Raw genomic sequence first — 72,089 nt, 5'->3', positions numbered from 1 at the left:
TAAAATAATGATGGAAAAGGATAGACCAGATCTAAAAGTTGAAGTTCTAAATTGGAGAAAGGCCAATTTTGACGGTATTAGGCAAGAACTTTCAAAAGCTGATTGGGGGCAGATGTTTGCAGGTAAAGGGACAGCTGGAAAATGAGAAACCTTCAGAAATGAGATAATGAGAATCCAGAGAAAGTATATTCCTGTTAGGGTGAAAAGGAAGGCTGATGGGTCATCCCTTTCTTGTTTCTCAGTTCCACCCAAATAACTTCCTTGGATATATTTCCAGGAATATCCTTCCTCAGCACAGCTGTAATGCTATCCCTTATCAAAAATGCCACTCCCCCTCCTCTCTTGCCTCCCTTTCTATCCTTCCTGTAGCATTTGTATCCTGGAACATTAAGCTGAGAGTCCTGCCCATCCTGAGCCATGACAGGCCAAAGGGCCTTTTTCTACACTGCAGACCTTTGAGATCGTATGTAAAGGGGAGGGATCAGATGGAGGGCTAGTTTGGGTTTAAGATGATGAAAATATGCACTTTTTATTCAACCCCAATTCAGCTGTCATTGGATATTAGAATTCCTCACATTGATTGCCCATTCTCTTCTTGGGATTTTGGGAGCAACTCTCTAACCCACCATGTGTTGGCGCTCTAGCTATGGAATTTGAAATATGGATGGAGATGACAATCTGAAGGCGAGATTGGGCTCTGTCACCTGTTTTGACCTTTTGGCTGCCGCACGCGCATACACACACACAGGCACACACACACACACACATACACACACACACACACCCCTGCTGAGAATGGCACCAGATGCCACTTTGGTGAGTGTGTTGATGTGCGAGAAAACATTCACCAGTCACACACAGGGTAGACAGTAGATGACATTATTCAGAGTGTGACACTAATATGATGCCAGCATTGTAACCAGTCTCACCGAAGCTCTCTGAACAAGGGTTTAAGTCCAGGGAGAGACCCCCATACCCTCGGAACAACCCCCACCCCGTTGCCCAGCAAAACCAGCTCCTTTTAAAGGGATCATCAACTTCGTTCAGTGTAGTAGTCGATTGATTTCCACTGACTCAGTGGTTAGCACTGCTGCCTCACAGTGCCAGAGTATTGGGTTCAGTTCCACCCTTGGGCAACTAACTGTGTGGAGTTTGCACATTCTCCCCGTGTCTGCCTGGGTTTCCTCTGGGTGCTCTGATTTCCTCCCACAGTCCAAAGCTGTGCGGGGTAGGAGGATTGGCCATGCTAAATTGCCCATATTGCAGGCTAGGTTGGTTAGCCATGGGATAGGGTGGGGTTTGGATTAGGATGGGATGCTCTTCAGTGGGTTGGTGGAGAATGGATGGGTGGAATAACCTCTATCTGCACTGTAAGGAATCAATGTTGCTTGCGGTTGTAGATTTTTTTTATGATATTTGCTACAAGTCCTTCAGATTGATAAGTTTCCAGCTAGTGGCGTGGCAAGAGCAAAAGGACCGGGTTCCCAGTTTCCAGCCTTCTGCAGACACCAGCTCAGGAGATCCAGAGGTTGCATTGTGTCCTGTCTCTGCTATTGGGCCTCAGGCTTCAAGTTACATGTTTCAGTTCCCGAACTGATGGCTGTGCATTGTGGCCAACCAGTTAGATTATGCAAATGGAAGGTGGTAACAGTGGGTGAGTTATAGAACATCGAACATTACAGACCAGTGTAGGCCCTTCGACCCTCGATGTTGTGCTGACCTGTGGAACCAGTCTGAAGCCCCAACTATCCTACACTATTCCATTTTCATCAATATGTTTATCCAAAGACCACTTAAATTTGGTGAGTCTCCTCCTGTTGCGGGCAGTGTGTTCCACACCCTGACTACTCTCTGAGTAAAGAAACTGCCCCTGATATCTGTCCTAAATCTATCACCCCTCAATTTAAAGCTATGCCCCCTCATGCTAGCAATCACCATCCAAGGAAAAAGGCTCTCACTGTCCACCCTACCTAACCCTCTGATTATTTTATATGTCTCAATTAAGTCACCTTTCAATCTTCTTCTGTCTAACGAAAACAGCCTCAAGTCATTCCTCAGCCTTCCCTCGTAAGACCTTCCCTCCATACCAGGCACAATCCTAGTAAATCTTCTCTGAACCCTTTCCAAAGCTTCCACATCCTTTCTATAGTGCAGTGATCTGAACTGTACACAATATGCCAAGTGTGGCAACACCAGAGTTTTGTACAACTGCAACATGACCTCATGGTTCCGAAACTCAATCCCTCTATCAATAAAAATTCACCCACCGTATGCCTTCTTAACAATGCTATCAACCTGGGTGGCAACTTTCAGGGATCAATGTACATGGGACACTGAGATCTCTCTGCTCATCTGCACTACCAAGAATCTTACCATTAGGCCAGTACTCATAATTCCTGTTGCTCCTTCCAAAGGGAATCACCACACACTTTTCAGCATTAAACTCCTTTATCCACCTCTCAGCCTAGCTCTGCAGCTTATCCATGTCCCTCTATAACCTGCAACATCCTTAAGCACTATCTACAACTCTACCGACCTTAATATCATCTGCAAGTTTACTAACCCATCCTTCTACACCCTCATCCAGGTTGTTTTTTAAAAATGACAAACAGCAGTAGCCCCAAAACAGATCCTTGCAGGACACAGCTAGTAGCTGAACTCCAGGATGTACAAAGTTAAAAATCACACAACACTAGGTTATAGTCCAACAGGTTTAATTGGAAGCACACTAGCTTTCGGAGCGACGTTCCTTCATCTGAAGGAGCAGCGCTCCGAAAGCTAGTTTGCTTCCAATTAAACCTGTTGGACTATAACCTAGTGTTGTGTGATTTTTAATTTTGTACGCCACAGTCCAACCCCGGCACTTCCAAATCAGAACACCAAGATGAACATTTCCCATCATCCAGCACTCTCTGTCTTCTTTCAGCTAGCCAATTTCTGATCCAAATCACTAAACACCCTCAATCCCATGCCTCTGTAATTTGTGCAGTAGGCTACCATGGGGAACCTGATCAAACACCTTTATCCTGGGCAGCCTGGGCTGTGTGCTGGGTGCACCCACACCAACCTTCCACGGGAGGGCACCATTCTCATTCCAATGACACCCGACACCAGCCTTTCTCTGAGGTAGATATCCTGGTGGGAATTTCCAGGAAAATGCAACCTGGCTGGAAGATGAAATAGATGTCATTTGGAGCAGGACAATCTATAGGTGGTGCAAGGTTGGGTGGTGACTCAGTGGTTAGCACTGCTGCCTCACAGCGTCAGGGATCTAAGTTCGATTCCACCCTCAGGCGACTGTCTGTGTGGAGTTTGCATATTCTCCCCGTGTCTGCGCGGATTTCCTCCCAGATGTTCCGGCTTCCTCCCACAATCGAAAGATGTGCAGGTTAAGTGATTTGGCCATGGGAAATATAGGGTTACAGGGACGGGCCTGGGAGGGATACTGTTTGGAGGTTCGGTGTGGACTCGATGGGCAGAATGGCCTGCTTCCATACTATAGGGATTCTGTGATTCAGTGAATCTGCTGGAAGAAGGAGGAGAGGGGCAGGGGATACTATTCAGTGCTCAACAAAGTCTGAGCAGGGGAGGGAACTGCATTGCTAATGAATGGGAAGATGACTTTCTGAGCTGAACTGCAAACATCATTTAATTCCTTCCGTCTGGAGACCAGGGTACAGAGTGAACGTGTGGCACCATGGGGGTGAGATGCCCTGCCTGTGGAGCATCAACTGCATCTATATCCAAAACGGAACTAAAAAGATGATGTGGAGATGGCGGAGGTGGACCGGAGATGGACAAAGTCAAGGATCAAATGGCACCAGGTTATAGTCCAACAGGCACCTGAGGAAGGAGCTGAGCATTGAAAGCTGCAATTTCAAATAAACCCGTTGGACTTTAACCTGGGTGCCATTTAATTTGGAACTGAAAGAGACTCCACTCCCTCACATTTCTGTGACATCAAACGGTGAAGGTTTTAGGTCAATGTACTGTATCCTGCCTTCAGTTTGCTGTGGAACCACCAAGACAAATCCACTGAGTGGCTGGCTCTGCAACTCAATTTCCCATTGACATCCAGCTCCTCACACCCAACCTGCCCTTTACCAGTGCCCATGGCAGTGCCATCTTCCTCACATTGCAAACAAAAATCCAAGAGTAACTATGTTTGGATTCCGTCATTCCAGATTGCACACAAGTGTGAACTCATCACGGCTGTTCCATCCCATAGTACCTGGTGTGTGTGTATGTATGTGTGTGTGTAGTTGTGTGTGTGTGTAGGTGTGTGTGTGTGTAGGTGTGTGTGTGTGTGCGTGTGCACGTGTGTGTATGTGTGTGTGTAGGTATGTGTGTGTGTGCGTGTGTATATGTGTGTGTAGGTGTGTGTGTAGGTATGTGTGTGTAGGTGTGTGTGTGTATATGTGTGTGTGTGTGTAGGTGTGTGTGTGTGCGCGTATGTGTGTGTGTGTATGTGTGTGCGCGCGCGTGTGTGTAGATGTGTGTGTGCGCGTGTGTGTGTAGGTGCGTGTGTGTGTATGTGTGTGTGTGCGTGTGTGTAGGTGCGTGTGTGTGTATGTGTGTGTGTGCGTGTGTGTGTGTGCGTGCGTGTGTGTATGTGTGTGTGTATGTGTGTGTGCGTGTGTGTATGTGTGTGTGTGTAGGTGTGTGTGTGCGCGCGTGTGTGTGCGCGTATTTGTGTGTGTGTAGATGTGTGTGTGTGCGCGTGTGTATGTGTGTAGGTGTGTGTGTGTGTAGGTGTGTGTGTAGGTGTGTGTGTATGTGTGCGTGTGTGCACGCATGTGTGTGTGTGTGTGTATATGTGTGTGTATATGTGTATGTGTGTGTGTGTGCGCCTGTGTGTGTGTATGTCTGTATGTTTCTCTGTGTGTATGTGGGTATGTGTGTCTATTTGTGTGCGTGTGTTGCCTGTTGTATGTGTGTTGTGTGTTGTGTGTGTGATGTGTGTGCTGAATGTGCATGTGTGTGTTGTGTTTATGTGTGTTGTATGAATGTGTGTGCGTGTGTGTGCATGTTGTATGCATGTTGTGGGTTGTGTGTATGTTGTGTGTCTGCATGTGTATGTGTGTGTTGTGTGTATGTGTGTTGAATGTATGTCTGTGTTTGTGCATGTGTGTGCGTGCTTTTCCCTGTCCTCATGCTCCTGCCCAGTGTTGCTGACTTACACTGGAGGTTAAGCAGCTCTGAGAGGGAAGGGCACAGAGAGGGACTCAGCTCCTCGTACTGCCTACCTGAAAGCAGCAGCATGGGCCTGAGGAGAACAATGACTGGGACCACCCTGAGCAAGGACAGTGAGCTCATGTTCCACGTGAGATCCTGAGGGTGTTGCTGAATAAAGAGACCCTGGAGTGCAGGATCATATGGGTGGCATGGTGGCTCAGTGGTCAGCACTGCTGCCTCACAGTACCAGAGACCTGGGTTCAATTCCCACCTTGGGAGTCTGTCTGTGTGGAGTCTGCATGTTCACCCTGTGGCTGTGTGGGTTTCATCCGGGTGCTCCAGTTTCCTTCCACAGTCCAAAAATGTGCAGGCCAGGTGAATTGGCCAAGCTAGATTGCCCATAGTGTTAGGTGCATTAGTCAGGGATAGGGTAGGGGAATGGGTCTGGGTGGGTTACTCTTTGGAGGGTCAGTGTGGACTTGTGGGGCCAAAGAACCTGTTTCCATACTGTAGTGAATCTAATCTAATATAATTCCTTAAAAGTAGAGTTGCAGGTAGATAGGATAGTGAAGAAGGCATTTGGTATGCTTTCCTTTATTGGTCAGAGTATTGAGTACAGGAGTTGGGTGGTCATGTTGCGGCTGTACAGGACATTGGTTAGGCCACTGTTGGAACATTGTGCAGTTCTGATCTCCCTCCTATAGGAAGGATATTGCGAAACTTGAAAGGTTCCAGAAAACATTTACAAGGATGTTGCCAGGATTGGAGGGTTTGAGCTATAGAGCAAGGCTGAATGGCTGTTTACCCTGGAGCGTCGGAGGCTGAGGGGTGACCTTATAGAGGTTTATAAAATTATGAGGGGCATGGATAGGGTAAATAGACAAAGTCTTTTCCCTGGGGTGGGGGAGTCTAGAACTAGAGAGCATAGGTTTAGGGTGAGAGGGGAAAGATTTAAAAGGGACCGAAGGGGTAACTTTTTCACGCAGAGGGTGGGACGTGTATGGAATGAGCTGCCAGAGGAAGTGGTGGAGGCTGGTACAATTGCAACATTTAAAAGGCATCTGGATGGGTATATGAATAGGAAGGATCTGGAGGGATATGGGCTGGGTGCTGATAAATGGGACTAGATTAATTTAGGATATCTGGTTGGCATGAATGTGTTGACCGAAGGGTCTGTTTCAGTGTTGTACACTTCTATGACTCTATGACACCACAGCATCCTGGGAAATACAGTTGGACCAATAACACTGGAATAACCCAGCCTTGATGGCCTTTCATCAGAGGATTGTTGGACGCTGTGTGGACTCGACCGCAGCACTTGGCTAATCGTGGCTCACGCCGTGTTGGAACGTACAATGTCAGTCAGTTGATTGTGCCCCAACTCTGTGCTCGGGGACTTGCCTGTATTGGAAATCTACAACGTCAAGCATGACGCAAATCCCAGTGTCACGTTTTCCTAGACTCCCAACACGACACGCTGGCCTTCTGTCACACATCCCAGTGCATCAGTGTTGGTCGGGAGATGGCACCATTGAAGGGCTGATCTGAAGTAGAAAGGCATGTGTGACAGTCTGTGCCCACTTCGTGCCCCACCCTGGCTACATCCCACTAGTATCCAGTCTCGTTCCATGTGCCAATTCCGCAGAGGGATTGCTTACTGTTCCAGCAACGAGATGGCAATGTGTGTTGGGATAAAACAGTGACACAATCACAGAATGGTAATGGGGCAGAAGGAGCCCTTGTTGTCTGCCCCGGCCCTCTGTAAATCATGTCCATCTCCTACCTCTCTCCCCATAACTCTGCACCTTGTTTTAATTTGAATGATCATCTCAAACCCTCATAAATGTCTCAATTGGCCTCAGCAATCCCATGCAAGTGTCTGAGAAGACAGGGGGTGATATTCTGCACAAGACAGACAAGTAGGTACCTAGATTGTCAGTGTATTATATATAAAATTAGTTTTGAAGAAATGCACTGGAGATAGATCTCAGTCACTCACGGGTGAAGAGAAATCTTCCTGACAGGCCACAAGTCACCCAAAGAGAATCCAAATAGCGCATAAAATGGAACCCAACCAGGTTGCAGTGTGAACCATTTCCAGGATGGGTCCTCGTGGTGTGAATCTGTGAGTGTGGGATTAAGGGACAGTGTTGTGCCTACATTAACATCATCTGCAGCACCCAGTCAGGGGGCAGCTCACGGGCTTTGGTGACGAGCAAGTCAGTGAGGGGAGGGATGGGGCGGGGAGAGGAGGGACAACTAAGAGGGTGAGGCTTACAGCACCCATGACTTATAAATCAGAAGAGGTTGTGTGACAGGGGAGATGAGATGTGAGAAGGAGAATCCGTTCAACATCTTCCAACTGTTTCAGAACAGCCTCAGGCAATGGCTTCTCCAACCTCAACCTGACCCACCTCCACCACAGGGTGTGAAGACATTTACACAGTGCCTGTCATCAAATCATAGAATCCCTAAAGTGCGAAAGAGGCCATTTGGCCCATCAGGGTGGGAGAGTCCAAAACTTGGGGCATAGGTTTAAGGTGAGAGGCGGGAAATTTAAAAGGGACCTAAGGGACAACATTTTCAAGTGGAGGATGGTGCTTTTATGGATGGAGCTGCCAGAGGAAGTGGTGGAGGCTGGTACAATTCCAGTATTTAAAAGGCATCTGGATGGATATATGTATAGGCAAGGTTTAGAGGGAGGTGGGCCAAGTGCTGGCAAATGGGACTGGATTCATTGAGGATATCTGGTTGGCATGGACAAGTTGGACCAAAGGGTCTGTTTCCACTCTATGATTCTGAGTCTACACTGACCCTCTGAAGAGCATCCCACCCTTTCTGTGTAACCCTACATTTCCCATGCTAATTCACCGAGCCTGCACATCCCTGGACACTATGGGCAATTTAACATGGCTGTTCCACCTAGTCTGTACATCTATGTCCCCTTCCATTAAAATCCTGTCCTTCTGGCTGTGAGCTGCCTTGTCCTGTGAGTGTGTCTCTGTGAGAGTGTGGTAACTTACTGGAGTGATTTGGCTGTCATGTGCAGTGTGTGCCCGCTGTGAAGTGAACATGTGAAACTTGTAGCAATGCTCAGGGTGAGAGGTGAAGGTGAAGCTCAAAATGTTAGCTATTAATCCTGATTGTTTGTGGGATAGCCAGGAATGGGCGTGTGGGGAATTGAGCAAGGTATCAGTCTAGTGCCATTGTTGGTGTGATGAGCCATTTCAAGATGTATTCACTGACCTTGATCAGTCGAGTGAGGTCATTGAATAGTTGTCGGTCATTGTTGGCACAGCGCCCTCAGGTTATTTTGTATTTACTTACAGGATGAGGGCATCACTGGCCAAGCCAGCATTTATTGCCCATTGCTAATTGCCCAGAGGACAGTTAAGAGTCAACCCCATTGCTGTGGGTCTGGAGTCACATGTAGGCCAGACCAGATAAGGATGGCAGATTTCTTCCCTAAAGGGCATTGGTGACCCAGATGGGTTTTTCCAACAATCAGCAATGGATTCATGATCATCATTAGATTCTTACTTCCAGATCCGACTGAGCTCAAATGACACCATGGGCAGTGGTGGGTCCCCAGAACATTACCTGGATTAACAGTCTAGCGATGTTACCACTGAGCCGTTGCCTCCCCGTTTTTGACACAAGACCTTGACTGTCAATGTAATCTGTTCTCATTTGCGTCTGGAGGGTGAGTCGCTGCTCCTGGTCCCACAATGATCCGGGGCATGCTTCTGCTTTCACACGCCACGTTCAGTATGGAAACGTTTTTGGAGCCCATTCTTTCCCGCGTCGTTCAGTTCTTCATCGACTCCTGAACCCCATGTGACCAAAAGGCACTTTCCTTTCAGGAAATACTCGATATTAAGGAAGTACAATATTGGGCCCCCATTTGACCTCTGAACATGTCGTTCAAATGGCCATAAGGTTGGAAAGGGGGTCCGTCTGCATCTGGACCAAGCATCAAGAATTCTGATTCTTGGAGCGGGTTTTTGGGATCTATCCCATTTAATTCTCACTGTCTCAGGCTACACAGGAGAAGGCCATTTACTTGAACGTGCCATCCCAAATAATCTCACTATTCTATTTTTTTCTAGCAGTCATATCAGCATTTGTTTTTCTATATTTATCCCAGTACTGTATGATTGAAATTATTTTCTCTGTCCTTTCACTCAGTGCTGTAGACATCCCACCGAGCTAATAGAAGGGACAACCACAGGAAATGCTGGAGAAACTGTACTGGTGGCACCGTGGCTCAGTGGTGAGCACTGCTGCCTCACAGCGGCAAGGAACCTGGTTCGATTCCATCCTCAGGCTGTGTGGAGTTTGCATGTTCTCCCCGTGTCTGTGCTGGTTTCCTCTGGGTGCTCTGGTTTCTTCCCACCGTCCAAAGATGTGCAGGTGAGGTGGATAGGCCATGCTTTATAGCCCACGGTGTGCAGGGCAGGTGGATTAGCTGTGGGAAATGCAGAGTTCTAGGGATAGGATTGAGGGGTTGAGTCTGGGTGGGATGCTGTTCAGTGAGTCGGTGTAGATGCAATGGGCTGAATGGCCTGTTTCCACACTGTAGGGATCCTATGATAGCTCAGCAGGTCTGGCAGCATCGGGGAAGAGAGAAAGCAGATTTAAGGTTTCGAGTCCAGTAACCCTCCAGCAACCCTGTCTCTCAGTTCCCCCGTCTCTCTCAGGGAGATAGCTGTACACTGACTGGTGTCTCTCAGTCCCCTCTCTCTCTCAGGGAGATATCTGTAGACTGACTGGTGTCTCTCAGTCCCCCCTCTCTCTCAGGGAGATATCTGTAGACCGACTGGTGTCTCTCAGTCCCCCCTCTCTCTCAGGGAGATATCTGTACACTGACTGGTGTCTCTCATTCCCCTCTCTCTCTCAGGGAGATATCTGTAGACTGACTGGTGTCTCTCAGTCCCCCCTCTCTCTCAGGGAGATATCTGTAGACTGACTGGTGTCTCTCAGTCCCCCCCTCTCTCTCAGGGAGATATCTGTACACCGACTGGTGTCTCTCAGTGCCCCCTCTCTCTCAGGGAGGTATCTGTACACTGACTGGTGTCTCTCAGTGCCCCCTCTGTCTCAGGGAGATATCTGTACACTGACTGGTGTTTCTCAGTGCCCCCCTCTCTCTCAGGGACATATCTGTACACTGACTGGTGCCTCTCAGTGCCCCCCCCTCTCTCAGGGAGGTATCTGTACACTGACTGGTGTCTCTCAGTCCCCCCCTCTCTCTCAGGGAGATATCTGTACACTGACTGGTGTCTCTCAGTCCCCCCTCTCTCTCAGGGAGGTATCTGTACACTGACTGGTGTCTCTCAGTGCCCCCTCTCTCTCAGGGAGATATCTGTACACTGACTGGTGTTTCTCAGTCCCCCCTCTCTCTCAGGGAGGTATCTGTACACTGACTGGTGCCTCTCAGTGCCCCCCCCTCTCTCAGGGAGGTATCTGTACACTGACTGGTGTCTCTCAGTGCCCCCTCTCTCTCAGGGAGATATCTGTACACTGGCTGGTGTTTCTCAGTGCCCCCCTCTCTCTCAGGGACATATCTGTACACTGACTGGTGTCTCTCAGTGCCCCCCCCCTCTCAGGGAGGTATCTGTACACTGACTGGTGTCTCTCAGTCCCCCCCCCCTCTCTCTCAGGGAGGTATCTGTACACTGACTGGTGTCTCTCAGTGTCCCCTCTCTCTCAGGGAGGTACCTGTACACTGACTGGTGTCTCTCAGTCCCCCCTCTCTCTCAGGGACATATCTGTACACTGACTGGTGTTTCTCAGTGCCCCCCTCTCTCTCAGGGACATATCTGTACACTGACTGGTGTCTCTCAGTGCCCCCCCTCTCTCTCAGGGAGGTATCTGTACACTGACTGGTGTCTCTCAGTGCCCCCTCTCTCTCAGGGAGATATCTATACACTGACTGGTGTTTCTCAGTCCCCCCCCTCTCTCTCAGGGACATATCTGTACACTGACTGGTGTCTCTCAGTCCCCCATCTCTCTCAGGGAGATATCTGTACACAGACTGGTGTCTCTCAGTGCCCCATCTCTCTCAGGGACATATCTGTACACTGACTGGTGTCTCTCAGTGCCCCCTCTCTCTCAGGGACATATCTGTACACTGACTGGTGTCTCTCAGTGCCCCCTCTCTCTCAGGGAGGTATCTGTACACTGACTGGTGTTTCTCAGTCCCCCCCCCCTCTCTCTCAGGGACATATCTGTACACTGACTGGTGTCTCTCAGTGCCCCCTCTCTCTCAGGGACATATCTGTACACTGACTGGTGTCTCTCAGTGCCCCCTCTCTCTCAGGGAGGTATCTGTACACTGACTGGTGTTTCTCAGTCCCCCCTCTCTCTCAGGGACATATCTGTACACTGACTGGTGTCTCTGAGTCCCCCATCTCTCTCAGGGACATATCTGTACACTGACTGGTGTCTCTCAGTCCCCCATCTCTCTCAGGGAGATATCTGTACACAGACTGGTGTCTCTCCGTCCCCCATCTCTCTCAGGGAGATATCTGTACACTGACTGGTGTCTCTCAGAGCCCCCTCTCTCTCAGGGACATATCTGTACATTGACTGGTGTCTTTCAGTCCGCCCTCTCTCTCAGGGAGGTATCTGTACACTGACTGGTGTTTCTCAGTGCCCTGTGTTTCCTGCGTGGGGTCACCGTTTTTACGCTGAGTGAGTCGCTTGCTTTGTGAGGTTGAAGTGTGTGTTTGAGTGCGGATGGTCATATGTGACTGAGGCCCTGTTCCTCAGAGTCAAAGAGACTGTGTGTGTGTGTGTATTCTCTGTATCCTTGCACACGCCTTGGGATGCTGCTGGTCCTAATATCAATACTGATTCCATGAAGCGAGTGGACAAACTGTTGGAAGTGGAGAGGTGCTGAACTCAGATTCACATGTGAAAGTCACTATGACTGAAGTTTTCCATCATTGGTAAACTCTCCTCTTGTTTTCTTGGCAAATTTAAAAACCTGCAGCACTCTTTATTGTCCCTATTACTGCCCTAGTTACTTGTTAACTCCAGTCAATTTATTTAGAGCTGAAACTTTTACTGACTGTTACTGTTTGTTAATCAGTTGCTCGTTGCGGTAATAACAACATTTTCTGCATTTTAGTAGTGAGGGTGGAAAGTGGGTCAATTCATGATCCAGCTTACTTATTAACAGCACTGTTTTCTAAAAAAGAAGTATCAAGTCTCGTGCTGAGCAAAAATGGATCGAGCAGCATTTGGTCTGGATTGAAAGTCTCAGCCCCACTGCCTGGGCCTAGAAGCTATGCTCAGCCTGTGCGCCACTGCGCCTAGCAACAGCTCTCAGTCTGAGTCAACCTCAGAGCTCCAGGAAGGAGAAAGAACATAAGAACCAGGAGCAGGAGCAGGCCACCTGCCCCCCCCCCCTCGAGCCTGCTACACTGGTCAATAAGATCAAGAGTGGGAAATTAGACAAAATGGATGGGCAGTACTGTGGCTGATCATGTGGTAAAGTCATCTGCCTCGGAACTAAGCAAGGTAGACAGAGTATTTTCGAAATGGTGCAAACCAAGTGAAGGAACAAAATTGTTCAAAAGCTAATTGAATGGAGGTGTTTAAGATGATTAAAGGATTTATTGGAGTACGTACATCAAAACTGAATTGAATTAGCTTTATTGTCACATGCCTTAGAATCCCTACAGTGTGGAAACAGGCCTTTCGGCCAACAAGTCCACACCAACCCTCCGAAGAGTAACCCACCCAGACTCATTCCTCCACATTTATCCCTGACTAGTGCACCCAACAGACACATCCCTGAACACTGTGGGCAATTCAGCATGGCCAATTCACCTGACCCGCACATCTCTGGATTGTGGGAGGAAACGCAGACACGGGGAGAATGTACAAACCCCACCCAGTCAGTCACCTGAGGCTGGAGTTGACCCCGGGTCCCTGGCACTGTGAGGCAGCAGTGCTAACCACTGAGCCACCGTGCCACCCCAAATAAAGCTCACGTGAGGACAGTCGGTTCTGTTACAGTGGGCGTTTCTTGAATGCGAATTGGCTTCAATGCGATTGAAGAATTTAGGCTGTTGATTACAGAATGCAGACTTTCCTCACTGTATTGGCTATAACGTGATTCTGGCCCCATTTGTTTCGATGGCACGGCTATTGCACGATTTTCTTATAACACGAGGTCACATGAGAACAGAACTCTTGCAATATATCAGAACCAACTGGACAGTGAAACATTTTTCTGGTGGAGCAGTCCAGAATAAAGGGTCATAATCTTCAAATTAGAGACAGGGACGGAGTGCTGTCATGAAGCACTTCATCACAGAGAGGATTATGGAAATCAGAAACTCTCTACTCCAACAACATACTGTGCAATGAATCCAACAACTGAGGCCAATAGGTCTTATGTTGAGTCAAGGTTATTAAGGGTTTTAGAACAAAGCTGGGTAAGTTGAATTTGACTTTAGGTCAGTCATAATCTAATCAAATGGTGCAACAGGTTTGAGGAGTTAACCAGCCTTCACTATGTTCAAATAAACCTGTGTCTCTATCGTCCTCTGCACTGATATTTTCAGTCGCTATTTTCCTAAACTCTTAAGTTCCTATGTTGTAGAGTTTCTATCTTCTCATGTGGCCCACTTACATTTCTTTCTCCTTGAAATTACAGCAAGTTGCTAGAGTACTCAGCTGCGATTCGAGGCTCCCATTTGATGCACAGTGGGGAATAATGTAAGCTGTCACCATCCAAATTAAAAGGAGCTGAAACAGTTCACGATATCAGATCGAATTTAAATCTCAGGAGGTGTCTTTCCATCTCTTTCAGGTACTGGCTCACGGGTATTCATCAGACCTGAATCCCTAATCTAGCAAAAAAGTTGTGACATTGTCTCAGATTGGGACCCTTGCCTGTTGATAATTCCAAGTTCGCTTAATTGTGTGAGATATTTGATTGAACTCCACACGTTTCATTCTCTAAATGGTTGTGAAATGTCATTGTTTGCACAAGAGGAGACGTCGGTATAAAGTGAGATGAACGCTACTGCTGTTTTAGCTGAGTTTGTACAAACCTGAATGTGTGATTCCACCTGGGAAAGGTTAGAATGCAGGTTGTGCAGCACAGAGCAATCAATCTGATTAAACTTTAGTTGGTTATTTCTCCAACTGGGGAGAAAATGAGGTCTGCAGATGCTGGAGATCAGAGCTGGAAATGTGTTGCTGGAAAAGCGCAGCAGGTCAGGCAGCATCCAGGGAATAGGAGAATCGACGTTTCGGGCATAAGCTCTTCTTCAGGAATGAGGAAGAAGGGCTTATGCCCGAAACGTCGATTCTTCTGTTCCCTGGATGCTGCCTGACCTGCTGCGCTTTTCCAGCAACACATTTCCAGCTCTATTTCTCCAACTCACTTATGCGAAATGTTATTGTAAGGAGCATGTTAAATAAATGGGTTAATGTCTTTATTAAAATAATTGAGAAAGAGCATTAACACACTTGTTACCGATAACATACATTGCACCATTAATTGCCTTATCAATGAGTCGAGCAGGAATTCTGCTGACATCGCTCAGTATTGGACGGATCAAATAGACCCCAATCCTTTACAGGTGTCTTCCAGGTTTGTGGTGCTGGAAAGGCATAGCAGGTCAGGCAACATCCGAGGAGCATTCCAGCACCACACTCTTGACTCTGATTCTCCAGCATTTTCAGTCCTCACTTTCTCCTTGTATTAGGTGGATAAATGACGCGTTTGCATAAATGGCGCGTTTGCATTGTGATCATCATTCTCTGTTGCTAAAGGTACAAAACAGTATTACCCTGGAAGCTTACACCATCAAGTGATGCCTTTTGCCCTTTGTACTTCGCAGTTATTGCCACCACCCTGTCCTTTGCTCTTAGTCAACAATTTTTCTTTTTATTTCCAAGTAGATTATTCAAGTGCCCTTTGAAAAGTTATGATTGATTTAGGTTCCTCCAGCCTTTCAAGCAGTCTATTCTGTTTCACAGTCACAATCCCTTTGTTGCAAATTGTCTTAAACCTGAGTACTCTGATAATTGATGCTGCCTGACCTGCTGCGCTTTTCCAGCAACACATTTCCATCTCTGATCTCCAGCATCTGCAGACCTCACTTTCTACTCTGATAATTAATCCAATAGAACACATTTTCTCTTCATCAAATCCATCATAACGCATCTTAGGTTTTGAGCAACTCTGTTCAATCACTCCAAACTCAACCATCTCAGTTTCTCATTCAACCCTTCTAAGAATCTCATAAATGTCCTCCACATGCTCCCTCTCACAATGCAGTGCCCATCACCAGACACAACAACTCAGGTGAGGCCCAGCTAATTACTGATAAAAGTTGAGCACAAGTTCCTTGCCTGTACACTCAATGTCTCTTTTATAATGCCAAGGAGCATGTACACTTTTCAGTGTCCTGTTGACTTGAACTTCCAACTTCACCAAATGTGTCTCAGGTGTCACTGTTTCGGCACACCTTTTCAAGTTTGATTCTAGGATAGACTGTACAGAGCAGGAACTGACCCTTTGGCCCATGACATTGTGCCAAACATGACCCCAAATTAAGCTAATCCCTTCTAGCTACCCTTAGTCCATATCCCTCCATTCCTTGCATATTCATGAGCTCATCTAAAAGCCCCATAAGTGCCCCTATCGTATCTGCCTCCACCACTTCCCTTGGCAGTGCAATCCCAACATCTACCGCTCTCTGTATAAATGAACTTCCCTTTACATCTACTTTGAACGTTTCCCCCTCTCACCTTAAATTGCATGCCACCCAGTATTAGACATTTCAAATCTTGGAAAAAGATTCTGACCGTCGACCTGATAGAAAATAGGTGTGGGAGGAGGCCAATCAGCCCTTCGAGCCTGCACCACCTTTCAATATGATTACAGCTGATCATGCAATCTCAGTATCTCCATTCCCACTTTCTCTCCATACCCCTCGGTCCCTTTTGCCGCATGGGCCAAACCCAGCTCCCTCTTGAGCATATCTAACAAAGTGGCCCCAATGACTTCCTATAGGAGGGAATTCTACAAGTTCACCAATCTCTGAGTGAACAAATTCATCTCTGAGTGAATGGTTCACCCCTCATCCTCATAGTTTTGTAGACTTCCATCAAGTCTCCCTCAGATTTCACTGCTCCAGAGAAAGAACCCAAGTATTTCAAGCCTTTCTTTACAACTCATACTCTTTAATCCAGGTGACATCCTGGTAAAACTCTTCTGCACCCTCTCCAAAGCATCCACATACTTACTGTAATGTGGGGATCAAAATTGAACTCAATGCTCTATAAGTGTAGCCTAACCAAAGTCTTATAAAGTTGTAACATGACTCTTGTACTCAGTTCCCCAACAAATAAGGGCAAGCATGCCGTATGCTTCCTTTACCACCTTTAATATTTGTATGGCCACTTTTGGAGATTTCTTGACTTGAACCCCAAGCTCCCTCTGGACACCAATGCTGTTCAGAATCCTGCCATTAACATTTGATCTCCCAAAGTGCAGCATCACACACTTCCCCAGAGTAAACTCCATCTGCCATTCCTCTGTCCATATCTGCAAATGACCTACTGGTCATTCTACTATAACGTGTGTTTCGTTAATGTGAATTTGCTGTAACACCAAATTAGGGACACTGTAAATACAGCGTGAACTTTGAAAGCGTGTATTGGTTATAATGCAATTCTGGCCCCATTAGTTTGAATGGTGCTGCTATTACGCAATTTTCCTATAGCACGGGGTTGCACGAGAACAAAACTGTGGGACTACGATACGGAACTTAAAGCAGACTGTATATTCTTTGACATGTTCTACACTATCCACAACTTCACAGATCATTGTCTCCAAACTCACTAGCCCACCCACCTACATTTTTATCCAAATCACGCACATATACCACAAACAGCAGAGGTCCCAGTACCGATTCTAGCGGAACACCACTAGTCATGAACCTCCAGCCTGAAAAATACTCTTCCACCATTATCCTGTGTCTCCTATGGGCAAGCCAATTCTGAATCCACGTGGCTAAGTCGCCATGGATCTCCTGCACTTTAATGTTCTGGATAAGCCGACCATGAGGGACTTTGTCGAAAGCCTTAGTAAAATCCATGTAGACAATATCCATTGCTCTACCCCCATTGGCCACCTCGAAAGCTTCAATCAAGTTAGTAAGACATGACCTGCCCTGCACAAGGCCATGCTGATTATCCCTAATTAGGCCATGCTTTTTCAAATGTATGTAAATCCTATCCCTGAGAATTCTCTCCAACAACATCCCAACCACCTATGCGAGACTCACTGTTCTATAGTTTCCTAGATTATTCCTATTTCCCTTCTTAGCTAGTTCTCTGGGACCTCTCCAGATCTCCTGTCACATTTCCCTCAAAAATGCATCATATCACGTTTCTCTGCATTAAATTGCATCTTCCTCAAATCTGTACATTACATTACCATCTTATCATATTATAACATCATTATTATCTTCTCTCAAAGTCTCTTCAAGGTGTACAGCATGGAAACAGGCCCTTCGGCCCAACTTGTCCATGCCGCCCAGTTTTCACAATTAAATGAGTCCCATTTACCTGCATGTGGTTTATATCCTTCCATAGCTAGCCCATCTGTCTGAATGTTTCTTAAGTGATTAAATTGTACTCGCTTCCATCACTACCTCTAACAGTTCGTTCCAGACACTCACCAACTTCTGTGTGAAAAAACTGCCCCTCTAGAACCTTTTGTATATCTCCCCCCTCACCTTAAACCTATACCCTCTAGTTTTAGACTCCCCTTACCAAGGGAAAAAGCTTGTGGCTATCTACGTTATCTATGCCTCTCATGATTTCATAGACCTCTGTCTTCAGTCTTCAAGGTTCTAGGGTGAAAAGTTCCAGCCAATCCAACCTTTCCTAATAACTTAAACCTTACAATCCATGTAGCATCTGAGTAAATCCTTTCTGCACTCTTTCTAGTTTAATAACATCCTCTTACCATCCCCTTCATCACTTACCACATTTCTAGTTTTGTGCTAGTTGCAAACTTCTGATTGATGTCTTGTATGCTCAAGTTCAGGCTATTCATATATGTATGTGAGGGATGACATTATTTTATATTGGTCTACTGACTAAAACTGGGAAAACAGAAGCTGCCTGGTGAAAGGAGAGAAAGTACGAGGAGTTGTTTGCAGCTCTGTGAAAAATAGGTGGAGGTCATTGGTGCACATAAAACTTTGGGCTGAAATGTATAGGGCTGTGAGCCACATGGGCTGTGACAAGATTTGGGGCAGAGTGTTTTACAATGGCGTGCCAAGGCTTATCCCAAAGTCAGGAGTAAACTTGCTGCATCTTTTATGGATCTGCAGTGAGGAGAGTTTCTTGCTGGGGCATCAGCGTGTTATTAACCGGGAATGTTCAATGCCTTACGAATGGCCCAAATGAGCCCGTTAATATTCAACTTTCTCCCTTACCAAAATGGACTGAACAAGTCAAGTGTTGGGAAATCACAGCTTGGAAGGCTGAGCGGGTACCTGGTGACTGGGCTGTTTCTCGCGGCCATTTGCTTGGCATCTTAGAGCGTGCCCACTCAGCGTCCAGCGACATGTCTCTATCAATGGCACACCATGATGCCAATTTAACAGGTACAGCTCATGCCAGCTGCCACGGTAGCAAATGCATTTGACATGTTCATTCAACCAAGAGAACACATCGGAGAGTGGGCAAGGGCCTCATCCTCAGCTCGAGATGGAATCAGAACAAGGGGGGTGTGGGTGGGGGTGGGGGGGGGCGTGCTAGAGGCAGACTCTGCAGTTAAGGAGCAGCTTTGGGGAATACAGTATGAAGTCTCACGAGACCCCAGTGCAAAGCCTTCCAAAAACTCAACCCATCTTGCACTGAGGCAAAGAAGGTACGGTTCAGCCCAATGCCACTTTTTGGGGACATTGAGTCCAGACAGAGAGGCACCATCCATTTTGGGGGGGTTTAGGGGAGCTCAGCAAAGCGACAAGCCTCCGATCAGTCAGGGCGGAGGTTCCCCAGTCTCAGTGAAGGGAGTGAATTGGACAGCAAGAAGCTGAGGTTGAGCTACAACAGTCTTCTGTCACTACCCTTCCTCTGTAAAGTTGCCACCACTAATTGTCTGTCAAACCGAGCAGAAAAAATTATTTCCAAAACTCAAGGGAACAAGAAAGAGCCTGGGTCTAACAAAGCAAGCAGTGAGCAGTAGACTGATCCTTGCTGTGCATGTAACATAGAGTCATAGAGATGTACAGCACAGAAACAGACCCTTCAGTCCAACTCGTCCATATCCTAACCTAATCTAGTCCCATTTTTCAGCACCTGGCCCATTTCCCTCAAAACTCTTCCTATTCATATACCCATCCAGATGTCTTTTAAATGTTGTAATTGTACCAGCCTCCACCACTTCCTCTGGCAGCTCATTCCATACACGCACCACCCTCTGTGTGAAAAAGTTGCCATTTAGCCCCTTTTTATAGCTTTCCCCTCTCACCCTAAACCTAGGCCCTCTAGTTCTGGACTCCCCCACTCCAGGGAAAATACTTTGTCTAAATATCCTATCCAGACTCCTCATGATTTTATAAACCTCTATAGGGTCACCCCTCAGCCTCTGACACTCCAGGGAAAACAGCCCCAGCCTATTCAGCCTCTCCCTATAGCTCAAATCCTCCAACCCTGCAACATCCTTGTAAATCTTTTCTGAATCCTTTCAAGTTTCACAACATTCTTCCGATAGGAAGGAGACCAGAATTGCACACAATATTCCAAATGTGGCTTAACGAATGTCTTGTAAAGCCACAACATGACCTCCCAACTCCTGTACTCAATATTCTGACCAATAAAGGAAAGCATACCAAACGCCTTCTTCACTATCCTATCTACCTACGACTCCACTTTCAAGGAGCTATGAACCTGCACTCCAAGGTCTCTTTGTTCAGCAACACTCTCCAGGACCTTACCATTAAGTGTATAAGTCCTGCTAAGATTTGCTTTTCCAAAATGCAGCATCTCGCATTTATCTAAATTAAACTCCATCTGTCACTTCTCAGCCCATTGGCCTATCTGATCAAGATCTGTTGTAATCTGAGGTAACCTTCTTCGCTGTCCACTACACCTCCAATTTTGGTGTCATCTGCAAACTTACTAACTCTACCTCTTATGCTCACATCCAAATCATGTGTATGAATGACGAAAAGTAGTGGACCCCAGCACCAATCCTTGTGACACTCCACTGGTCACAGGCCTCCAGTCTGAAAAGCAACCCTCCACCACCACCCTCTGTCTTCTACCTTTGAGCCAGTTCTATATCCAAATGGCTGTATTCAAGGCAGCATTGGAGAATGGAAGATTGTGGTACCAAATGTATGATTTAGACTGGTGGTATAGATCCATCTTCGAGTCATAGTCATAGAGTTATAGAGATGTACAGCACAGAAACAGACCCTTCGGTCCAATTCATCCATGCCGACCAGATATCCCAAACTAATCTAGTCCCACCTGCCAGCACCTGGCCCATATCCCTCCAAACCCTTCCTATTCATATACCCATCCAGATGCCTTTTAAATGTGGCAATTTTACTAGCCTCCACCACTTCCTCTGGCAGCTCATTCCTCTGTGTGAAACAGTTGCCCCTTAGGTCTCTTTTATATCTTTCCCCTCTCACCCTCAACCTATACCCTCTAGTTCTGGACTCCCCGACCCCAGGGAAGAGACTTTGTCTATTTGCCCTATCCATGCCCCTCATAATTTTATAAACCTCCATAAGGTCACCCCCTCAGCCTCCAACACTCCAGGGAAAACAGGCCCAGCCTATTCAACCTTTCCCTATACCTCAATCTTCCTATGTAATTTTCCCTAAATGCATAATACTTGTGTTGTTTTCATGATGACTGTGTATGTATGCGTTTGTGTGTCTGTGTGTATATGCATCTGTGAGTGCGTGTGGATGTGTGTGTGTGTGTCTGGGTCTGTCAGTGTGTGTCTAGCTGTTTGTGTGTCTGTCTGTCTGACTGTATATATTTGTGTCTATCTGTCTGTGTGTGTGTGTGAGTGTGAGTGTGCTTTGTGACAGGTTTAAAATTTGGTACAATTTAAATCACATAATTGGATAATCCCATTCTTTTACTGTTCTTGTTAAAATTAAGAGTGTCACAATAAATAGAGTTTTCTAAAATTGTTACTGAACAAATTCAGACTTGGGGTTTTCCCAGATTGGGATTTTCTGCAGTTTCATGAAATCTTAGTGTTTATATCGAACCTGGGTAATAGTGGGTCTTGATTTCCACTCATCCCAGTGAGTAATAACATATCAAACAGCAGTGTGCGAACACTAACTCCTTGCCTCATACTGCAATACAGTGTCTGTAAAACTTTTCATTGTTTGTCTCAGTTATTTTCAAATCTGTTCATCCCGTGGAGTTCAAGTCGATATTGTGACATTTACCAACTGCATTTTGGAAAAGGCAAACTTACCATATATACCCAGACTACATTCCCAAGTGCACACGCATACACAACCACGCGCTCTTAAGAGGAATGGTGAATTTAACCTGAGGGTAACCAAGTCTCAGGTTAGAGGTGAGGTTGCAAACGTGGGACTTTCATGGTAACCCCTCACCTCTCCCACCAATAACGCAAAGCTCAGGGGTCAGTGCTGGGTCCATTTTTGTTTGTCATTTAGATAAATGATTCAAATGAGAATATGGAAGGTATGGTTAGTAAATTTGTGGATAACACTAAAATTGGTGGCATAGTGGATAGGAAAAAGATTATTTAAGATTACAAAGATGTAATCAATGTGCAGAGGAAGGGCAGGTGGAATTTAATTTGGATAAGGGCAGGGTATTGCATTTTGGTAAAACAAACCAGGACAAGACACTTACAATGAAAAGTAGGGCTCTGGGCAGTGTTTTAGAACAGACAGACCTCGGGGTTGAGGTACATAATTCCTTGAAATTGGTATCACAAGTCGACAAGGTGGTTAAGAAAGTGCCTGGCCTGCCTTGTCTTCATTGCTCAGAGTATAAGAGTTGGGAAATCATGTTGAGGTTGTACAGGACATTGATGAGGCCTCGTCTGGAGCACTGTGTCCCCTTCTGCTCGCCATATTGTGGAAAGGATTTTATTAAGCAGGAGAAGGTTCAGAAAGGACTTACCAGAATCTCGCCGGAAATGGAGGGTTTGAGATATAAGGACGAGGCTGGATGGGCTGAGACTATTTGCCACTGGCACGTAGGAGGTTGGAGGGTGACCTTATCGAGGCTTATAAAATCATGAGAGGCATAGATAAGGCGTACGGCTGGTGTCTTTTCCCTGGAGTGGGGGATTTCAGGACAAGGGGGCATATTTTTAAGGTGGGAGGAAAAAGATTTTAAAAAAGACGTGAGGGACAACTTCGGAGGTGAGGTTGCAAAGTTAGTGAATGGGATGAATTTCCAGAGGAAGTGGTGGATGCGCAGGTATAGTTACAATGAAAGACATTTGGATAATTACATGAATAGGAAAGGTTTAGATTAGATTACATTACAGTGTGGAAACAGGCCCTTCGGCCCAACAAGTCCACACCGACCCGCGAAGCGCAACCCACCCATACCCCTACATTTACCCCTTACCTAACACTACGGGCAATTTAGCATGGCAAATTCACCTGACCTGCACATCTTTGGACTGTGGGAGGAAACCGGAGCACCCGGAGGAAACCCATGCAGACACGGGGAGAACGTGCAAACTCCACACAGTCAGTCGCCTGAGGCGGGAGGGTTTTCGGCTCAATGCAGGCAGGTGGGACTAGTTCAGTTGGGGATTGTGTTGGCATGGACTGGTTGGACCAAAAGGTCTGTATGACTCTATGAATCACCATGGAAACCTGGGCTGCAGTTTTTTTTAAAGACCAAATCCTTGCTCAACTCAATGCTAGAGGTCCTATTCCTTCTCTTAGGTAGAAACCCTGAGTGCAACTCACTTTCAAGATCACTGCCACGTAGGGCTGCGCTCACAAAGCTGTTAAATATTTTTAATTCCTGCTCTTGGCTGATGCTGAGCAGATAAATGTAAGGTTTACAACCCAGAGTCTCAACTGCAATCACTTCTCTGCAATGTATGTCGCGTTTCTATTGAGTTTGCTTGTTGAGATTTCTCTTTCCATCTCATATCACTGGCAATGAAAGAGGTAGTGTGGTAATGAAAGGTCTGTAAAAATCAGCAAGATTGTTTACCAGGGGACCATCCTCGTTTAATAATTAAACCTTTTACAGACCTGTATACATGCTTTTCCACCCATTCCTGCTGCTGATTTGTACCTGACGGAGAATATAAGAGCACATTCTGTGTGGATCATCCTTTGCAGTGCCTTTCCAATAGTAAGGATGTGGATTGGGATTTTACTCCTTGTTTTCAATTTCTTCCCATCTCCAGGGTCTGATGCCACGTCAGGAGATCAGCTTTGCACCAAAGGTACGTTACCTTCTCTGAAGCTTTCCTTTTGTGCAGTTTGTACATTAAATTTCTGATGATATCGCAGTTAGGATGCATTGAGGAAACTAATCATTTCTGATTTTTGTCACCCAATTAATTTCACGTTTTTCGACATAATAACATTGCTGATTATGAACCGACACCAGATCAGATCAAAAACCATTTCTGAAATTACCCTAAAATTCACTAAGTGATGCACGCTTTAGTTGTTTGAATAACTTCTCTCCCTCAATCTTCAGCGCACCCCACAGTGTTGTTAACCCTTTACCCAAAGAGACACTTGTGCCTTGCTTCGAGAGTTTGATGTTGTTTTTGGTCACATTAATTACAGAATCTCCTGATGCTCATAAAGTGCGAATCAGCCTGGATGCAGCCCTTGGAAACGAGGCAGTAAGTTCACCGTAATTGCTGTTTAAGACGATTAAAGGCTTTCATCGGATAAACCATTTCCGCTCTCGTTGGCATTGAGAACAAGGGGGCATAACCTTATAATTAGCCGTTAACCCTCACTGAGGCAGCATCCTGGGAAATCAAGCCCTTCTGTTCCTTGAGTCAGGGCAAAAGTTAAAAGAATTTAAACGACGTGCTAGAATTCTCTCAATTTACCTGATTGATCAGGTTTCCATATCAAACAGGAATGACTCTTTATTACGTAGACTTATACTGTACTGTGGCTCAGTGGTTAGCACTGCTCCCTCACAGCGTAAGGGACTTGGATTGGATTCCAGCCTCAGTTGACTATGTGGAGTTTGTATATTCTCCCCGTGTCTGCGTGGGTTTCCTCCGGGTGCTCCGGTTTCCTCCCACAATCCAAAGATGAGCAGGTTGGGTGCATTGGCCATGCTAAATTACCCATAGTGTGCATGGTTAGGTGGATTAGCCATGGGAAATGCAGGATAGGATGGCTGGGATGCACTTCAAAACCTGGTGAGGGCTGAATGACCTGCTTCCACACTGCAGGAATTCGACACAGATAAACATTGATGAACTGTCAACAAGTAACTCGATTGGGTAAAGTTCTTACCCCTTTATAAACTCTCCCTCGACACACAGTCGGGCAGAGACAGGAGGGAAAAGAAGGGTTTTATGGGCCAAATTATCTCCTCCTACATTTTGGGTCCCTATAGCATGACAATGATGGAAAACTGTTCCAAGGTCCTTGTTCACAGAGTTGTTGTGGCAGTCTTGTTTACCTTGTCAGATGTGGAACAAAAGCATAAAATCAAAAAGGTATAGTCTTTAGGCAGTTCAAGACTGGCATCAAGGGTCATTTAAGTGCTGTGGAGCTGTGGTGCTGTGGAGCTGTGGTGCTGTGGAGCTGTGGTGCTGTGGAGCTGTGGTGCTGTGGAGCTGTGGAGCTGTGGTGCTGTGGAGCTGTGGTGCTGTGGAGCTGTGGTGCTGTGGAGCTGTGGAGCTGTGGAGCTGTGGTGCTGTGGAGCTGTGGTGCTGTGGTGCTGTGGAGCTGTGGTGCTGTGGTGCTGTGGAGCTGTGGAGCTGTGGTGCTGTGGAGCTGTGGAGCTGTGGTGCTGTGGAGCTGTGGAGCTGTGGTGCTATGGTGCTGTGGTGCTGAGGTGCTGTGGAGCTGTGGTGCTGTGGAGCTGTGGTGCTGTGGAGCTGTGGAGCTGTGGTGCTGTGGTGCTGTGGTGCTGTGGAGCTGTGGTGCTGTGGAGCTGTGGAGCTGTGGTGCTGTGGTGCTGTGGTGCTGTGGAGCTGTGGTGCTGTGGAGCTGTGGTGCTGTGGTGCTGTGGTGCTGAGGTGCTGTGGAGCTGTGGTGCTGTGGAGCTGTGGTGCTGTGGAGCTGTGGTGCTGTGGTGCTGTGGAGTGTGGAGCTGTGGTGCTGTGGAGCTGTGGTGCTGTGGAGCTGTGGTGCTGTGGTGCTGTGGAGCTGTGGTGCTGTGGTGCTGTGGAGCTGTGGTGCTGTGGAGCTGTGGTGCTGTGGTGCTGTGGTGCTGTGGTGCTGTGGTGCTGTGGAGCTGTGGTGCTGTGGAGTGTGGAGCTGTGGTGCTGTGGAGCTGTGGTGCTGTGGAGCTGTGGTGCTGTGGTGCTGTGGAGCTGTGGTGCTGTGGTGCTGTGGAGCTGTGGTGCTGTGGAGCTGTGGTGCTGTGGTGCTGTGGTGCTGTGGAGCTGTGGTGCTGTGGTGCTGTGGTGCTGTGGAGCTGTGGTGCTGTGGAGCTGTGGAGCTGTGGTGCTGTGGTGCTGTGGTGCTGTGGTGCTGAGGTGCTGTGGAGCTGTGGTGCTGTGGAGCTGTGGTGCTGTGGAGCTGTGGTGCTGTGGTGCTGTGGTGCTGTGGTGCTGTGGAGCTGTGGTGCTGTGGAGTGTGGAGCTGTGGAGCTGTGGAGCTGTGGTGCTGTGGAGTGTGGAGCTGTGGTGCTGTGGAGCTGTGGTGCTGTGGTGCTGTGGTGCTGTGGAGCTGTGGTGCTGTGGTGCTGTGGAGTGTGGAGCTGTGGTGCTGTGGAGCTGTGGTGCTGTGGAGCTGTGGTGCTGTGGAGCTGTGGTGCTGTGGTGCTGTGGAGTGTGGAGCTGTGGTGCTGTGGAGCTGTGGTGCTGTGGAGCTGTGGTGCTGTGGTGCTGTGGTGCTGAGGTGCTGTGGAGCTGTGGTGCTGTGGAGCTGTGGTGCTGTGGAGCTGTGGTGCTGTGGTGCTGTGGAGTGTGGAGCTGTGGTGCTGTGGAGCTGTGGTGCTGTGGAGCTGTGGTGCTGTGGTGCTGTGGTGCTGTGGTGCTGTGGTGCTGTGGAGCTGTGGTGCTGTGGAGTGTGGAGCTGTGGTGCTGTGGAGCTGTGGTGCTGTGGAGCTGTGGTGCTGTGGTGCTGTGGAGCTGTGGTGCTGTGGTGCTGTGGAGCTGTGGTGCTGTGGAGCTGTGGTGCTGTGGTGCTGTGGAGCTGTGGTGCTGTGGTGCTGTGGTGCTGTGGAGCTGTGGTGCTGTGGAGCTGTGGAGCTGTGGTGCTGTGGTGCTGTGGTGCTGTGGTGCTGAGGTGCTGTGGAGCTGTGGTGCTGTGGAGCTGTGGTGCTGTGGAGCTGTGGTGCTGTGGTGCTGTGGTGCTGTGGTGCTGTGGAGCTGTGGTGCTGTGGAGTGTGGAGCTGTGGAGCTGTGGAGCTGTGGTGCTGTGGAGTGTGGAGCTGTGGTGCTGTGGAGCTGTGGTGCTGTGGTGCTGTGGAGCTGTGGTGCTGTGGTGCTGTGGTGCTGTGGTGCTGTGGTGCTGTGGTGCTGTGGAGCTGTGGTGCTGTGGAGCTGTGGTGCTGTGGTGCTGTGGAGCTGTGGTGCTGTGGTGCTGTGGTGCTGTGGAGCTGTGGTGCTGTGGAGCTGTGGTGCTGTGGTGCTGTGGAGCTGTGGTGCTGTGGTGCTGTGGAGCTGTGGTGCTGTGGTGCTGTGGAGCTGTGGTGCTGTGGTGCTGTGGTGCTGTGGAGCTGTGGTGCTGTGGTGCTGTGGTGCTGTGGTGCTGTGGTGCTGTGGAGCTGTGGTGCTGTGGTGCTGTGGAGCTGTGGAGCTGTGGTGCTGTGGTGCTGTGGAGCTGTGGAGCTGTGGTGCTGTGGTGCTGTGGTGCTGTGGAGCTGTGGTGCTGTGGAGCTGTGGTGCTGTGGTGCTCACCTCTATTCAACGTACTTTTCCAATGATTTTAAACCTCAAGTTATTGACTCGTTCTTTCCCACTTCTGACCCCAACAAAACGCCACCTTGCCTTTGGAAACCTTTGTAGATCACATCCTAAACTTCACTGTTTGAAGGAGAACCGTCTGAAATTGTCTGATTTCTCTTCAAACAGTAGCTTTGTTCAGTGGGAATGAAGAAATGTATTCATGGCATATAATTTTACAACTGTTTCGGTATTCCCGGTTTAAGGACCTGATTCAACAAGCATTGGTGTTTTTTAGATCTTGTTATTGATTTCCTTGCTACTGATACCCAAATGATGCATGTGGTTCTGAGATAGGTAGGCAGCAACATGGGTTTACACAATAAAAATGGAATCGTGTATAATAGAGTCGCAACTGAAGAAGGGACAAATTAGTTGGCATTCCTGGTCTTCGATACCATTGGGAAATACCTGTAAATGGCACTTAGATCTGGGTAAACTCAAGTGGTATTCAGTAGCTTCATGGTACATGAGCCTGAATTTTTGCAATGAAGGCGAGGCTCTCTTGCTTGGTTAAAATGATGTCTGAGGCTTGATTTTGGCGTTCCTCCAACCTCCCATCATCAACTCTGAACACATTAAAGCGCAGCTCCCTCCAAACTGATCCAATTTTTGCAGATGAGATATCCAATATGAAACTTCTGTGGTTCCACCACTTTCAGGAGAACGCTTGAGTTCTTTGGGGAGGTAGGTTACGCTTTTGGAGAGGTTAACTCTTTTGGGAGCGGTAAGGTGCCCTGTGGAAGAGGTCAGATACACTTAGCAATCGTTAAAAATAGACATGAGTGTATGTGAAATGTGGACAAACTCGCTGGAGCTGCCAACGGAACTGTCAAACTAAAATGGCACCCAAATCTCCTGACCTTTAAGTTTTTCAGGAAAAAGACTGTCTGTAAATAAAAGTCAGGATAGTGTTTATGAGGGCTGTGGGGGGGATAGGTGGCACATACTGGCATCAATGGGGCAAGGCGAGAGAGTTTGGGGAGTGGGGTGAGGGGTTAGGATGGAAGCAAAGTCCTTTTTTGTTTGATTTTTCCTTTAACATTTACAACGAAAACCTCGGATCACAAAGACAGATGCCTGAAACATGTTGCCTCTCTGCTCCAGCTGCAATAGTTCCCCCAACTTCAATTCCCACTTTCACAAATAAAGAGCAATAATTCTGCAAAGTTGAGCCATTAGAGTCAGATCTCCAAACCGTTCGGATGATGGCTTACTTCAATGGACCCCTATAATGTGACATGGAGCTCATGGGAAGAAACTGGGATATATTAGATTAGATTCCCTACAGTGTGGAAACAGGCCCTTCGGCCCAAACAGTCCACACTAACCCTCTGGGGAGTAACCCACTCAGACCCATTTCCCTCTAACTAATACACCTAACACTACGGGCAATTTAGCATGGCCAATTCACCTGACCTGCACATCTTTGGACTGTGGGAGGAAACCCACACAGACACGGGGAGAATGTGCAAACTCCACACAGACAGTCACCCAAGGCTGGAATCGAACCTGGGGTCCCTAGCGCTGTGAGGCAGCAGTGCTAACCACTGATCCACATGCCACCCCAATGGCTATGGGATGGCTATGACTGGGACACTTCAGATCAGAGTCCATGGGTCTACACCACAGCAAACAGGTCCTGACAACATGTAAGAAATATTCAGATGGACACCTTCAAAAGCATTGTGTTTTGCTGAGCTGGATTAATAAGGAGATCCCTCACCCAATTTTAATACAGTCATGAGCTTGAAGCTGTTTTAAGAACAGTTGTACAGGTGGGACCTTGGGGAACACCCAAGTGTCAAGTCAGTTGCTATCCGAGCACATGGCTGCGGTCAGGGAATTAAATGCTACTCCATGCACCTGTTAGTACCAAGAAATGTAGTAACTTTCTCCCCCGTCCTTAGCATCCAGTGTTACCTGAACCTTTCTCCTGAGCTGGTCCCCCTGGGTCTGAGCTGATGATCACACAGGGCGTATCCAGTTTGTGCGGGATGTGACAGTGACAGACATGGGCCAATTGGCCACTTTATGATGCAGACTGGCACCATCAGTGTGGGTTCAATTCCTGCACCAGACTGAGCTGATAGTGAAGGTTGTGTCTTCTCAGCCATGCCCCTCGCTTGAGCGATGGTAACTCTCTAAGCCCAGTCATCTCTTTCTCATGAGAGAACAGCCCTGTGGTCCTCTGGGATTGTGCTGACTTTATCCTTTACTCTAATACTGTGAGGGGGATGAGTAAGTCCAAACCAATACAGCTATCTGAAGTGATGCCAGAACAACTTGAAGATTTGTAGCCTCCTGGTGATAAGTTCTGTTCCACCCATTTATTATAATGAATGCAAGGCAGTGAAAGATCATGTCCCAATGTTAATCGTCAAAGTATGTACTGAACAAGACATGCTCCAGATCATTACAACACTCTACAAATGCAAGTTAATTCCTTTCAGTCGGTGCCCTCAATCTACAAGGGTTCTGCTCAATAGAAATAGTTTCTCCCAATTTATTCAATCAAAAACTCCACATTATTTTGAACAGCTTTATTAGATTAGATCTCCTACAGTATGGGAACAGGCCCTTCGGCCCAACGAGTCCACACCGACCCTCCGAAGAGTAAGCCAACCAGACACATTCCCCCATATTTACCCCTGACTACCACACTGATCACTGTGGGCAATTTGGCATGGCCAATTCGCCTAACTTGCACATCTTTAGATTGTGGGAGGAAACCCACACAGACACAGGGCTAACGTGCAAACTCAACACAGACAGTCACCCGAGACAGGAATCGTACCCTGGGACCCTGGCACTGTGAGGCAGCAGTGCTAACCACTGAGCCACCGTGTCGTCCAATTCTATGCTCTAAGGAAAATTATGCAAATTTCTCCAAACCCTCCTTGTATCTATCATCCCAAATCAATAAAGCCACCCTAATAAAACTCTATTGTATTATCTCCAAGACATGGATATCCTTCCTGAAAGTGATGCTCAGAATTGTACACAAAGCTCGAAATGAGGTCTAACCCATTGTCAGTGAAAAAGTGGACTTGCCGAGAATTGACCCTATATTGGTTTAACAGCGGTAGATGAGGGTTAAGTACTAGGCATACAAAGAAAGGTTAAAGTAAATCAAAATAAAGAACTTAAGAAATAATTTAATATAATTTCAACTGGATGACAGCATTTCCAATAACATTCAAGGAACTTGACACCATCCAGGACAAAGCAGCCCACCTGATTGGCACCACTTCCACAAACGTTCGCCTCCCCCCTTTCACCATGACACTCAGTAACTGCAGTGTGTACCATCTACAAGATGCATTACAGTAATTCACTAACGATCCTTCCAAACCAATGACCACTTCCATCTATAATGACAAGGGCAGCAAATATATGGGAATACCACAGCTGCAAACTCCCCTCCAACCACGCACCATCCTGACTTGGAAACACGTTGCCGTTCCTTCGCTGTCACTGGGTCAGAATCCTGGAATTCTTTCCCTAAGGGCATTGTGAGTCAACCCCACAGCACGTGGACTGCAGCGGTTCAAGAAGGCAGCTCACCGCCATCTTCTCGAGGGGCAACAAAGGAGCATCAATGAATGCTGGTCTCACCAGCAACACTCAGGAGGAGCTGGGGAGAATTGACTGGGAGAGGAGCCGAGCAGGAAAGACAGTGGAAAGGCAATGGCAGGAGTTTCTGGGAGTAATTCAGGAGACACAGCAGAGATTCATCCCGAGGGAAAAGGAAGCATGGTACAGGGAGGATGAGGAAACCATGGCTGACTACGGAAGTCTGGGATAGCATGAAAGCAAAAGAGAAAGCATATAATGTGGTGAAGGGCAGTGGGAAACCAGAGGATTGGGAAGCTTACAAAGACCAACAGAGGGCAACAAATTAAGAAATAAGGAGGGAGAAGATTAAATATAAGGTTAAGCTAGTCAGTAATATAAAAGAAGACATTAAGAGTTTAGTTAGATATATGAAGGACAAAAGAGAGGCAAAAGTGGACACTTGGCTACTGCGAAATTCTGCTGGATTGATAGTAGTAGGGAACAAGGAAATGGCTGAGGAACTGAATAATTCCTTTGTATCAGTCTACACAGTGGAAGCTGGGAGTAATATCCCAAAAAGTCAAGAGGGGGCAGAGCTGAGTATGGTGGCCACCACTAAGGAGAAGGTGCTTGAAAAACTGATTGGCCTGAAGGTGGATAAATCACTTGGACTAGATGGACTACACCCCGGTGTTCTAAGGGAGATAGCTGAAGAGACAGTGGAGGCATTAGTGGATGATCTTTCAGCAATCATTAGAATCAGGGAGGGTCTCAGTGGACTGAAAACCACTAACCACTTCAGTTAAAAAAGGGAATAAGATGGAAAATGACAGACCAATTAGCGTCACCTCAAACATAGGTAAGGTGCTTGAATCCATTGTGAAGGATGAGAGTTCTGAATACTTGTAAGTATATGGTAAAATAGGGCAAAGTCAACATGGTGTCATCAAGGGGAGGTCAAATCTGCTCAAATTCTTTGAGGAGGTAACAAGCAGGTTAGACCAAGGAGAGTCAATGGATGTTTTCTACCTGGACTTCAAGAAGGCCTTTGTCAAGGTGCCTCACTGGAGGCTACTGAGTAAGATAGGGGCCCATGGTGTTGGAGGTAAGGTGCGAGCATGGATAGAAGCCTGGCTGTCTGGCAGAAAGCAGACGGTGGGGATAAAAGGGTCCTTCTCAGGATGGCAGCTGGTGACAATTCATGTTCCGCAAGGCTCAGTGTTGGGACCACAACTTTTCACTTCATACATTAACGACCCAAGTGAAGGAACCGAGGGTGTTCTGGCTAGGTTTGTAGATGATACAAAGATAAGTAGAGTGACAGGTAGCATTGAGGAGACAGGGAGGTTGCAGAAGGATTTGGACAGGTTGGGGAATGGGCAAAGAAGTGACAGATGGAGTGGAATGTGGGAAAGTGTGAGGTCATGCACTTTGGTCGGAAGAAGAGAGGCTATTCTTCAAAATGGGCAGACTGTTCAGAAGTCGGAAGGGCAGCGTGACTTGGGAGTTCTAGCCCAGGATTCTCTCAAGGTAAACTTGCAGGTTGAGCCAGTAGTTAGGAAGGCAAATGCAATAATAGCATTTATTTTGAGAAGACTTGAATATAAAAGCAGGGGTTTACTTCTGAGGCTCTGGTCAGACAACATTCAGAGTACTGTGTGCAGTTTTGGGCCCCATATCTCAGGAAGGATGAGATTACTTACTTACAGCGTGGAAACAGACCCTTCAGCCCAACAAGTCCACACCGACCCGCCGAAGCACAACCCACCCAGACCCATTCCCCTACATTTACCCCTTCACCTAACACTACGGGCAACTTAGCATGGCCAATTCACCTAACCTGCACATTTTTGGACTGTGGGAGGAAACTGGAGGAAACCCACGCAGACAGGGGGAGAATGTGCACACTCCACACAGTCAGTCGCCTGAGGTGGGAATTGAACCTGGGTCTCTGGCGCTGTGAGGCAGCAGTGCTAACCACTGTGCCACCGTACTGCCCATACTGACCCTGGAGCGTGTTCAGAGGAGGTTTACAAGATTAGTCCCAAGAATTAAAAGTTTAACATATGAGGAATATTTGGAGACTTTGGGTCAGTTTCGAAGGATGCGAGGGGATCTAATTGAAACTTAGAGAATACTGAATGGCCTGGATAGAGTGGATCTTGGGAAGATGTCTCCATTGTTAAGAGAGACTAGGACCTGAGGGCACATCCTTAGAGTAAAGGGAAGACCTTTTAGAATGGAGATAAGGAGGAACCTCTTTAAACAGAGAGTGGTGAATCTATGGAATTCACTGCCACAGAAGGCTATGGAGGCCAGGTCATTGAGTATATTTCAGACCGAGATAGATAGGTTCTTGGTTGTCAAAGAGATCAAGGGTAACAAGGAGAAAGTGGGAGAATGGGGTTGAGAAACGTATCAGCCATGATTGAACGGTCTAGCAGACCCAATGGGATGAATGGCCCAATTTCTGCTCTTATGTCTTGTGGTCATTGAGCTCTGATGAAGAGTCATTTGGACTTGAAAGGTTAGCTTGCCTTTTGTTTATGGATGAAGGTGACTCGCAGTGATCTCCAGACTTTGATGATATTTGGAGGTGCCACTTTTCCATAAAGAGCAGGTAGAGATCTGAAGTCTTCCTTCAAGAAGACGTTGAGGCTGGAAGTTCGGTGAGAAAATTTCAAAATAGCAACTGATAGTTTCTCTGTTAGGTAAAGTATTAAGATTAACGGAGCCAAAGTCAGTCAATAGATACTAGAGCAGCCAAACTCTAAATGAAAAGCAGTACATTCTCAAGGGGAATGAGTAGTCTCCTCTTGTTTCTAAGATGTATAACCATTTGGATTAATTTCTTTACTTGTGTTCAATGCTTCTGTTTACAAAGCCAAGGGTCTGTCAACGGACATAGAATCCCTACAGTGTGGGAGCAGGCCGTTCAGCCCATTGAGTCCACGCCAACCTTCTCAGTAGCATCTCACGCAGACCCACCCTATCCCTGTAACCCTGAATTTCCCATGACTAACCCACCCAGCCTGGCCTGTATATCCCTGCACGCTCCAGGATAATTCAGCATGGCCAATCCACATAACCTGGACTGTGGGAGGAAACCGGAGCACCCAGGGAAAACCCACACAGACACGGGGAGAATGTGCCAACTCCACACAGACAGTCGCTCGAGGTTGGAATCGAACTTGGGTCACTGGTGATATGAGGTGAACCACTGAGTCACTGTGCCACCAAAGTTGCGAACCCGATTATATGATTTGATTATATGTCCAGCCACATTTGTTTTTTTGGAACTAAAGGTGAGTATATTTGTCACCTCTGCAAACCGAGAACCTCAATAGTATATTTAAAATTGTAGAGATAGCTACACTATTCAAAACCATTCTCACTGATCCCCAGGAACCACACAAATGGGAATATGTTCCATCACTGTGTACCAGTGCGTTTCTTGAAAATATTCACAGTAAGCTGTATGTCACTGGTTGCAGAGCTCCTAACACAGTCAGCAATGCTGACCAAGCTGTCTGTTAACCCCGAGCTATGGATGAGCCAGTGTTGGCCAGGAAGAGATTCCTAGGTGGAAGTGGGTACTGCAGATTAGAGTGGTGCTGGAAAAGCACAGCAGGTCAGGCAGCATCCGAGGAGCAGGGAAATCGATGGTTTGGGCAGGAGCCCTTCGTCGGTAAGAGGTTCCTGCCGAGCCCAGATCTAACATTGCTGCCTGCAACTTGTTTCAGTGAGACGTGAAGCAAGAGGTTTGAGTGCGAGACTGATTTTTAAATCTTGTTCACTGACAGTATGAATGGGATGAGAGTGAGCAATTCTACTTTCAAGCAACCATGGCCTATGGCATGAGAAAGTCAACAAACAAAACATTCAAGTAAGTGCTTCATGAAATGAATCAAGCTGGATGGGGGGGGTTATGGGTAGTTTTGTTTTGCTTCAGGTGAGACCGAAAAACATTTTGAAGCAATTTCTGATTTCAACCAAACTCCCTCCCCTACACACACCACCCTCTCCCATCTCCCACCCCCCCCCCACCCCAAACCCGGCCACCACTCCCCCACCAACAGCCCCACGGCACCTTTCCCCTGAAGGCCCCAGTCACCCTTTCCAGGTCAAGCAGCGATTTAGCTGCACTTCACTCAATCGAGTCGGCTGCATTCGCTGTTCACAAGGTGGTCTCCTCTACATTAGAGAGATGAAGCACAGATGGGCGACCCCTTCACAGGACACCTACATCCTGCCCGTGAAAATGACCCTGAGCTTCCAGTTGCCTGCCACGTCAACACCCCACCCTGTTCCCTGGCCAACATCTCTGCCTCGGGTTTGCTGCAGTGCTCCGGCAAAGCTCAGCGTAAGCTGGAAGAACAACATCTCTGGACTCACTGTTGTGTTCAACAAACAGAGGGATCTTGGTGTTCAAGTACATAGATCCCTCAAAGTTGCCACCCAAGTGGATAGGGTTGTAAAGAAAGCATATGGTGCTTTGGCTTTCATCAAGAGGGGGATCGAGTTTAAGAGCCGCGAGGTTTTGCTACAGCTCTACAAGGCCCTGGTGAGACCACACTTGGAATATTGTGTCCAGTTCTGGTCGCTGCATTATAGGAAAGATAGAGGCTTTGGAGAGGGTGCAAATGAGGTTTACCAGGATGCTGCCTGGACTGGACGGCTTGCCTTATGAAGAGAGGTTAACTAAGCTCGGACTTTTGTCTCTGGAGAGAAGGAAGAAGAGAGCTGACCTGATCGAGGTATACAAGATAATGAGAGGCATGGATAGAATCAATAGCCAGAGACTTTTCCCCAGGGCAGGATTGACTGGCACAAGGGGTCATAGTTTTAAGATGTTAGGAGGAAGGAATAGAGGAGATGTCAGAGGTAGGTTCTTTACACAGAGAGTTGTGAATGCATGGAATGCATTCCCAGCTGTGGTGGTGGAAGCAGAGTCATTGGGGACATTTAAGCGACTGCTGGGCATGCACATGGATAGCAGTGAGTTGAGGGGTGCGGAGGTAAGTTATTTTATTTTACATTAGAATTAATCCTCAGCACAACATCATGGGCCAAAGGGCCTGTTCTGTGTTGTACGTTTCTGTGTCCTATGTTCTAATTTTATGGCTTGCGGCACCTTCTGTCATGTCCTTACACCAACCCCCACAGCCCAGGCCTTGCACCACACATGGTCTACTGTTGCACACAACCCATTGTTCGTCACTAATAGTCCCCATTAATAATTATCCACTCATCGTTACCCACTCTTTTGGCAGTCCATCTGTTCTTCTCTCCCCTTGGACTTTACCCCACCTCCCCTCCCCCCATCTCATCTTCTCCGTAATAACCAAACTTTTCCTAGCCACCATCAGTTCTGAGGAAGGGTCAATAGACCCAAAACGTTAACTCGGATTTCTTTCCACAGATGCTGCCAGACCTGCTGAGCTTTTCCAGCAATTTCTGTTTTTGTCCCTCTCCCTGCCTACCCTACTTCCAAATTGAACAGTTGCCGGGCAGTATTGTTGAAGGGAGAAACCGATTGGCTCTCATGAGTCAGGTTATTTGTTTAAATATTTTAATGAGGACGAATGTTCCAGATTTTTATCTCTTACACCCTGAACAGTGGCTGACTGGGTTCCCTGGAGTTTGGGAGGCCCAGTAGTTGAGAGGAGGTGGGACCTGCTAGTCTGTTTGGAGGTGAGGTGCTTCTCTACTACTGCTTGTGGGCTAAGAGAAACACAAGTGTCCCCTACCCCAGCCCTCCGCAAGTTAACATCTTCATATTGGACCCAACCACTCAAGGTTCAATTAGCCTCGTCTCCATGATTCAATACCCTTCTTGGACATCTCCACCTCATAATGTCAATTTGACATGCCCCTTAAACCCTAAAACCTCTTGTCATCCATTGACAGCTTTCCTAATCCATGATTCCTCTTTGCCCCTTGCCCAGTGCTCTACCACTCAATCTGGCTGGCTGAGGCTAGGAAATAGATTTCAACACGGTAATCAGGTCTGTCCACTTGCCAGGGGAAAGCTTTACCTTACCAGCAGTTACCTGACAGCTCTGTTAAGTATCTAGGCCAGAGGCTTGATGGTCATGGGGGCCCTTTTTGAATTATCTTTTTGATCTCTCCCTGACCCAACAAGGGAGAAAAGGGTAATTATTATGTTGGAGGAATCAAGTGACAACTGAGCAACTGTTAGTCAACCTTTGGAAGCTAACCAACCCATGATTTACTGAGTCATTTCCATTGCGTCGAGGTAAATAACAACACAGTTGCAGTATCTGGCAACTGTGGCTTTGTTGGATATCAATGGTATCCCTCCTGATTCCTTCTCCAGTTTAAAGTTGATGCCTCTTTTCAGAGTGAAAATTAGTTATGTTTTCACTATTTCCCAAATTGTGGAGGTGGAAGAAACGTAGATTTCAACCGACTCTTCGATGTCTGTTCATTCACCTCCAAGATGGTTGAGAACTCAGTTCAATCTCACAATACTATCAAAACTAATAGAGAATCACAGAGAAGATATTTAGCTAGACAATAGTGAAAATATACCTTCACAATCACACAGGATATTAGCGACATACAGTATGGATTTTGGGGGCATTAGACAAAGGAACAATAAACTGAAGCACAAAGGTTTGGGTGGCACAGTGGCTCAGTGGTCAGCACTGCTGCCTCACAGCACCAGGGACCCAGGTTTGATTCCAGCCTCAGGTGAGTGTGCAGAGTTTGCACATTCTCCCCACGTCTGTGAGAGTTTCCTCCCATAATCCGAAAAGGTGCAGATTAGGTGGATTGACCAGGCTAAATTGCCCACAGTGTTCAGGAATATATAGGTTAGGTGCATTAGTCAGTGGAAACGTAGAGTATTAGGGTAGGGGAATGGGTCTGGGTAAATTACTCTTCAGAGGCCAGTGTGGACTTGTTGCACCAAATGGTCTGTTTCCACACTTTAGGGATTCTATGATGATCAAGGATAAGTAATGTAAGGGTTAGCAGAAGATTTGCGAGAAACATATGGATCTGTTGCTCTGAATGGCTTGTTTTGGCTATAACTCTATGAAGTTTGCCACGTTACATCATGGAAGAGAACAAAATCCGACATTAGCTTGTGCCTCTGGTGTGAAACTCTTTATTCCAATCCATGTGAACCTGCTAGTTCCCTAAATATTTGGTTGAAATGGCTTGAATCTGTATCAGAGCTGGAGTGAGGCCTGGTTATGGGATTGTCCATTAAGCCTGAATGTGCCCAAAATATATCGAGCATAAAAATCTGTCAAGGTGAGATATTTTACTAAACTAACAGAAAGAAAAGATGTTTCCAGACGATATTGGAAAGGTTAGATCTATCCAAAGATGTGCAGATCAGGTGTGTTGGCCATGTTAAATTGCCCATAGTGTTAGGTGCATTAGTCAGAGGGAAATGGGTCGGGGTGGGTTACTCTTCGGAGGGTCAGTGTGGACTGGTTGGGCTGAAGGGCCTGTTTCCACACTGTAGGGAATCTAATCTATCCCTCCTTGAGTCTTGAATGGACTTCTTTTGTAACCCATTTAAGAATTTGCTTTCTATTTTTTATCAAGCCTTATTCACTTCACCTAGTTTGTCTCTCGTAAATGGTTGGAGCGGAGCTGACAGTGTCAGAGATGCAGTGAACCGAAGAGTTTGCACAGCAATTGCCAAGCCTTTTTCTATTGTTGGGAAATAAAGCCATTTGTTTTACGAGACCATTTTTCCAATTGCATCTCGAATGTTAACTGCAAATCAATCATAGTTGTCCAAAGTTCTTAGATAATAAAATTCAAAAGGCATATTTTGTTTTCACACCCTACTTTGAGGTCAGCCCAATTCATTTCATGTATCCCTGGGTCTGGTGAATCTGACGTTTGCAACTTGCGCACTCAGCAAAATCTTCATTTCATCCCCTGTTTGGCTCATTACTCAACAGAGTATTGTCATGGTTTGTTTCTGTAATGAATCGTCTTCTCTACAGTTCATAGAATCCTTGCATAGCAGAAGCAGGCCATTTGGCCCATCAACTCCATACTGACCCTCTGAAGAGCATCCCACCCAGCCCCGGACCCCGCCCGCTATTCTATCTCCATTCCCTGTGCCTAATCCACCTGGCCTGCACATTCTTGGACTGTGGAAGGAAACCCCCGCAGACACAGGGAGAATGTGCAAGCTACAGACAGTTACCGAGGATGGAATCGCATCCAGGTCCCTGGCACTGCGAGGCAGCAGTGCTAACCATTGAGTCATTGTGCTACCCAACACATCAATATTCTAGAGACAAAACTGATCATTAAAGTTACAATTTCACCTCTCTCCATCTTGTTAGAATGAACTCCTGCAGATACACTATTCTTCACCGTTTAAGTTGATGATGAACAGTACTGATTCAACTTAACAGGGATGGCAACAATTCGATTTGGAGTGACAGGAGAAGAGGACATTATAATGGGTGTTAATGAGCCCCCTTGAGTGGTTAAAGAGGAATGGGTGATTGGCTGAGGGGTGGTTGCTGAGAATGGCAAGATGCAGAATGACCTTTGAGGAAGGGTATTGATGCTAGTCTTGAATGATGGCGAGGCAGGGTGTGAAGTAAAAGCCTGGTCCCAGCACACATGTGCCAAAGAATCCATGGGTTACATTGTCAGTGGAAATCAGAATTGATGTTGTGGAATGATGGGAATTCAAAGGAAAAGTTTTAAGAGGATTTAATCATGAAGTTAAGCATAAAATGGCACCACAACATGAGACATGTCATTTTATTGGTACCCAGCTCACCTTCAGTGGCACTCATAGCAATAGCCGGTACTGCATTTTTACTGCATGTAGTCAGTCAACATCGAACCCAAACAATGTGTAATTCTGAGATTTTATCACAGTTGGTGTTGTAAATGAATATTAAGGCATCTATCTCACCAAGAACCCATAGAATATGAGTAGGGTGGCAGAGTGGCTCAGTGGTTAGCACTGCTGCCTCAAAGCACCAGGGACCTGGATTCGATCTCAGCCTCGGGCAACTTTCTGTGTGGAGTTTGCACATTCTCCCTTAATGTTGGCAGGGAGGGTTGCCCATACAAATCCCTGCCAACATTAAGTGCATTTCTCCAGTTGAGGATTGGCTTGACTATATCTGGGCTGGATTTGTTTGATTTTTTTCACTGTGGCCTGAGCCTTTCAATTTGAGTGGGGATTGCGTACGGTGTTGAATTTCCCCATTATTTATGAAGTGGCTAAATTCTTTGCTTGTGAACTAGGAGCCATTGTCACTCACCGTAAGGTAGGAATATGCATTTGAAAATCTTAGCAGTAATCACTGAAACCAGCTGGTCCACCTACCAATATTCAGAATAATAGTCTACAGCAACCAACCAGTCAGTTCCTATGAAAGTGAAGTGGTGTATTCTCAGCTTCATCCAAAGTCTACCTGGACTGTCATGAGTTATCAGCAGCTCTTTCACTTGCTTAGCTTGGTTCTTATTACAAGCATTGCACTGGCTGAGGTGCTTTTGTTGCACATCTTTGGTCAGTAAAACACATCTCTTGCTTTCTTCAGACTTGACTCCATTCTCAGTGGCTTGTTTGGATGCACTTTTGCATCTCACCTCTCAACTACTTTGCAATAATGACTCTATTTCTTTTGTACAATTTGCCATCTTGGTTGTAAATCACCTCTGTACGTCTAATACACTCTGATAGCAACGGGTGTGTCCTTGATGCTTTCTGGTCATCCTTTCATCACTTCTTGCACTGCTGCAGAGTTGCACTGTTTTGGGCTGCTTGTTTGATTTGAGCAAGCTACATGTCTGGTAGGTTCAATGTCTTTGCTGGGCTGACATGCTGATTTTCACACTGAACCTCACATTTTCACACTGAACCTCACATTTTCACACTGAATTTAGAGGTTGTCACACACAGTTGCAACATTGTCGATTTTCTTGATTTGCAAACATGCTGTCAAGAGCAGCACTCCCAATGTAGATCTGCTTCCCTTTGCTTCTGCCTGACATCCAATAGGATTTCTCTGGCATTTGAGTAACATTCTTTGCCCACTGCTTGGAGCGGGCAGCACCAATTGGCGGAAACTGCTTTGAAGTGGCTCATTGTTAACCCCAAACGTTGTTTTGTCTGCTGGAAGTAGGTATTGATGAAAATGTTGCGTTACAAGCAAAAGACAATGGCCAGGCACACTTTGTTCTTTCAAACGTAATGTGTTCCCTTTGAGCTAATGTTCTGGAACCAACTGCAACCAGTTGTCCTTACTGCATTAGAGTTGCTCCAAGCCCTGTCTCACTGGTATCACAGTAGATTTTGAAAAATCTCTTCTTCAAAGTCATAAAATGTAGCAGCTTATAGCTGTTCTGGTCTGCTCAATAAATCGATTGTAATGTCATAATTCTGCCATTGTGCATGGAAGAAATTCTAGTTTAGCTTCCTAAAGCGCGATATTTGAGCTGGAGTGATAACTGAAAAGCTTCAGCCATTTTCTGTATTTTAAGAATGGGTTGCTTCATTGTTCTCTATTTTTAATTTTTGTTTCCTAATGGAGTTCTGCGTGTGCCTATGTCAGTCGCTTGCTTTCTTAAACCTCTACATTACTCTGCTTCTTGTGTCAGATTTCAAATGTCCAACTCAGCAGAGAGTTTAATGCAAGGGGCTAAATTTTACTAGGAACCAGTGAGCTGTGAATTGCCTCGCATTTCTTGGAGGGTTTCCCCCACTGAGCCTGAGCAAGGTTTCTCCTTATGCTCTTTGCAGCTCACCTCAGGAACATGCCTCTCTGCACTCCACTTGCATGAAATCTCAGTCAGCAATAGCAGGCATACTCACCAGTGCCAGGATCCCTGATGCTACAGCCAGCGTTCAGTCCCAAACATGCACCAGACCCAGCACTGCCAAGTAGGAGTCTTATAGTGCAGGTAACAAGAGGGCAATGAAAGACAAATCATCAACCAATGGGTGGCCCAGTAGTTAGCACTGCTGCCTCTCTGTCACCATGGACCTGGGTTCGCTTCCACCCATGGGTGACTGCCAGTGTGGAGTTTGCCCATTCTGCCAGTGTCTGGGTGGGTTTCCCCCACGTGCTCCAGCTTCCTCCCACAGTTAAAGCTGTGCAGCTTTTGTGGATTGGCCATGCTAAATTGCCTGTACTGTTCGAGTGGATTTGGCCATGGGAAATGCAGAGTTGCAAGGTGAGTCTGGGTGGGATGGTCTTCAGAGGGTCAGTGTCGACTCGATGGGCTGAATGGCCTGCTTCCACACTGTACAGATTCTATGAAATGCTTCTGAGGGTACAGAGGCTGGCACTTCATTGTAAATTTGCAGGGAGCATTCATAAATGTATTGCCATGCAATGGTTACCCATCCTTCGTCTCATCCTGAGGGAATGTACTCTCTCTCTAATACTGAACATCTTCTCATTGTTCAATGTGGAAGCATCAGAGACAGCAAAACCTTCAAGTGGTTGGCAATCACCACTTTTATTCTGTAACAGCAAAAAATGTAGGAAATCCTAAACAAAGAGAAGGCTGTGCCAGCTTCCTTTTTCAATTCATTCATGATATGAGGGCGACTCCAGCATTTATTGCCCAGGGGGCAATTGAGGATAAACCACATCGCTGTGGGTCTGGAGTCACATGTAGGCCAGATCAGGTAAGGATAGCAGTTTCCTGCCCTAAAGGACGTTCATGAACCAGATAGGCTTTTTCTAACGATGGTTTCACACTCATCAATGAACTACTAACTCCAGATTTATCTTAGTGAATTCAAAGGCAGGATGCCATGGCAGGATTTGAACGCAGGTCCCCAGAACATTACATGGGTCTCTGGATTAATAGTCTGGTGATAATCCCCACCCCCACCCCCGCCCCCCCACGCCATCAGCTTCTTTCTGTGGACAGGCTTGTCTTTCAAGCAGCATCACTTTGCAGTTAATGAGTGTCCCGAGCATCTGGTTCACGTTCATTGGAGCCCCAGTGTCAATTAAGTCCCATCGTGTCCCTGCATTGGTCTAACATGCAGGTAGTGATGTTTTTCTGAATCAGTCTTCCTCCTTGGAAGACTACTCATGTTTCTCTCTCTCTCTCTCAGCTCTTCAGAGCCTTTCACACCCCCTCTTTGCCTGTCCCTGCTCTCCGGAGCACTGCATGCTGGGATTGTGCAGCATTCTCCGTCTGAGTTGCACCACGCAGCACCCCGCAGCCCACTCCAGGCATCAGAAACCTCACTGTTCTGGAGGTCCATCATCCCATTTCGTGATGCCCCGCCAAAGAGTGGTCTGCGTCGGGTCTGTGCTCGCCTTATTCAGGGATTTTGGAATGGAGTCATCGGCCCGTGGACGCAGAGAGTAAACCTTCACTCTCAAGAGTGCCGAGGGGGTGTAGACCTAATGGACAGAGTGCTTGCCACATCAGCCGCTGGCTCATTGATGTGGCACATTGCCACACAATAACATGTCCACCTCCATTGATTGATCGTTGTGGAAACTGAAAGCAATGAGCTTTTAGGCTATGGCTGAGGGGACAGGGTGCAAAAAGACAAGGCAGACATGCAGTCAGCTCACAATGCGATTGAGTGCTAAGACAATGGGTGAGGAACCCTAAATTTCAGCCCGGGTGTCTGGTAGCAGTATTAGAATGAAAGAACATCGAAGGACAGAATTCTATTGGCAGTGGTTCGGGGCTGTGCCATGATGACGCTGAAAGGTAGGTATGCGTCAGAGCCAACATTCATGGATATGGCACTCTCAGGTGGTTGGCACCCTGGGTTAATGGGGACTGTTGTCCAAGATGGAGGAACAAGTAGCTGGAGTCCCGTCCCGGTTGGGAACAGTCGCCATTTTGTTTCTCTCTCCAGCAGGGTGGAGAATGGGAAATTGCATCGAAATGAGGCAGCATTAGACATTATTGAGAGGTCACCAGGTGCAATCAGGCCTGTCAGTGAGCTCCTCGCCTCGGCGCGCAGATCCTGGTTTGCGGAATTGAACTTGGTTTCTCCTCAGAGTCAAGAATCTTAATTTTCACAAATGACCCGATCATCATGCAGGGGCTGCTGGGAAGCCTTCACCCAAATGGACCTCTCCAGCCGCATGGTGGGGGGGGGGGGGGTCACATGACTATGGCAGACAAGGAGGGCCATTTGTATGTGACTGCATTTCAATCCAAAGGAACTTGGCCTGTTTCTTCACAAAACGTGGACACGAAAAAGAAGGTCGCACGTTTGGCTGTGGCTGCATTTTTAGATGCTTACCCAACTCTTAATCTTTGGCCTTGTTTTACAAAGCTTCCTTTATAGTCCAGGAAAGATCAAGGCTGTTCTCTTATAATTTTAAGAGCTGTGTTGTTTTCAGAGTTGACTATGGGTAATGAGCCAAGAAGTAGGATTTAACTGGATGTGCAGTGCAGCAGAAGTATGCACAAAGCAGGAAGCATTCATAGTTACTGCAAGTTACAGTCGGAGCTGTGAGATAAACCTCTGTGAGACTCTCACATACACAGAGCCTCTTTTTCTATATTTGCACACGACAGAATTTGGGATGTTCCCAACCTGTATCCGCTCAACCTCAAACAATGCTGGCGAGAGAAAAGGAGCACAGGGTTAACTTAAACTGTTGTCAACCTTCAAACATTCGCCCCATTCCCAAAGTGAAAAAAAAAATCCCTTGGATGCTCCTCCTGTTCAGTGTAAGAAAATGCAACTGCAGGGTGTGGTGCATTACGCCATTGTGTTTCACCAGTGTGCATCATGGAATGTCATTTGCAAGAGTTGAAATAGCATGGAAGTTGAAATAACTGCAGAGGGCCAGTATTCTGTCACTGAGTCACCCTTTATCGACATGTGCACTGTATATGGGCTCTGACCAGCCAGCTCAGAGCCAGTCCCTAGTATGAGGAGACTCTCTGAATCCCCTGTCTATAATCTGTCAGCCAAGGCTCCCTGATTGGCCCAGGTTAACAATCCCAATCAAGGATCTCATGGTCAATGAGATCCACCTCACCGTTATTCCAATCACTACATTCCTTCCCCTCCCCCAAGTTCGGCGATGTAGTCCTGTTCTTTCTCTTGTAGCTTCTCTTGGGACGTTTTCACCCCAGGTCTGGATCCTCCGACTCTGACTCGGACACGGGCGACGTGTACCAGACCGTAGCCCGGCTCTTGCACCCAGAGCATCTCGGGAGAGTTTCCTCCTCTTCTTCTGGCAATAGCAGCATCGATGCTGTATCCATCTTGGACTCTGAGGTTTACTCGATGGAGAGGGAGAACCCTCGGTTTCTGACAGGCCGTTCTGGCTGTTCTGAGGGGATGGGTGCGTTTTGCTTCTGCCCAGTTTGTGAGGTAACAGCTTTCATGTGTTTGTTCAGGACCGCCTCACCTGTCCCAACTTTGTAAGTCACGGGACCTGACGCCATGTCGAACTCGCCTCGTAACCATACAGGGCCATTTCCACGGCTCCGAAACCAAACGTTGTCCCCTGAAGTAAAGCGTCTGTCTCGCTTCGAGGAAGCTTGTGTCTAGCACTGACATTCCTGCTGCCGTTTCAGAGATCTTTACAGGGAGGCTAGGTAAACGCACAAGGGAGAGAGGAACAGAGACTGGTGAGGTGAGTGAGGTAGGCAGGGAGGAAGCTCAAGTGGAACGTATGCGCCACCATAGCCTATTTCAGTGCTGCCATTTTTAGCAGCTCTATCATCAGGTCCCTCAGGAGATTTGTACGCCATTTTACTTAACATTTGTGCATTTAGTCCTCTTTTCTCGTTGAGTGGGGAGATTCGGTCTCATGCCTCACCAGTTGGTCACATGTGTGCGTTGTAATTCAGTAATCCTCCAGGATTGACCCATTTTAACAAGCGTTAACGACTGCGGCTTCTGGCCAGACTTTGCCCGACTAAGTGACGGGAGGTTAAGTGGGGGTGAGCTGAATATGCCTGATTCCTGCTAACAACAAGTGACCCCATGGCAGAAGGTGTTCCTGAAGCAGTTTCTATCAGGGCCAGTTAAGCTTAGAATCAGAGGAGCCCACAGAGGAAACCGAGAGGCCATTCAGGTCTTTATACTTGTGTCAACTCTCCGAAAGAGCTACCTGATCAATCCAGTCCCCTTAAAACAAGCTCCTCTCAAATTCCACTCCCCAGCGCAACATTATAGTTATAGTGAAGATGGTTATAGCTTTGATTTCTCTGATGCTTTTGCTAAATGTTTTTTTTTTAAACGCCGTGTGAACAGCGTAATAAGTAGAGGGGACCAGTTGAGTTCAAGGAAGTGGACGAGTAGGATCATCCCAGTTGATCCCTTGAATCTGTTTTACCGTTGAAGTCATGGCTGACATTTATTTTAACCTCACTTTGATTCAGTGCCCCTCAATACCCCTGCTTATTCACCTCTAAGGTCATGGTTTTGATCAAACTCCCAGCCCCTAACAGATTTTGGAATGAAAACAATTTGAAGGCATGTTTCCTGGCATCAAATTGAATCTCAAATGTTTAGGTTATTCCATCCCCCACCACCTCTTCCCGTCTTCCCTCACCTCGTTCTGAACTACAATGGGAAATATCTCCTCTCTATCTACTCCCAAAACAAATCATCAGCCTAATCACCTCAATTAAATTACCCTTCAGCCTGCCATAATCTGCCACACTCTCTGATTCAATGCATTTTTTTTCTCATGGCCTAACTCTTTCAGCTTCAGCATCATTCTGCTAAATCTCTGCTCCATTCTCTTCAATCAAATATATCTCTCCAGAGGTGCTGTACCTCAACTGAATGACGTATTTTGTCTAATGAGAAATTTAGACAAAGGTAACATAATTTTCTCTTCTTTCGTATCCCTCTGTGTTTGACATAGACTCATAGAGATGTACAGCACGGAAACAGACCCTTCGGTCCAACCCGTCCATGCCGACCAGATATCCCAACCCAATTTAGTCCCACCTGCCAGCACCTGGCCCGTATCCCTCCAAACCCTTCCTATTCATATACCCATCCAAATGCCTCTTAAATTGTACCAGCCTCCACATCCTCTGGCAGTTCATTCCATACACGTACCACCCTCTGTGTGAAAAAGTTGCCCCTTCGGTCTCTTTTATATCTTTCCCCTCTCACCCTAAACCTATGCCCCTCTAGTTTTGGACTCCCCCACACCAGGGAAAAGACTTTGTCTATTTATCCTATCCCTCATGCCCCTCATAATTTTGTAAATCTCTATAAGGTCACCCCTCAGCCTCCGACACTCCAGGGAAAACAGCCCCAGCCTATTCAGCCTCTCCCTCTTGCTCAAATCCCCCAACCCTGGCAACATCCTTGTAAATCATTTCTGAACCCTTTCAAGTTTCACAACATCTTTCCTGTAGGAGGGAGACCAGAATTGCACGCAACATTCCAAAAGTGGTTTGAATTGGTTTTTGCTGCTGAACTAACATTGATAATTATGTATCGGTACACACTTCAGCAATGCTGCTAATTTAAATGTGTCTTCCTTTGTCGGCAGGTATTTAGATGTGCACTTGTGATGCCAAGGCAGACAAGGCTATGGGCTGTGTGCTGGGAAATGGGATGAGAATAGTTTGAAGGTTGGCTTTGACTCGTGTAGGTCTTTGTCTGTGTTATGCATCTCAATGATTCTAAGGCCTTGCCCCTTCCTAACCACATGCAACCCTGGTTTTAAGCAGTGCTGTCAAATGTAGGGGCAGGCTGGCCCCTAAACTCCCTAAATGGTAGTGAATGGGAAAATGTTGCTTCCTGCCAGGTCTAAAATGTGTTGCCTTCAGCACCTATTTAGGGTTAATTACCATCCCAAGACATCACCCCAACCCGAACACCACTCCCTTCTCCTTTTCTTGCAGATTGCTCCCTCTTGCCATCTTTTTCTAACCCTTTCATTCTGTTTTTCTGCTTGCGGACATAAGAGAAATTTCTAATTTATCTGAATACTTTTCCTTCAAGATGGCAGGCCCATTGGCTCCAAGCCTCCCGCATTCTTTATTTTGCTTTCTCTCCTCCTTGTCTTTATTTTCATTTACCTTCTGGTGTTCTGGAGAGAGAGAGAGAGAGAGAACAGCAACAGCAGTGGCACCATGGAGAGCAGCCCTGCCTCCTGAATGGTGTTCACTGGAGTTCCAGTGCAGGGAAGCAACTGTCGACCCAGTGCAGTGAGGCCTGGAGGTCCAGTACATGGATCAACTGTAGGGCTGGTGCGGTGTCAGCTGGTGGTCTGGTGTGTGGATTGCCTGTAGGCCCAGTGCAGTGTCAGCTGGTGGTCTAGTGTGTGGATTGCCTGTAGGCCCAGTGCAGTGTCAGCTGGTGGTCTAGTGTGTGGATTGCCTGTAGGCCCAGTGAAGTGTCGGCTGGTGGTCTGGTGTGTGGATTGCCTGTAGGCCCAGTGAAGTGTCGGCTGGTGGTCTGGTGTGTGGATTGCCTGTAGGCCCAGTGCAGTGCCGGCTGGTGGTCTAGTGTGTGGAGCGACTGTAGGCCCGGTGCAGTGTCGGCTGGTGGTCTGGTGTGTGGATTGCCTGTAGGCCCAGTGCAGTGTCAGCTGGTGGTCTGGTGTGTGGAGCGACTGTAGGCCCGGTGCAGTATCAGCTGGTGGTCTGGTGTGTGGATTGCCTGTAGGCCCGGTGCAGTGTCGGCTGGTGGTCTGGTGTGTGGATTGCCTGTAGGCCCAGTGCAGTGTCGGCTGGTGGTCTGGTGTGTGGAGCGACTGTAGGCCTGGTGCAGTGTCAGCTGGTGGTCTGGTGTGTGGATTGCCTGTAGGCCTGGTGCAGTGTCAGCTGGTGGTCTGGTGTGTGGATTGCCTGTAGGCCCAGTGCAGTGTCAGCTGGTGGTCTGGTGTGTGGATTGCCTGTAGGCCCGGTGCAGTGTCAGCTGGTGGTCCGGTGTGTGGATTGCCTGTAGGCCCGGTGCAGTGGCGGCTGGAGGTCTGCTGTGTGGATTGCCTGTGGGCCTGGTGCAGTGTCGGCTGGAGGTCCATTGTGCAGAGAAATGGCTGTGGGCCTGAGACCAACGTGGTCAGCGAGAACGTGAAGTATCGGTTCCTGGCATCTCTGGTGTCGAGAGCAGGAAGCCCAAGATTTCCCAGAGAGAGGGGCCAAAGCGGAGGAGATCGAGCCCTTGCACATAAGAAAGGCTATTGAACCTTTATTCCTTTATTAATCCACATACTAGGAAGTTAACTAACGGTAACTTTTAAACTTTATTTCATTATTTTTCTACTTGTACTAAGAAGAATGGCAAAGCTTTGTTTTTATCATTGTTTCTCTACATTGCCACTTTTACCTATGTTTTGTACCTAAGGTGGCACCTTGTTGGCGACATTGTGCACTTGTCACTGCCCACCTGTACTTGAGCACATATCACAATGAAGCTTAAAGCAAATTGAGTCCAATTAAATTAATGCATGAATTGTGCCTCTGGGCTTCTCTCCTTCCAGCTGTTCTTATCCACCTTACAGCGTAAACAGGAGCTCATGATATTGTAGCTGAAATTGAAAGGGTAATGACTTGACAGAGTAATAAAGCTGTTGACTTGTTTGTCACCTTGACAGTGTCTCCAACGTGCTCATATGTGAAGAAACGAAGAGGATCTCGTTCTACTTTGTGGTGACAAATGAAACCTCAGACGTCGTACGCAAGGATGAAGTGGAAAAGGCGATCAGGTATGGCTTTACATTGCAAAGTCAGAATCGACGGGGGCGAAATCTCCTTCCAGTAATGACTGCAGCTGATGTTGTGCTTTCAACATTTCAGAATGGTCAGACCGCGGTTCAATGATGCCTTTTCCCTGGATGACAAGACGTTGGAATTTGTAGGGATTGAACCCACCTTCGTCCCAGCCACTGAGCCAACAGTGACGGTCTGGCTGATTGTATTCGGTGTCGTCATGGGCTTGATTGTGATTGGTTTGATTGTGAATATCATCACTGGTTACAAAGAGAAAAAGAAGTAAGTATTTCAATGCATCCTTTCTTTTGCTTTCTCTTTCCAGGGTTAAATTAGTGAGTTGAAAGAATGGACTGATACTGCATCATGGTGGGACTTGAGTCCAATTCATAACAGCTCACTGAAATGGGCACATGGCCTCCATTGACACTGTGTATTCTGTGAATCTGCAAATGCTATCTGACACTGGATGGCCTTGTCCCTGAGGGCACTTAAACCTTCTGCATCATACCACCATTGGGCAGCTAGACAAATGGGCTATTTCGGGGTGGCATGGTGGCTTAGTGGCTAGCACTGCTGTCTCACAGTGTCAGGGACCAGGGTTCAATCCCAACCTTGAGCGACTGTGTGAGGTTTGCATACCCTCCCCATCTTTACATGAGTTCCCTTCGGGTGCTGTGGTTTCCTCCCACAGTCCAACAATGTGCGGTTTAGGTGGATTGGCAATGCTGTAGGATCCAGGCTAAATGGAGCGGTCATAGGAAATGCAGGGATCAGGCAGGGGAGTGAGTCGGGGTGGGATGCTCTTCGGTCGATCAGACGGGCCGAATGGCCTGCTTCCACTCTGTAGGGATTCTATGACCTCTTGAAAAACATTTGGCATGTCCTGGACATTTCAAAGGAGCTGGTCCAAATTCACAGGACGCACTTCCATGGACAGGGGGCCCCAGTTGGAGGTTGCATGTAGAAAGAACCGACCGCGATGTTCGGGCATGTATTTCACTTTCAGCACAGAATTGCACTAGAGTATCTCAAGCCTGGTCGTAAACTTAGCTCCCAGTTCTACAGAGCATGTGTTGTTTGAGGGGCTTGGAGGAATCTGTGATTTCTGGACAATGCTTGTTTGAGTTGTTTTGATTCATTCACGGGATGAGGGCATCGCTGGCCAGGCAAGAATTGCCCAGAGGGTAGTTAAGAGCCAGCCGCATTGCTGTGGGTCTGGAGTCACATGTAGGCCAGAACGGAGAAAGATGGCAGTTCCCTTCCTTAAAGGGCATCAGTGAGTCAGCTGGGTTTTTCCTGACAATTGACAAAAGAGTCACAGCGATCATTAGACTCCGAATTACAGATTTCCATCTCATGCTTGAATTCAAATGCTACCATCTGCCACTTCAGTCGATTGTTCTCTCATGTTCCCTTAGCGTTGACAGGAAAGTCAACAAGACCCATTTTTTTTAACTCTAGAAATGAAATGGAACATGTTGAGTAGGTGGGTGGTAGAGAACTGGGGAAGTCTTGTTCCGAAATCGTGGCCAGGATCAAGTGGGACTACAGCACGGGTGTTATCTAAAGACCTGAAGTACAGCGTGGGAAAGTGTGAGGCCGTGCACTTTGGTGGTTAGAATAGAGGCATGAACTACTTACTCAATAGGGAGGAAAGTCTGAAGTGCAAAGAGACTTGGGAGTTCTAGTCCAGGATTCTCTCAAGGTAAACTTGCAGGTTGAGCCAATAGTTAGGAAGTCAAATGCAATGATGCCATTTATTTTGAGAGGATTTGAATATAAAAGCAGGGATGTACTTCTGAGGCTCTATAAGGCTCTGGTCAGACCACATTCAGACAAATGTGTGCAGTTTTGGGCCCCACATCTCAGGAAGGATGTACTGGCCCTGGAGCATGTTCAGAGGAGGTTCATGACAATGGTTCCAGGAATGAAAAGCTTAACATGTGAGGAATGTTTGAGGAGTCTGGGTCATGGAGTTTAGAAGAATGAGGGGGGATCTAATTGAAACTTAGAGAATACTGAAATGGCCTGGACAGAGTGGATGTTGGGAAGATGTTTCCATTGATAGGAAAGACTAAGACCCGAGGGTACAGCTTTATATTAAAGGGAAGACCTTTTCGGAAAGGAGATAGGGAGAAAGTTCTTCAGCCAGAGAGTGATGAATCGATGGAATTCATTGCTACAGAAGGATGTGGAGGCCTGGTCATTAAGTATATTGAAGACTGAACTAAATAGGTGACCGAGTATTAAGGGGAGAATGGGGTTGAGAAACTTACCAGGCATTATTGAATGGTGGGGCAGACTCAATGGGCTGAATGGCCTAATTTCTGCTCCTGTGTCTTATAGCCTTATATGTGTGGTCCAGTGTTATCACCTGCAAATGAATAGGGTTGGAACAACCAATGCAGGCAGGATGGAATGAGAGATATGTTGGTCAAGCGAGATTACTCAGTCCTAGTGAGGACAGAAAGCTGCCTTCCTGCTTGTCAACACCCTGTTGATCAATTGCAACAATGATTTCTATTTTTTTTAGCCCAGAGTTAAATCAAAGCCAATTTAAAAATGTTGTTAAACTGGATCGAAATGAAGGAGACAATTATAAAGGTTTCTTGAGTAAGAGGAATTTTATTACCTACTAACCCTGAGAAAAGTAATTAAAAAAAGACATTAAACACACACCCCCCACAAACACACCGCACACACCACACACCACACCACACACACACACACACACACCCCACACACACACACCCCACACACACACACCCCACACACACACCCACAACACAACACACACCCTCCCACACACACACACCCCACACACACCCTCCCACACACACACCCCACACAAACACCCACAACCCAACACACACCCCACACACACACACCCCACAAACAAACCCCCCCCACACACCCCACACATGCACCCCCCCCACACACACACCCCACACACACCCCACACACACACACACCCCACACACACACACCCCACACACACCCCACACACACCCTCCCACACACACCCCACACACACCCTCCCACACACACACCCCACACAAACACCCACAACCCAACACACACCCACACACACACACACCCCACACACACCCTCCCACACACACACCCCACACAAACACCCACAACCCAACACACACCCCACACACACACACCCCACAAACAAACCCCCCACACATGCACCCCCCCCCACACACACACACCCCACACATGCACCCCCCCCACACACACACCCCACACACGCACGCCCTCCCACACACACCCTGACACACACCCTCCCACACACACACCCCACACACACACACCCCACACACACACCCCACACGCACACCCCATACACACACCCCACACAACCCACACACACACCCACAACCCAACACACACCCCACACACACACACCCCACAAACAAACCCCCCACACACACCCCACACATGCACCCCCCACACACACACACCCCACACACACACACCCCACAAACAAACCCCCCACACACACCCCACACATGCACCCCCCACACACACACACCCCACACACACACACACTCACAACCCACCCACACACCCCACACACACACCCACAACCCACACACACTCACACACACACACCCCACACACACACCCGACACACATGCCCACAACCACACACACTCACACACACACATACACATCCCCCACACACGCACCCCACACACACACACCCCACAAACACACCCACAACCCTGCCCCACACACATACACCTCACACACACACCCCCACACACTCACTCCCCCACACGCACACCCCATACACACATCCTACACACACCCCACACACAACGCACACACACCCCACACACACCCCCCCCACACAAACACCCCACACACACACACCCCACACAACCCACACACACACACACACCCAACACACACACCCCCCACATACACAACCCCCCACACACACCACACACACCCCCCACACACACCCCACACACAACCCCCCACACACACACCCCACACGCACACCCCATACACACACCCCACACAACCCACACACACACACACACACCCAACACACACACCCCCCACATACACAACCCCCCACACACACCACACACACCCCCCACACACACACCCCACACGCACACCCCATACACACATCCCACACACACCCCACACACAACCCACACACACCCCACACACACAACCCTCCACACACACACCCCACACACACACCCCACACACCCCACAGACATAACCCACACACACATACCCACACACCCCACACACACACCCCACACACATACCCCACACACACCCCACACACACACACACACACCCCCACACACATCCCACACACACACCCCACACACACACACCCCACACACACACAGCCCACACACACACCCCACACACACACACCACATACACATCCCACACAAACACACACACCGCGCACACCCACACACACCCCACACACACCCCACATACACACTCCACACACACCCCACACACACACATACCCACACACACACATACACACACACCCCACACACACACCCCACACACACACACCCCACGCACACATACACATACCCCACACACACACCCCCACACACACATACCCCACACACACCCCACACACACACCTCCCACACACACCACACACACACCACACGCACCCCACACACACACCTCACACACACACCACACACACACACCCCCCACACACCACACACACACACCCCACACACACAACCCACACAGACACATAGACACACACACCTCAAACACACCCCCCCACACACACACGCCCCCCACACACACACCACACACACACCACACACACACACACCACACACACACCCCACACACACACCACACACACACACCACACACACACCCCACACACACCACACACACACCCCACACACACCCCACACACACAACCCACACAGACACACACACACACACACCCCAAACACACACCCCCACACACACACGCCCCCCACACACACACCACACACACACCACACACACACACACCACACACACACCCCACACACACACCACACACACACCACACACACACCCCACACACACACCACACACACCCCACACACACACCTCACACACACACACCACACACACACCCCCCACACACCACACACACACACCCCACACACACAACCCACACAGACACACACACACACACACCCCAAACACACACCCCCACGCACACACCACACACACACACACCACACACACACCCCACACACACACCACACACACACCACACACACACCCCACACACACACCACACACACACCCCACACACACACCACACACACACCACACACACACCCCACACACACACCACACACACCCAACACACACGCCCCACACACACGCCCCACACACACACAACCCACACACACACCCCTCACACACACACACAACCCACACAAACCGCACACACACATCCCACACACACACACACCCCACACACACACACACACACCCCAACACACACTCCACACACACACCCCCCACACACCACACACACACACCCCACACACAACCCACACAGACACCACACACACACACCCCAAACACACACCCCCACACACACACGCTCCCCACACACACACCACACACACACCCCACACACACCCCACACACACCATACACACACCCCACACACACACCACACACACTCAACACACACGCCCCACACACACGCCCCACACACCACACACACACCCCACACACACACACCCCACGCACACACAACCCACACACACACCCCTCACACACACACACAACCCACACAAACCGCACACACACATCCCACACACACACACACACACACCCCAACACGCACTCCACACACTCACACCACACACACACACAAAGACACACACACACACCCCCACACACACACCCCCACACACACACACGCCCCACACACACACCCCAACACACACTCCACACACTCACACCACACACACACCCACACACACATACACACACACACCCCACACACACACACCCCACACACCACACACACACACCCCACACACCACACACACACACACCCGCCCCACACACACACACCACACACACCCAAACGCACCCCAACACACACACCCACACACACACATACGCCAACACACACACACACCCCAACACACACACACACACACCCACACACCACACACACATGCCCCAACACACACCCACACACACCCCAACACACACAAACACAACCCACACACACACGCACACACCCCACACACACACACACACAACCCACACACACACTCACACACACACCCACACACACACCCCACACACATACCCACAACCACACACATTCACACATACGCCCCACACACACACACTCCACACACACACCCCACAAACACACCCACAACCCCACACACACACCTCATACACACACCCCACACACTCACCCCCCCACACGCACACCCCACACACACACCCCACACACACATACACACCCCACACACACACGCCACACACACACCCCACACACACCCACCCCACACAACCCACACACACACCACACACACATCCACCCACCCACACCCCACACACACATACGCACCCCACACACACACCGCACACACACACCCCACACACATACACACCCCACACACACACCCCACACACACACACCCCACACACATACACACCCCACACACACATACACACACACCCCACACATACACCCCACACACACACCCCAATATGCACCCACACACACGCTCCACACACCACACACACACCCCACACACCCCACGCACACACAACCCACACACACACCCCTCACACACACCCCTCACACACATACACAACCCACACAAACCCCACGCACACACCCCCCCCACACACACACACCCCCACACACACACACACCCCACACACATACACACCCCACACACACACCCCACACACACACGCACACTCACCCCAAAACACACCCACACACACACCCCAACACACACTCACACAACCCACACACACACACACACATCCCACACACATACACCCACAACCCACACACACACTCACACACAGACACCCCACACACACACACCCCACACACACCCCACACACATACCCACAACCACACACACACACCCCCCCCACGCACACACCCCACTCACACACCCCACAAACGCACCCACAACCCCCCTCATACACACCCCCCCACACGCACATCCCACACACACCCCACACACACATACACACCCCACACACGCACGCCACACACACACACCCCACACACACCACCCACACACACACACCCCAACACACACTCCACACACTCACACCACACACACACATATACACACACCCACACACCACACACACACCCCAACACACACCCATACACACACCCCAACACACACACACACCCACACACACACAACACACCCACACACACACACACACCACACACACAAACCACACACACACCCCACACACACCCACACAAACCCCACACACAACCCACACACATCCACACAAACCCCACACACACAACCCACACCCACCCCACACACACCCATACAAACCCCACACACACACAACTTACACAAACCACACACACACACCCCAAACATACATGCAACCCACACACACACCCTCACACACACCCCACACACACACACAACCCATACACACCCCAAACACACACACCCACACACACACACACAAACCCCACACACACAACCCACACAAACCCCCACACACACACAACCCCCCACACACACACCCCACACACACACACCCCACACACACACCCCACACACACCCCACACACACACCCCACACACATACCCCACACACACACCCACACACATCCCCCCACACACACACACCCACACACACCTCACACACACCCCACACACACACCCCACACACACACACCCCACACACATACACATACCCCACACACACCCCCCACACACACATTGCCCACACACACACCACACACACACCTCCCACACACACCACACACACACACAACACACACCCCACACACACACCACACACACACCCCACACACACCACACACACACACACCCCACACACACAACCCACACAGACACCACATACACACACCACACTCACACACACACCCCACATGCACACCCCACACACCCCACACACACGCCCCACACACACGCCTCACACACCACACACACACCCCACACACACACCCCACGCACACACAACCCACACACACACACCCCTCACACACACAACCCACACAAACCCCACACACACACACACACCCCACACACAAACACACACACCCCACACACACACACACCCCACACTCCACACACACACACACACCCACACACACACACACACCCCACACACACAGCCCCCCCACACACACACCCCACACACACACACCCCAACACACACTCCACACACTCACACCACACACATACATATACACACACACACCCCCCACACACACGCACACACACACCCCACACACACACCCCAAACACACCCACACACACACTCCACACACACACCCACACACACATACACACACACACCCTACACACACACACCCCACACACCACACACACACCCGCCCCACACACACCAACACACACTCCACACACACACCCACACACACATACACACACACACCCTACACACACACACCCCACACACCACACACACACCCGCCCCACACACACCAACACACACTCCACACACTCACACCACACACACACATATACACACACACCCCCCCCACAGACACACACACCCCATACACACACACACCCCACACACACACACACCCCAACACACACTCCACACACTCACACCACACACACACACACATATACACACACCCCACACACACACACACTCCACACACACACACCCCACACACCACACACACACCCGCCCCACACACCCCAACACACACTCCACACACTCACACCACACACACACACACACACACATATACACACACCCCACACACACACACACACACACCCTACACACACACCCCACACACCACACACACACCCGCCCCACACACACCAACACACACTCCACACACTCACACCACACACACACATATACACACACACACCCCCCACAGACACACACACCCCATACACACACACACCCCACACACACACACCCCAACACACACTCCACACACTCACACCACACACACACACACACACATATACACACACCCCACACACACACACCCCACACACACACACCCCAACACACACTCCACACACTCACACCACACACACACACATATACACACACACACCCCACACACACATGCACCCACACACCCCACACACACACTCCACACACACACACCCACACACATACACACACACACACCACACACACACACCTCACACACCCCAACACACACACACCCCAACACACACACACACCCCAACACACACACACCCCAACACACACACACACCACACACACTCACACCCCAACACACACCCACACACACACCCCAATACACACACACACACAACCCACACACACACACCCCACACACACCCACACAAACCCCACACACACCCATACAAACCCCACACACACACAACCCACACAAAACACACACACACACACTCCAAACATACACGCAACCCACACACACACCCCCACACACACCCCACACACACACAACCCATACACACCTCACACACACCCCCACACACACACCCACACAAACCCCACACACACAACCCACACAAACCCCCACACACACATACCCCACATACACACAACACACACACATACCCCACACACACAACCCACACAAACCCACACACACACCCCTCACACACACACACAATCCACACAAACCCCCCACACACACAACCCACACACATCCCACACACACACACCCCCCACACACACAACCCACACAAACCCCCCCCCACACACACACCCACACACACAACCCACACAAATCCTACACACACACACGCAATCCACATAAACCCCCCACATACACACCCCACATATACACACACACTCCACACACATACACACCCCCACACCCCACACACACCCCACACACACACCCACACACATACACACCCCACACACACACATCCCACACACACACCCCACACACACATACACCCCACACACACACACACCCCACGCACATACACCCCACACACACATACACATCCCCCACACACACACACCACACACACCCCACACACATACACACCCCACACACTCACACCCCACACACACACCCCACACACATACACACACACCACACACACATACACACACCCACACCCCACACACACATACACACCCCACACACACACACCCCACACACACACCCCACACACATACACACCCCACACACACACCACACACACACACCCCACACTCATACACACACACCACACACACATATACACACCCACACCCCACACACACACCCCACACACACATACACACCCCACACACACACACACCCCACACACACACCCCACACACATACACACCCCACACCCCACACACACATACACACCCCACACACATACACATACATACACACACCACACACACACGCCCCACATACACACACACCCCACACACACATACACACACCCCACACACACATATACGCACACACACCCCCCACACACACCCCAACACGCACCCACACACACACACAAACCCCACACACACATACACACACACCCCACACACACACCACACACACACACCCACACACTCCCCACACACACACCCCACACACATACACACACAACCCCCACACATACACTTGCACGCATACATACACACACACTCTCACACACACACAGATACACCCACACCTCACACACACACCCCACACACAGACACACACACAACCCACACACACACCCCCCACACACACGCAACCCACACAAACCCCCCACATACACACCCCACACACACACCCCCCACACCCCGCACACACACCCCCCACACACACATACATACCCCCCACACACACACCCCACACACACACCCCACACACACACACCCCACTCACACACCCCACACACATACACACCCCACACACACCTACACCCCAAACACACAACCCCCACACACACACACCCCACACACATACACCCCACACACATACACACACCCCACACACACCCCCCACACACTCCACACACATACACAGCCCACACACACATACACACACACCCACACACACCCCACACACACATACACACCCCACACACACACCCCACACACACCCCACACACATACATACACACCACACACACACATACACACACCCACACCCCACACACACATACACACCCCCCACACACACCCCACACACACCCCACACACATACACACCCCACACACACACACCCACACACACCCCACACACATACACATACATACACACACCACACACACACACACACCCCATATACACACACACACCCCACACACATATACACACACCCCACACACACATATACACACACACAACACACACACACCCCAACATGCACCCACACAGACACAAACCCCACACACACATACACACACCCCCCACACACCCACCCCGCACACACGCCCACGTGCACACACACCCCACACACACATCCCACACACATACACACACTACCCCCACACGTACACTTGCACGCACACATACACACACACTCTCACACACACACCTCACACACACACACAGATACACACACACATGCACCTACACATACACACACCCCCACACACACCTCACACACAACCCCCAAAACACAGACACACACACATGCATCCTCACACACACATGCATACACCTCACAGACACACACCCTCACACACACGCACACTCTCACACACACACCCACACCCACACTCATACACACAGTGCTCCCCCCACACAATCACACGCACACACACAGCACTCCCCCACACATACACACACGCGCACACAAAAATGCGTACACACACACACAAAAACGCGCACACCCACCCACACACACACATACATGCACACACTCATACTAGTAATAAGTGCTTTGTGGCGGGGCAAGAGGATGAATGCTACTCAGTTTAAACATCCTTAGATTTTGGGATGCATGAGGTTTTAACTTGGGACCATGGTGGTCTGATTGTTGTCTGGTATCCTCAGCAGTGGCAAAGTTTCTTGGTAATTGGTTATTTCCCCAATTCACCAGGTTCTGTTTAAACTGAGAAACATAGAAAATCAGTGCAGGCATAGGCCATTCAGCCCTTCGAGCCTGCATCACCGTTCAATATGATCATGGCTGATAGTTTTGAAGAGAGATTAGCAGGGGAATGAGACAATCTTCCAGTTCTTGCTTACAAACACATTTTCTTCCTCTCTGCTCTGCTGTTCAAAGGCAACTGTTGAAATATATACTGGTGTGTATTCCCGAGTCTGGTTCCATTGTCTTTTCAAGCTGCCAGAGTGCTGCTCCTCTGGAGTGAGCCTGCAGAAAGAAAAAGAGAGAGATAGACTTCTTATTTATTGAAGCTTAAGATACGGTTATCTACACAACCCATGTCAAAATATCAGGGAGAATGTCAATATTTAGCGACAAAACCAGGAACTCGGCAGCCTGCCCCATGCTGGGTGGCTGATAATAGTCCATTTTGAGCAATTAGAGATTGGCAACACATGCTGGCCCTGTTACCAAGTCAACATCATGTGAACAAATAAAAGAAGGGAGTGCTGGGGGGGGTGGCAATTTGGCCAATATCCCTTCTGCCCTATACACTGTGTATGATGCTTTATACCAAGAATGGATCTTTATCCTTCCATCACTGAACTATCGCTGGAACAAATCATTTGAAACTGAGCCCAATAGCTCTGAACCTGTTAAATGCTTTTCTATCTGGGAAATAAGGGGAATTGCGAGTGTTAGTTCAGAAACCTTAGCCTTCATAGCAAAAAGGAAGGTCCTTACACCTGAGTGTACACTCTATGACTGTGCTGTTATAATATGCTGACTCTCCGACTAGTGCTAATGTTATTTGTCAATGAATTAATCCCAGCAACCATAAACTTTGCCTGCTGTTGCAAATGATATTATTCACTTATCTATTTTTAAACTTTGGAGTGTGTTGCAAACCTTGTTACCATGACAATACTGATCCTATACAGAATGTTCGAGCTCAGACTGATAGGATAGAGAACGTCTTTCCTGGTATTAAGGTTTCCGAGCTTTGCTGACCTTTGACCTTGTGGTCCAAATTGCTCCAAATGTAGCACCAATTAAAGATGGCAAATCCTCACTTTGTGCTACATTGTAAAAGTGACAAATGCTTACATTTATGCGGTGCATTACGTGTAATAAAAATGTTACAGGGCATTTTCTGGGATGTTATGAAGTGAAATTAGGCATCAAGCCAGTCACGGAGGTATTTAGGCAAATGGCCTAATCTTTGTCAAAGGGGGAGGCTTTAAGGAGTGTACTACGTGCAGGGAGGCTGAGAGGTTCCAGGGTTTGGGGCCTAGCCAACTGAAGGCATTGCTCGATTAAAACTGGGCTACTCCAGATTAGAGGGACAGAACTACATCCGAAAGGTATGGGGGTGTTACAGGAGACTGCAAAGAAGAAGAGGTTTTTAGACAAGTATGAGATTTTTAAAATCAAAGTGGCATCTGGCTGAGTGCCAGTGTAGGTCGGTGAGAGAAGACATGGTTGATAAGTGGGATTTTAGTATCACTAAGGATAGGGGCTTCAAGTTTTCGATATTCTCAAGTTTACAGAAAGAAGGAAATGGGACAGAAGTTTCAAGCAATGTGGCGCAGGGCGTGATTAACAAAGCGTGGGGGAGGAGTTCATTAACAGATTGGCTAAAGCATGGAGCAAACATGGGGGGAAGGGGTTTGTGTAGGTTTTACCAAAGAGTGAATTGGCAGACTTGGTGATGGCACGGTTATGTGCTGGAGGCCAAGCTAACTTGTAACTTCTCCCAATTGTGCTCGGTTAAAGAGAAATGTGAACACGGTGATTTTCACAAAGACCCGAGTCAAGGCTGCCCTCAAAGAACCCCCTCACGACTGGTGTGAGAGATGGCAACAGAGTGAGTTTTGGAACACAGTACCTTCAATCTGGTCAGACCACGCTCACTTTTAACACAGAGGGGCAAAGATGGAGAATGTGACTGTCCCATAACTTCAGGAGAAAGCTGACATGATAATCGCACAGCATGGCAGACCTACACGAACTGGATGTTGGGAATTGTGTAAACCAAACGAGTGTAGAAAGGCCATCCACTTTTTGTCAGAATTTTCAAATTCTCTACATCTGCAAACTGACATGAATCATAGAATCCTGACAGTGCAGAAGCAGGACATTTCGCCCATCTTGAAGAGCATCCCTCCCACATTCACCCCCTTACCATGCCCCTGTAATCCTGCATTTCCCATAGCTAATGCACTTAGCCTGCACCTCCTTGGATACGATGGGGCAACTTAGCATGGCCAATCCACCTAACCTGCACATTTTTGGACTGTGGGAGGAAACCCATTCAGACACAGGGGAGAACGTGCAAACTCCCCACAGACAGTCACCCAAGGCTGGGATCGACCTCAGGGCCCTGGTGCTGTGAGGCGGCAGCGCTAACCACTGTGCTAGCGTGAAATCAACATAAACCCTTTCAAAGAGAAAAAAAGCCCTTGCTCCTTAACAGTGATCAGATCAAACCCCAACTGCATAGTTCAACCCAATCGGGTGCTTTCATGTCTTGAGCTCAGCAATGTAGGAACTCTGATAATCTCCCCAGTGGTTGTGATGAATTGGTGCCAATGCTGAGCCCTTAATTTGTTTTTATTGTGGTTCAACGTGTAGGCTTATCGGTTGTTAAAAAGCTGAACGATGATAACATGTGAATACCAGATTTTATAGGATGTTCAGGCACTGGGTCGAGAGTCCAAAAGCAAACGTACAGTTTTAAATCGACTGTGTAGTTCTGGGGTAGCAATGAGGGCAATGCCGAGTCATCGTGACAAGGGACGAACCTCTTTGTGAAATGGCAGTGGCACCTTCTGTTCAATAACTCAGCAAGTGTTCTGCTAGCCCTTGCAACTCCAGTTCATGCAATTATAGAAAAGAAGGCCATTCGGCCCCTTGGGCTTATGGGAGGAATAGTGATGTAGAAGAATGTCTTCCCCCTCCCCTTCTGCAGTTAGGAAGGTTGGATGCAAATCGGATGATAAAGTGAGGCCTGCAGGTGCTGGAGATCAGAGTTGAGAGTGTGGTGCTGGAAAAGCACAGCAGGTCAGGGCAGCATCCGAGGAGCAGGAGAATCGACGTTTCGGGCAGAAACCCTCAAAACGCTGTATGCAAATCACCCAGCTTTAAAAAGGTCACTCAGCATTGATATCACAGTGTGGGCCAGCTTAACACAGAGTTTAAAAGGATCAAACAAAGTAACCTTGATAGGTAGAGATAAGAACATCACAAAGGTGGCACAGTGGCTCAGTGGTTAGCACTGCTGCCTCACAGTGCCAGCGCCCTGGGTTCGAATCCAGCCTCAGGCAACCGTCTGTGTGGAGTTTGCACATTCTCCCTGTGTCTGTGTGGGTTTCCTTGGGGTGATCTAGGTTTCCTCCCACAGTCCAGAGATGTACAGGTCATGCTAAATTGCTCATAGTGTCCAGGGATGTGTAGGTTTGGTGGATTGGCCGTGGGAAATGTAGGGTTACAGAGATAAGAGAAGGGTGGGGGGAGGTTGGTCTGGGTGTGATGCTGTTTGGAGGATCAGTGTGGACTGAATGACTTGCACGGATTCTATATGATGCTCTTAGACAGACCATCCTTTTGGACGAGTTCAACAATTCACTTCCTGCAGGAGTGAGAACTCGTGGCTGAACAGAGAGTTAAGACTGCAGGATTAGAATCATTAAATCCCTCCAGTATGGAAACAGGCCCTTCGGCCCAACAAGTCCACACCAACCCTTCAAAGAGTAACCCACCTAGACCCATTCCCCTACTATATTACTTCACATTTCCCCTGACTAATGGACCTAACCTACTCACCCCTGGACACTATGATGCAATTTAGCGTGACCAACTCGCCTAACCTGCACATCTTTGGATTGTGAGAGGAAACCGGAGCAAACCCATGCAGACACGGGGAGAATGTACAAACAGAGAGTCGCCCGAGGCTGGGGTCGAACCCGGGTCCCTGGCGTTGGGAAGCAGCAGTGCTAACCACTGAGCCATGGAAACAGACCCTTCGGCTCAGTACATCCATGGCAACCAGGCTTCCCAAACTAACGTAGACACATTTGCCTGCATTTGGCACATATCCCCATCCATGTCCTCCACTCATCATCCCAGTGTTTTTCTTAAACCACCAACAGAGTGGCTTCAAGTGTTCTACTTTATTACAGTGAATTCTTCTACGGCACTTCCCCCCTCATACCCAGGAGGGGGAAATGGTTGATGATTATGAGTTGGTTCGTAAATCGAAGTTTGGTTCTGATCTCAGCTTCAATCTATGAGGTATAGAAATTGGGGTGAAGAGAAATCATCAGGTGGTAAGGGAAAATTTACCACAGGATGAAAAGGAAACCCATGAGGGGGAAGGGGCAGTAAAAGAATTCAGGTGTTTTCACTGTAATGAAGTGGGACACCTGAAGTCACTGTGTTGGTGGTTTAAGAAAAACACTGGGATGATGAGTGGAGGAAATGGATGAGGATACGGGCCAAATGCAGGCAAAAGGGTCTAAGTTAGTTTGGGAATCCTGGTTGGCATGGACGAGTTGTGCCCAAGGGCCTGTTTCCATGCTGTATGACTCAGCGCTGGTCCCTGCTGGGACCTGCAGTCATCTCACGAAGCACGGATTCCAGAGGGAGGGTGACTCCGAGAGCTTCAGCTGGGAAAGGGTCTTATAGAATGTCAGGAGGTTTGGTGGGTGGTGGGGGAGGGGAATAGGTGCATTGTGTCAGGTTCTGGAGAGCAGAGGGGAGGCACGATGGGTCAGGATACCAACTTGGGTAGGTGCACACCGAGTAACACCAGCCCCTTACCACTTTCACTCAGCAGCGCTGGGGAGGAAAGGGACTTTCAGTACTCTAAGGTGAAGACCACCAGCTGCCCATAAAGCTGCAGTTCCTTATTATTTGTGTCATTCAGTGAATCACTTCTGCAAACTGTTCAAGGACCCAGTGCCCAGCTTTGCTTACTGTTGTGCAGCTAAGGCTTGTCACAGTGCTTTGTGAAGGTTTAATATCATCTTGTTGACTTTACCCCATGCTTCTGTTAACAAAGCCAAGCAGTCTCCTAGCTTCTTATAATAGTCCTTTCAATTGAAGACAACTGTAGCATGTCTTTTAGCTCCAGTACCCCATTTAAAGTACTTTCCACTTTATTTTGAAAGTACTTTGAAATGATGCTCTATATCCTTGAGTATGGTAAGCCTTGAGTATGACACTTAGTAAAATGACTTTTGAATATCCACCTGAAAAGCATCAGCTGAATGAAGCTCTCTAGCATCAATATAATGTTGATCTTGCTAATGTTGTTCTAGCGTTGTGCCCCTCTTGTACAGCCACAGCCTTGTATGCCTCACTCTGTCTGAGCACCCTGCCTGTCCTTGTTTGTTATGCTCTGCCTGTCCAAAGCTTTTTACTGTACCTAGGTACACGTGACTACAATAAACCAAATCAAATCGATCTCATCACGTCCAATAAGCCTGTTTGTTCCTTCATGAAGAACTTATTCAAGTTCAAAGTCTATACTGACCTGTCTCTATGAGTTTCTCTAAGGCAGACTGGTCTGTAGTTGTTGGGTTTTTCTCTCCACCTCAGAGAGTGCAGTACAATTTACTAGTCCCTCAACGCTACTCCCATTTCTAAAGAGGATAGGAATATTGTGGATGGAGCCACTACAATTTTTATCCTTACTTTCCCAGTAGTCAGGGATACCTCCCATTCAGATTGGATGATGTCACTATCGTCAACACTTCCAATCTTTGGAAGTATCTCTCTTTATCTTTTGGTATCTTATTCAACACTATTACAACCTTTCATGAAGAGAGATGGTGAGTGTTAATTTGCCATAGCCTCAGTTATATCATCTGCCACCACAAGAAATGCCGATTTTCTTAGTCCCTGTAGGATTTGACACTTTCTTCAATTACTCGTTCCCTAAGGTCATCACTCCAATAATAATCAAATCACTGCACTGTCGGCATGGGGGAAACCAGAACCCTGCAAGTCTTTCCCAACATCAGGTTGTGATTAAATTCCACTGTATCAATTAAATCGTAAGAGGAATGACTGTAGTGATTGGAATGAGGTCGGCAAGGTGGAAACCATAGAATACAAGTTCACTAATTGGGACTGTTCACCTGGTCCAATCAGGGAGCCCTGGCTGACAGATAGAAACAAGAGTGTTCCGTGGGAGCCTGTGCCCCACAACTTGAGCCGCCTCCGAAATTTTAACTTTGTTTTGTTTAGGGATATGAAAAGAAGAACCCTGTACAGACTGCTGCTGCACACCGTCCACCTCTTCTCCCTCATCCACCGTCCGGACACGCCTTGGCGTGCCCATTTGCCACCGGGCGGTGGGGATCCCCAGTGGAGGGCTCTCTACGCGGGAGTCCTCCCCCTTTCTCTCGGGGATCTGGGGTGGAGGGTGCTGCACGCAGCAGTCCCCTGCAACCGCAGATTGCGGTGGTTCACGGACTCCCAGCCCAACTGCTTGTTCTGTGGCGCTGTGGAGTCCGTGGACCACGTGTATATTGGGTGTGGGCGTTTGCACTCCCTTTTTGATTTCCTTAAAAACCTTCTCCTCTGTTTTTGGCTGCACTTCAGTCCCACGCTCCTGATCTTTGGGCACCCGGTACGGAGGAAGGAGGGCAGGTCTGAAGACCTCCTCGTGGGTCTGCTCCTGGGCCTGGCCAAACTGGCCATCAACAGGTCCAGGCAGCGGGCCGTGGAGGGGGTCGTTAGGGCCGACTGCCTGCCCCTCTTCCGCGGTTATGTTAGAGCCCGGGTGTCCTTGGAGAAGGAGCACGCGGTGTCCACCAACACCCTGGAGTTGTTCAGGGAGAGGTAGGCGCCGCAGGGAGTGGAGTGCATCATTTCTCCCTCCAACTCTATTTTGATTTAGTCCCTACCCACCCCTTCACTGTTTTGATCACACAGCACTGCCCTTTGATGTGAAGGGCAGTGTTTGTCACTGGCCACCCGGGTGTTTTCCTATCTTCCTGGTGGTGGAAATTGAATAAAGATTGGTGCACTTTGTGTCTTTCACTGTGTCTCACACACACCATGGGTGCTGGGGGAAAAATAAGCACTACCGCATTTAGGTGGTAGTGTGGGGGTTAAAACAAAAAAAAATTTAAAAATAAAAAATAAATAAATAAAAAAGAAACAAGAGTGTTCACTGGCCACTCAGGTGTCTCCATTCTTCCTGGTGGTGAAAACTGAATAAAGATTCGTGCACCTTGTGTTTTCCATGCCTGCACACACACAACATGGGTGCTGGGGGAAAAATAACCACTAAAAAAAAGGAGTGTCAGAGATGCTATTCACTCTGAGAGCTGGCTCTGCGGGAGCTGGATCAGTGTCAACTACTATGCACAAGAAAAAAGTGAAAAAGAAAAAGAGAAAAAAAGAAAATATAATAAACAGGAGGATTAGGGGTTTTGTTCACTCTGAGAGCCAGCTCTGAGCTTGCTGGGTCGGCATCACGTACTATGCATATGTAATAAAAGGTGACTTGGTGACAGAATTCTGGCCTTGATTTCAGAGATAACTTGCAAATACTGTATTGCAAGCTTGGTGGGCCCTCAAGACTGGTGTTAAAGAGGCTTGAAATAAGGTTTGACAGCAACAATGGACAGATTTGAACCCAGACTTCAGACATGCCCAAACCGGTTATCACACTGTGTCATATCTCACTGTGATGTTGTCTCATCTCTTGCAGGAAAGCACGAGGCTCTGAAGGGGGAGGGGAAGAAAATGAAGACAAAACTCTCAAAGGCATCGAGAATGGGATTTACTGTAATTCACTGGCTGGGGACAAAGGCCAGAAAAATGAAGCTTTCTGTCAGGATGATGACAAATTAACACAGCTATAAGAGACAACTCTTATTACAGTCAGTTTAAAATATCTGCACAGGCTGTGGCTGCCATACTCGTCATCACCGAAATGAGTCTTGATCGTAAGAGTTCTGAGTAGTAAATGTAAATCAGCTCTGTTGTAATTTTTTTCCCCTTTCCTGATAATTTATGCTAGTTTGTTTAGTGCAATACGGATTGCGGAGTGATGAAAATATCAAAGGGGCTCCATCACAGCAACTTTGGAGCCATCAGATTGGGTGTGATAATATGATCCCTTCTTCACTAATGGTTGTTGCATTAGGGACACGCTGCTGTAGTGAGTGAGTACCTCTTTAATGAACACTGTAACATCATAAGGATGACTGAATGAATAAATACCATTCAAATGAGGAAAGACTTCCACCTCTGTAAGGCTGCTCTTATCTATTTAATATATTATGTATCAAAACATGGTTTCACTATGGGACCAAATAAATCACAAGTTTACAAAAACTCATCGCAGTAGTCATTATTAGTAAGTCATGCATTAAGATTTACCTTCCCTAACGAATACGCTACAATTTTATTCTTTTGTCAGTGGTCATAGAATCACTCCAGTGTGGAAACAGGCCCCTTGGCCCAACAAGTCCACACCGACACTCTGAAGAGTATCCCACCCAGACCCATTCCACTGCCCTATTACTCTACATTTTCCATGACTAATGCACCTAACCTACGCAGCTCTGAGCACTGGAGTATTTAGCATGCCAATTCACTGAACCTGCACATCTTTATGCTGTGGAAACCAGAGCACCTGGAGGAAACCCACGCAAACACGGGTAGAATGTGCAAACTCCACACAGGCAGTCACCCGAGGCTGCGATCGAGCCCAGGTCCCTGGCACTGTGAGGCAGCAGTGACTGGGATCTCTTAGCAGCAGAAGATTGGATGGGGAGGAATTTGTTATGTGTGTCCAACTGGGGAAGGGGCCATATTAGACTGCTATATTCAGGAATGAGGCCAGCTAGATAATTGAAGTTTGAGTGGGGGCACATTTCGGGAAAAGTGACCATAATTCTTTGTTACGTAGAGATGAAGATAAGTGCAGCACTTGGGTGAAATTTGTAAACTGGGGGAAGGTTAGCAACCACAATATTAGGCCAGAACTGAGGGATATAGATAGCAAACAGTTGCTTGAAAGTAAATCTCCAACTGGCATGTGGGAATCCTTTCAAGGCAAGTTGGATAGAGTTCGGGACCAGCATCGTCCTGTGGGAATGAAGGATAAGGATGGCAAGATTCGGGATCCTTGGATAACAAGAGAAATTGGAGCATAGTCCAAAAGAAAAAGGAGGCATATGTAAGGCTAGGGAAGCTGAGGCCAAATAGAACCCTCAAAGAGTAAAAGGACAGCAGGGAAAACAATCTTTGATGAGGAGTTAGGAGGGCTAGCAGCGCATATGAAAAGCCCTTGGCAAACAGGATTAAGGAAAATTCCAAGGAATCTTGTCTGCAAAGAGCAGTAGGGTAACTAGAGAAAGAAGAGGTCCACTCAAGGACAAAGTAAGGAACTTATCCGTGGAGTTAGAGGAAGTGGGGGAGGTCCTTAATGGTGAGGTCCATCAGTATTCACAAAGGAAAAGGACATGATGGATGATAACTCTGGAAAAGGGCATGTTGGATGATAACTCTGGAAAAGGACATGATGGATGATAACTCTGGAAAAGGGCATGTTGATAGTCTACGGCATGCCGCCTCAGGCGACTCACTGTGTGGAGTTTGCATATTCTCCCCGTGTCTGCGTGGGTTTCCTCTGGGTGCTCCGGTTTCCTCCCACAGACCAAAAATGTGCAGGTTCGGTGAATTGGCCATGCTAAATTGCCCATAGTGTTAGGTGCAGGGGTATATGTAGGGGAATGGGTCTGGGTGGGTGCGCTTCGGCAGATCGGTGTGGACTTGTTGGGCCGAAGGGCCTGTTTCCACACTGTGAGTAATCTAATATAAAAAAGGAGGAGGTGTTGGGTGTTTTGAAAAGCATGAAGGTAGACACAACCCCAGGACCTGATGGGATCTATCCCCAGAACGCTGAAGAGGCAAAGGAGGAAATTACTGGGGCTTTGCATGAAATCTTTCTATCTTCTTTCATGACAGGAGGGGTCCCAGGAGATTGGAGAATAGTCAAAGTTGTTCCTTTGTTTAAGAAGGGCAGCAGGGATAATCCAGGAAGTTACAGGCTGGTGAGTTTTACATTAGCAAAAGGGAAATTATTGGAGGAGATTCTTAGGAACAGGATGTACTCACAGTTGGTAGATATAGAATCATCAACGCTGTGCAGCATGGCTACGCTCAGGAGAGGTCACGTCTCACAAACCTGATTCAGTTTTTTGAGAAAGTGATAAAGATAATTGATGAGGGCAGTGTAGTGGAATTTGTCTACATGGA

The 72,089-nt window shown here is 48.1% G+C and overlaps 1 protein-coding gene across 1 annotated transcript; it reads left to right on the top strand.

Annotated features, from left to right (window-relative positions):
* The first annotated feature begins 23,335 nt into the window (after positions 1-23,335).
* Positions 23,336-70,160, top strand: LOC122554908 (collectrin-like). Its single transcript, XM_043700298.2, has 6 exons — positions 23,336-23,653; positions 24,006-24,064; positions 34,666-34,748; positions 49,408-49,518; positions 49,610-49,804; positions 69,532-70,160. Exons 1-6 carry the CDS (start codon positions 23,566-23,568, stop codon positions 69,683-69,685), a joined length of 690 nt encoding a protein of 229 aa, XP_043556233.1. The 5' UTR covers positions 23,336-23,565; the 3' UTR covers positions 69,686-70,160.
* Positions 70,161-72,089: the final 1,929 nt, after the last annotated feature.

This window comes from Chiloscyllium plagiosum, unplaced genomic scaffold, assembly GCF_037043375.1.
Source record: "Chiloscyllium plagiosum isolate Xiang-an unplaced genomic scaffold, Cpla_swu_hap1 HiC_scaffold_12, whole genome shotgun sequence".
Lineage (NCBI taxonomy): Eukaryota > Metazoa > Chordata > Chondrichthyes > Orectolobiformes > Hemiscylliidae > Chiloscyllium > Chiloscyllium plagiosum.
Note: the sequence above shows the minus strand (reverse complement) of the source record. Positions and strands in the feature narration are given on the sequence as shown.

Bases quoted from the DNA above. Each gene is read 5' to 3' on its own strand.
- LOC122554908 (XM_043700298.2), top strand. From the start codon at position 23,566: ATGTGGATTGGGATTTTACTCCTTGTTTTCAATTTCTTCCCATCTCCA. The intron at 34,749-49,407 runs GTAAGTGCTTCA...TCACCTTGACAG, and splicing joins TCAACAAACAAAACATTCAA to TGTCTCCAACGTGCTCATAT. The intron at 49,805-69,531 runs GTAAGTATTTCA...CATCTCTTGCAG, and splicing joins GGTTACAAAGAGAAAAAGAA to GAAAGCACGAGGCTCTGAAG.